We start from the raw sequence: 72,089 nt of genomic DNA, 5'->3' as shown, positions 1-72,089 counted from the left end.
GGGGTAAGGAGGGGGGAGGAGATGGGGGGAAGGAAGGCGGTGGCAGTGAAGGGGGAGGAGGGGGTAAGGAGATGTGTGGAAGGAAGGAGTTGGGGGGAAGGAAGGTGATGGGGGGAGGAAGGAGATGGGGAGAAGGAAGGAGAGGGGGGTGAAGGACCGTGGAGGAAGGAGAGGGAAGGAAGGGGGAAGGAAGGGGGAAGGAGAGGGGGGAAGGAGATGGGGGAAGGAGGGGGGCAGGAGGAGGGGAAGGAGATGGGGGGAAGGACGGTGATAGGGGGGAAGGATGGAGATGGGGGGAAGGAAGGAGATGCGGGGAAAGAGAGGGGGGGAGGAGGGGGGATGGGAGAGTGGGGAAGGAAGGAGATGGGGGGAAGGGGGGAAGGAAGGAGATGGGGGAAGGAGAAGCGGAAGGAAGGAGATAGGGGAAGGAGAGGTGAGGTAAGGAAGAGGGACGGAGAGAGGGGGGAAGGAAAGAGCCGGGGAAGGAAGGAGAGGGGGGGAAGGAGGAGGGGCAGAAGAGGGAAGGAAGGAAGGAGAGGGAGTAGGAGGGGGGAAAGGAAGGAGAGTGGGGAAGGGGGGGAAGGAGAGTGGTGAAAGGAGGGGGGAAGGAAGGAGTGAGGGAAGGAGAGGGGGGAAAGGAAGGATATGGGAGGGAACGAGGGGGGAAGGAGGGGTGGAAGGAAGGGGGAAGGAAGGAGAGGAGGGAAGGAGAGGGGGGAAGGACGGAGATGGGCGTAGGAAGGAGATGGGGGAAAGAGAGACGGGGAAGAAGGGGGGGTGAAGGAGAGGGGGGAAGGAAGGAGATGGGGAAGGGGGGAAGGAAGGAGATGGGGGAAGGAGAGGGGGAAAAAAGGAGATGGGGAAGGAGAGGTGGGATAAGGAAGAAGGATGGAGAGATGGTGGAAGGAAAGTGCGGGGAAGGAAGGAGGAGGAGAGAGGGGGAAGGAGAGAGGGGGGAGGTAAAGAGCCGGGGAAGGAAGGAGAGGGGGGAAGGAGGAGGGGAGGAGGGGGGAAGGAACGAGAGGGGGTAGGAGGGGGGGAGGGGGGAATGAACGAGAGGGGGGAAGGAGGGGGGAAGGAAGGAGATGGGGGAAGGAGGGGGGAAGGAAAGGGGGTAAGGAAGGAGAGGGGGGAAAGGAGGGGGGGAAGGAAGGAGTGGGGGAAGGAGAGGGGGGAAAGGAAGGAGATGGGAGGGAAGGAGGTGGGAAGGAAGAGGGAAGGAAGGAGAGTGGGGGAAGGAGAGTGGGGGAAGGAGAGAGGGGTGAAGGAAGGGGGGAAGGAAGGAGGAGGGGAAACAGAGGGGGGAAGGAAGGAGATAGGGGTGAAGGAGAGGGGAGGAAGGAGGGGGGGAAGGAGGGGGGGAAGGAAGGAGATGGGGGAAGGAGGGGGGAGGAAGAAGATGGGGAGGAAGGTGATGAGGGAGGAGGGGGGAAGGAAGGAGATGGGGTAAGGTGGGAGGAAGGGGGAAGGAAGGAGATGGGGGAAGGAGAGGGGGAATGAAGGGGGAAGGAAGGAGGGGGAAAGAAGGGGGAAGGAAGGAGGGGGAAGGAAGGGGGAAGGAAGGAGATTGAGGGAAGGAGGGGGGTAAGGAAGGAGATGGGGGATGGAGGGGGGATGGAGAGGGGGGAAGGAAGGGGGAAGGAAGGAGATGCGGGGAAAGAGAGGGGGGAGGAGGGGGGATGGGAGAGGGGGGAAGGAAGGAGATGGGGGAAGGGGGGAAGGAAGGAGATGGGGGAAGGAGAAGGGGAAGGAAGGAGATGGGAGAAGGAGAGGTGAGGTAAGGAAGAGGGACGGAGAGAGGGGGAAGGAGGAGGGGAAGGAAGGGGGAAAGAAGGAGATGGAGGGAAGGAGGGTGGGGAAGGAAGGGGGAAGGAAGGGGATTGGGGGAAGGAGGGGGGAAGGAAGGGGGCAGGAAGAAGATGGGGGAAGGAGAGGGGCGGAAGGAAGGGGGAAGGAAGGAGATGGGGAAGGGGGGAAGGAAGGGGGGATGGAAGGAGAGAGGAGGAAGGAAGGAGATGGAGGAAGTAGTGTGGGGAAGGAAGGGGGAAAGTTGGGGATGGAGAGGAGAGGGGGGAAGGAAGGAGATGGGGGGAAGGAGAGGGGGACGAAGGAAGGAAGACGGAAGGAGGGGGGAGGGAAGGGGGAAGGAAGGAGATGGGGAGGGGGGAAGTTAGGGGGAAGGAAAGAAGGGGGAAGGAGAGGGGTGAAGGAAGGGGGAAGGAGATGGGGGAAGGAGAGGGGGTAAGGAGGGGGGAGGAGATGGGGGGAAGGAAGGCGGTGGCAGTGAAGGGGGAGGAGGGGGTAAGGAGATGTGTGGAAGGAAGGAGTTGGGGGGAAGGAAGGTGATGGGGGGAGGAAGGAGATGGGGAGAAGGAAGGAGAGGGGGTTGAAGGACGGTGGACGAAGGAGAGGGAAGGAAGTGGGAAGGAAGGTGGAAGGAAAGGGGGGAAGGAGATGGGGAAGGAGGGGGGAAGGAGGAGGGGAAGGAGATGGGGGGGAAGATGGAGATTGGGGGAAGGACGGTGATAGGGGGGAAGGACGGAGATGGGGGGGAAGGAAGGAGATGCGGGGAAAGAGAGGGGGGGAGGAGGGGGGATGGGAGAGGGGGGAAGGAAGGAGTTGGGGGGAAGGGGGGAAGGAAAGAGATGGGGGAAGGAGAAGGGGAAGGAAGGAGATGGGGAAGGAGAGGTGAGGTAAGGAAGAGGGACGGAGAGAGGGGGAAGGAGGGGGGGAAGGAAGGGGGAGGAGAGAGCGGGGAAGGAGAGAGGGGGGAAGGAAAGAGCCAGGGAAGGAAGGAGAGGGGTGAAGGAGGAGGGGTGGAAGGGGGAAGGAAGGAAGGAGAGGGAGTAGGAGGGGGGGAAAGGAAGGGGGAAGGAAGGAGAGGGGGGAAGGGGGGAAAAGGAGAGGGTTGAAAGGAGGGGGGAAGGAAGGAGTGGGGGAAGGAGAGGGGGGAAAGGAAGGATATGGGAGGGAACGAGGGGGGAAGGAGGGGTGGAAGGAAGGGGGAAGGAAGGAGAGGGGGGAAGGAGAGGGGGGAAGGACGGAGATGGGCGTAGGAAGGAGTTGGGGGAAAGAGAGACGGGGAAGAAGGGGGATGAAGGAGAGGGGGGAAGGAGAGGGGGGAAGGAAGGAGATGGGGGAAGGGGGGAAGGAAGGAGATGGGGGAAGGAGAGGGGGAAAAAGGAGATGGGGGAAGGAGAGGTGGGGTAAGGAAGAGGGACGGAGAGATGGTGGAAGGAGAGTGCGGGGAAGGAAGGAGGAGGAGAGAGGGGGAATGAGAGAGGGGAAGTAAAGAACCGGGGAAGGAAGGAGAGGGTGGAAGGTAGAGGGGAGGAGGGGGGAAGGAACGAGAGGGGGTAGGAGGGGGGGAGGGGGGAAGGAACAAGAGGGGGGAAGGAGGGGGGAAGGAAGGAGATGGGAGGGAAGTAGGTGGGAAGGAAGAGGGAAGGAAGGAGGGGGGAAGGTGAGTGGGGGAAGGAGAGTGGGGGAAGGAGAGTGGGGAAAGGTTAGAAGAAAGGAGATGGGGAGGAGAGGGGGAAAGGAGGGGGGAAAGGAAGAAGATGCAGGGGAAGGAGAGGGGTAAGGAGAGAGGGGTGAAGGAGGGGGAAAGGAAGGAGGAGGGGAAACAGAGGGGGGAAGGAAGGAGATGGGGGTGAAGGAGAGGGGAGGAAGGAGGGGGAAGGAGGGGGGGGAAGGAAGGAGATGGGGAAGGAGGGGGAGGAAGGTGATGAGGGAGGGGGGGGAAGGAAGGAGATGGGGTAAGGGGGGGAGGAAGGGGGCAGGAAGGAGATGGGGGAAGGAGAGGGGGAATGAAGGGGGAAGGAAGGAGAGGGGGAAAGAAGGGGGAAGGAAGGAGGGGGAAGGAAGGGGGCAGGAAGGAGATTGCGGGAAGGAGGGGGGATGGAGAGGGGGGGATGGAGAGGGGGGAAGGAAGGGGTAAGGAAGGAGATGGAGGGAAGGAGGGTGGGGAAGGAAGGGGGAAGGAAGGGGATTGGGGGAAGGAGGGGGGAAGGAAGGGGCCTGGAAGAAGATGGGGGAAGGAGAGGGGTGGAACGAAGGGGGAAGGAAGGAGATGGGGGAAAGGGGGAAGGAAGGGGGGAAGGAAGGAGAGAGGAGGAAGGAAGGAGATGGAGGAAGGAGTGTGGGGAAGGAAGGGGGAAAGTTGGAGATGGAGAGGAGAGAGGGGAAGGAAGGAGATGGGGAAGGGGGGAAGGAAGGAGATGGGGGAAGGAGAGGTGGAAGGAAGGAGATGGGGAAAGGAGAGGTGAGGTAAGGAAGAGGGACGGAGAGAGGGGGTAGGGGGGAAAATTAAAACATTTAAAAGGCATGGGTATATGCACAGGAAGGATTTAGAAGGATATGGGCCAAATGTTGGCAAATGGGACTAGGTTAATTTGCGATATCTGGTCAGGATGGAGGAATTGACAAAGGGGCCGTTTCTATGCTGCATGATTCTATAAGAAGAAAATTATTCCTCAAATCTTCATCACTCCCATAACTGGAAAGGTCAATCCGCGCTCCTCAACAGTTACCAAAGCCGACAGCGGATTCTGAACATCCAACAGTCAGAGCTAACAGAATCTGAAACCCACACGGTGTAAAGGAGATGAACCAGCTCAAACCCCTTTTACTGTAGTGCTCCCTAAAGTAGGAAGGAGGAAATGTGCTGCTATCAATACAACTGCACACACACAGATACACGCAGGAATGTGGGAACACTGGGGTTAGGAGATCCACTGCACTGACTCACCAAGATCCATTGCAGTTCTATACTTGCTGCCATTTCCAATAACTCCTTCCCTGAAGGTAGCCTCCAGTCTAAGGTGCGACTCAGGAGTTCATTACATTTGACTCAGTGTAATCATGTAGTAAAGCAATGAAGCAACAGAACTTTTTTAATACCTAATTTAACTGTATAATATTGCAACTCGGGAGTTGGTATAACATTGAATATTACATCAGAATTCAAATCTCTTAATTAACAAGGAAAACCAGGAGAGATGTCATCCACAAATTGTAAATACTTCTAAACACTTACCAGGAACACCAATGATGGCAAGAACCATGTAGAAAACTTTCCTGGCTAATTGAATTGGCAGATGCATTTTCAGTGTAGAGTGACAATCCTTTATTCCTGCACATAAAAATGCAAACATTAAACTCTGCAGTGTTACATTCTCTGTGTGTTTCGATTATATTCTGTGTAATCTCCACTGGGAGATTAGCGTTGCAGCTCTGATGATGGCAACTTTATCATTCCCAGTTGGTCGAAGATGTTTCTCACTGAAATTAGATTGTGACAGGTAACGCATGACCTCATCGAGGGAAGAATCATCATTGGAAACTGTGTTAATTAGAAAAACTTGTAATTCTCGCCACTTTATGAACAGAGAGGCAGCCTGCTGTTGTAATAATGCTGCCTTCACATAAAGAGATTACATTGCTTTCTCGTGGATGGATGTGATTTTGTTTGCTGCATCTACCTTGTTTTCCTCTTCCTTAATGCCCCGCTAACATCAAAATTTGCTTTCTAATTTGGGTTGGATTTTTGTCCAGCAGCTTGGTGTTGAGGGAATGTACCTCACATTGTCTCCATGATGTCAGTCATGACCATTTATTGGATGAATCCCTGACATTAGCGAGCCCTCGACCGTAGCTCTACCATGGGCTGTCATTCCCCATGTCTCAGATAATTCCCATCATCCTAGATTCCTGGTAGGAATGTAGTTGACCTGTCATTGTACCATGTCCGTCCCATCTCTCTGTGTTGGAGAAATTCCGGTCCCCTCATTGTCACCTTCCTGCCGTGGCATGGATTTGATTTTCCCAGTTGTTGATGCAATCCCGTTCTGGTATCATCTAGTTCCAAACCGGGCTCAGGCAGATCATTTTAGCTCCTCATAAAGTATTCTTTGTTTTTGTTTTGGAATTATCTCATTCTGCCATTTGCTCTTTTGACCTGAGTGTCTGTTTGCCTTCCTCCTCTCTGGGAGGGGGGGGTTAGCTTAACTCCATTTTATTGGGTCAGATGACCCACAAATTTGAGGACATCTATTTAATAAAATCACTTCCAAACGAAACAGAAATGCCCAGCTCTTCCATGCTATCAACACAACTAATATCCACATTCCTGGGACAATTCTTTTAAAGATGTGCAGCGTTCACACATCCCTTGGAAAGTTCAGTGCTCAGGTGCGACACAATAAGTGCAGCCTATCCCCAAGTACTTCAGGGCCCCAATTCATAAGCAGTTGCTGACATCAGTATTGGCTCAGAAATGTTTGGCAGGTCAGGTCATATTGGGACCACAGATGGAACCTCCATGTCCCAAACCAGAAGCTGAGAAACCAAAGAGAATCTGCCCCGGCCCAGGGAGAAGCAGATAGCATTGAACCACATTGGGAATGGGACAGTATGGAGACACACTTGGTGCCCTGTACAACAGTGATAGAAATGAACTTGTTTCAGACGGGCAGATCAATTGGAATGTAAGGGACAGCCTTTGCACTGACCCGGGGTCACACATAATTGTGGGCTTTCAAGATCGAGACACTGTCAGCGGGGAATGTGTCATTCTGCTGGAGTGGTTCCTCTCAAACTGTCACACACAGTGAACCACAATGTGCTACTTGATCTGTTCACATCAGCGACTCACTGGGAACACCATTACCTCACTCTGACTTTGTGCCAAATCTACTCAATAGAACCCTACCTCTTTGTAATTGGCAGCTAACGTTGTTATCAATCTGGCCAGAATGCTACAACTGTTACAGTACTGAACAAAATAATACACACATTGTATTTGTGAGGGCTGACTGTAATGATAGTCTGGCTATTTTCATCACCTACTTTTCATTGAATTCGCTCTAATTGCCGGTAATTCCCCATTTTATTTCCCTGAGTTAACCAGACGATGCTAATAAAGGAGAATGCAAACGTCAGTGTTGGACAGATTGTGGCACAGATCCTATTTCCTCATTACCAATTGGTTCCTTTACCAGGCATCACCAGTCCGTCCTTACCTTTCACCAGGATCAATGTAACCTGTCAGTTCCCCTTATTGAACACACTGTCAGATAGAGCCAGGGACTTGGAGACAGATGACAGCACGGAAAGCAGCCACACGGTGTTTCGGATTTGTCTCAGTGAAGCCCAATCAACGTTGTGCCTGAAGGATACTTGAACCAGCTTAGATCGGAGGGTCTAACACTCTCCTCACTGAGTTCTTCCAGACACACAAATGCAGCACGATTCCTATCATCCATTTTATCCCCATCACAAACACTCTCTCCATCGATCAATCTTTTTTTCCTTCAATGAAATTCTCTCAAATTGAACAAGGTACAACCTTCACTGAGAAACCCATGCTGACTCTCCTGGATTAATCACTCACTGTTGAAATAACCATTTAGAGAATCTATCAGAGTTTTGTCAGCTCTGGAAGTGTAATAGCAGCTGGTATCCCATCCTCAAACGTTTGGAAAACTTCTGATAGATGGATCTCATTGACTTCATCTCGGGGTTTTCCATTGAACATCACTTCAAAGGTGCCACCGTGCGATGGCTGAGATCCGAACACATACCAACTGGTTGGAAGGCAGCCATATTGCCCACTATACCCCCATCCCCCTGCCAGCTGGAGTGCTCGCTATTCTCAAACACACTTAACAACACCATCATCATCACCAATTGAATTGGGGCTGAAATAAAATCAGAAATAGCTGGCGAAGCTCAGCAAATCTGGCAGCATCGGTATCAGAATCAGTATCAGGGCAGAGCAGTAGTTATGAACTATATGGACTTCAGTAAGGCATTCCACAAGGTTCCCCAATGGGACACTGGGTAGCAAGGTTAGATCTCATGGAATACAGGAAGAATTATCCATTTGGATACTGACCTGGCTCAAAGGTAGAAGACAGAGAATGGTGGTGGAGTGTTGTTCTTTCAGTCTGGAGGCCTGTGACCAGTGGAGTGTCACAAGATCGGTGCTGGATCCACTACCTTTCGTCATTATAAAAATGATGTGGAAGTGAGCATAACAGGTACAGTTATTAAGTTTGCAGATGGCACCAAAATTGGAGGTGTAGTGGACAGCAAAGAAGGTTACCTCAGATTACAACATGATCTTGATCAGATGTGCCAGTGGGCTGAGAAGTGGCAGATGGAGATTAATTTAGTGAAATGTGAGGTGTAGCATTTTGGGAAAGCAAATGTTAGCAGTACTTATACATTTAATGGTAAGATGTTGGGGAGTTTTGCTGTTCATTTGAGTGGGAGCAGCGGCCGAGGAAAAACGAACCCGGGAGACTACAGCTAAGGCAAGACAGTTTGTTTCAAAATTACTTACCTGTAGCGGGCAGCGGAAGTGAGGTTGGAGCGCATAGCTGGGCGGGAAGGTAAGTGATTAGTATTTGAGTGGGTGTGTCCTAGACCCGAGGTCCTACTTTCGTAGGGCCTCCCTCCCACCCTCCTCCTCTAACCTAACTTTAAAGTCCACAGGTTATTGACTCAGTGTTCTTGTTTTTGGAGACAGTGTACAGTCATGGCAGCGCAGGAGGTGGAATGTTCCTCCTGCAGGATGTTTGAGGTAGGGGTGACCAACGATACTCCTGCCGACTTCGTCTGCAGGAAATGCAGTCAGATCCTGATCCTCACTGAACGAGTTAGGGAACTGGAACTGGAGCTGGATGAGCTGAGGATTATTCGAGAGGGTGAGAGGGTGATCGATAGAAGCTACAGGGACATAGTTACGCCGGAGAACAGAGGTAGCTGGGTAACAGTTAGAGGTGGGAAGGGGAAGAGGCAGGCAGTGCAGGGTTCCCCTGTGGTCGTTCCCCTAAAAAATAAGTATACAGCTTTGGAAAATGTTGGGGGGGACAGCCTTGCAGGTGTAAGCTGCAGTGAAGGGGTCTGTAGCTCTGAGACTCAGAAGGGAAAGGGGGAGAAGAGGAGAGCGCTAGTTATAGGGGACTCTCTAGTTAGAGGGACGGACAGGCGGTTCTGTGGACATGGGCGAGACTCTCGGATGGTTTGTTGCCTCCCGGGTGCTAGGGTCCGAGACATCTCGGACCGTGTCTTCAGAATCCTTAAGGGGGAGGGTGTGCAGCCAGAAGTCGTGGTACACATTGGCACCAACGACATAGGTAGGAAGAGGGGTGGGGAGGTCATTCAAGAGCTCAAGGAGTTAGGCTGGAAGCTAAAAGCTAGGACAGACAGAGTCGTCATCTCTGGGTTGTTGCCGGTGCCACGTGACAGAGAGGCAAAGAATAGGGAGAGAGTGCAGTTGAACACGTGGCTGCTAGGATGGTGTAGGAGGGAGGGCTTCAGATATTTGGACAATTGGACTGCATTCTGGGGAAGGTGGGACCTGTACAAACAGGACGGGTTGCACCTGAACCAGAAGGGCACCAATATCCTGGGGGGTAGGTTTGCTAGCACTCTTCGGGGGGGTTTAAACTAATTTGGCAGGGGGATGGGATCCGGACTTGTAGTCCAGCAAGTAAGCTAGCTGTGTGTCAGGATGTCCAAGACTGTAGGGAGGCTGTGGAGAAGGTAGCACTGACAGGGACTACTTGCGGACACAGAGATGGGCTCAAGTGCGTATACTTCAATGCAAGGAGTATCAGAAATAAGGTGGGTGAACTTAAGGCGTGGATCGGTACCTGGGACTACGATGTTGTGGCCATCACGGAAACATGGATAGATGAGGGACAGGAATGGCTGTTGGAGGTTCCTGGTTACAGATGTTTCAGTAAGATTAGGGAGGGTGGTAAAAAAGGAGGGGGGTGGCATTGCTAATTAGAAATGGTATAACGGCTGCAGAAAGGAAGTTTGAGGGGGATCTGCCTCTGGAGGTAGTATGGGCTGAAGTCAGAAATAGGAAAGGTGCAGTCACCTTGTTGGGTGTTTATTATAGGCCCCCCAATAGCAGCAGAGATGTGGAGAAACAGATTGGGAAACAGATTTTGGAAAGGTGCAGAAGCCACAGGGTCGTAGTCTTGGGCGACTTCAACTTCCCAAATATTGATTGGAAGCTCTTTAGATCAAGTAGATTGGTTGGGGCGGTGTTTGTGCAGTGTGTCCAGGAAGCTTTTCTAACGCAGTATGTAGATTGTCCAACCAGAGGGGAGGCCATATTGGATTTGGTACTCGATAATGAACCGGGACAAGTGGTGGGCTTGTTAGTGGGTGAACATTTTGGTGATGGTGACCACAATTCTGTGACTTTCACCTTGGTTATGGAGAGAGATAGGTGCGCACAACAAGGAAGTTTTTACAATTGGGGGAAGGGAAATTACGATGCTGTAAGACAGGATATGAGGAGCATACGTTGGGAGCATAGGCTGTCAGGGAAGGATGTGGTGGAAATGTGGAACTTTTTCAAGGAGCAGATACGACGTGTCCTTGATATGTATGTACCGATCAGGCAGGAAAGAAATGGTCGTGTGAGGGAGCCTTGGTTGACGAGGGAGGTTGAATGTCTAGTAAAGAGGAAGAAGGAGGCTTACATAAGGTTGAGGAAACAAGGTTCAGACAGAGCAGTGGAGGGATACAGGATAGCCAGAAGGGACCTGAAGAAAGGGATTAGGAGAGCTAAGAGAGGGCATGAAAAATCCTTGGCGGATAGGATCAAGGATAACCCCAAGGCATTCTATGCGTATGTGAGAAACCTGAGAATGACGAGAACGAGGGTAGGTCCGATTAAGGACAGTGGTGGGAGACTGTGTATTGAGTCGGAAGAGATAGGAGAGGTCTTGAACAAGTACTTCTCTTCAGTATTTACGAACGAGAGGGACCGTATTGTTGAAGAGGAGAGTGTGAAACGGACTGATAAGCTAGAAGAGATACCTGTTAGGAAGGAAGATGTGTTGGACATTTTGAACAACTTGTGGATAGACAAGTCCCCCGGGCCTGACGGGATATATCCTAGGATTATGTGGGAAGCAAGAGAGGAAATTGCAGTACCGTTGGCAATGATCTTCTCGTCTTCACTGGCAACGGGGGTGGTACTAGGGGACTGGAGAGTAGCGAATGTTGTGCCCCTGTTCAAAAAAGGGAATAGGGATAACCCCGGGAATTTCAGGCCAGTTAGTCTTACTTCTGTGGTAGGCAAAGTAATGGAAAGGGTACTGAGGGATAGGATTTACGAGTATCTGGAAAGACACTGCTTGATTAGGGACAGCCAGCACGGATTTGTGAAGGGTAGGTTTTGCCTTACAAGTCTTATTGAATTCTTCGAGGAGGTGACCAAGCATATGGATGAGGGTAGAGCAGTGGATGTAGTGTACATTGATTTTAGTAAGGCATTTGATAAGGTTCCCCATGATAGGCTTATGCGGAAAGTCAGGAGGCATGGGATAGAGGGAAATTTGGCCAATTGGATAGAAAACTGGCTAACCGGTCGAAGTCAGAGAGTGGTGGTAGATGGTAAATATTCAGCATGGAGTCCAGTTACAAGTGGAGTTCCGCAGGGATCAGTTCTGGGTCCTCTGCTGTTTGTAATTTTTATTAATGACTTAGATGAGGAAGTCAAAGGGTGGGTCAGTAAATTTGCAGATGATACAAAGATAGGTGGAGTTGTGGACAGTGAGGAGGGCTGTTGTCGGCTGCAGAGGGACTTAGATATGATGCAGAGCTGGGCTGAGGAGTGGCAGATGGAGTTCAACCCTGCCAAGTGTGAGGTTGTCCATTTTGGAAGAACAAATAAGAATGCGGAATACAGGGTTAATGGTAGGGTTCTTGGTCAGGTGGAGGAACAGAGGGATCTTGGGGTCTATGTACATAGATCTTTGAAGGTTGCCACTCAGGTGGATAGAGTTTGTAAGAAGGCCTATGGAGTATTATCGTTCATTAGCAGAGGGATTGAATTCAAGAGTCGTGAAGTGATGTTGCAGCTGTACAGGACTTTGGTTAGGCCACATTTGGAGTACTGTGTGCAGTTCTGGTCGCCTCACTTTAGGAAAGATGTGGAAGCTTTGGAGAAGGTGCAGAGAAGATTTACCAAGATGTTGCCTGGAATGGAGAGTAGGTCGTACGAGGATAGGTTGAGAGTTCTCGGCCTTTTCTCGTTGGAACGGCGAAGGATGAGGGGTGACTTGATAGAGGTTTATAAGATGATCAGAGGAATAGATAGAGTAGACAGTCAGAATCTTTTTCCCCGGGTACAACAGAGTGTTACAAAGGGACATAAAATTAAGGTGAAGGGTGGAAGGGGAGATGTCAGGGGTGGGTTCTTTACCCAGAGAGTGGTGGGGGCATGGAATGCGCTGCCCGTGGGAGTGGTAGAGTCAGATTCATTGGCGACCTTTAAGCGGCATTTGGATAGGTACATGGATGGGTGCTTAATCTAGGATAGAAGTTCGGCTCAACATCGTGGGCCAAAGGGCCTGTTCTGTGCTGTATTGTTCTATGTTCTATGTTCTATGTTCTATGAACAAAGGAACCTTGGAGTGCATTTTCATAGCTCGTTGAAGGTGGAGTCACAGTTAGATAGGATAGTGAAGGCGGCGCTTGGTATACTTTCCTTTATTGGTCAGAGTATTGAGTAGAGGAGTTGGGCGTTCATCTTGTGGCTGTACAGGACATTGGTTAGGCCATTGTTGGAATATTGCGTGGTGTTTTGGTCTCCTTCCTATTGGAAAGATGGTGTGAAATTTGAAAGTGGTCAGGAAAGATTTCCAAGGATGTTACTAGGATTGGAATATTTGAGCTATAGGGAGAGAGGTTGAATAGGCTGGAGCTGTTTTCACTGCAGCGCCTGAGGCTGAGGGGTGACCTTATGGAGATTTATAAAATCATGAGGGGCATGGATAGGATAAATAGACAAAGTCTCTTCCCTGGAGGGGAACTAGAGGGCATAGTTTTAGGGTGAGATGGAATGAGCTGCCAGAGAAAGTGGTGGAGGCTAGTACAATTGCAACATTTAAAAGGCATCTGGATGGGTATATGAATAGGAAGGGTTTGGAGGGATATGGACCTGGTGATGGCAGGTGGGAAAAGATTGGGTTGGGATATCTGGTCGGCATGGACGAGTAGAACTGAAGAGTCTGTTTTCGTGCTGTACATCTCTATGACTCTATGACCCTATGACAAGGGCAGCAGCTACTTAGGAACACCACCAGCTGTAAGTTGCCCTCCAAGCCACTCACCACCCTCACTTGGAAATATACCAGTATTCCTTCACAGTTGTTGGGTCAAAATCCTGGAAATCCCTCCCTATTGACATTGTGGGTGAACCCACAGCAAGTGGACTGTAGCGATTCAAGAAGAGAGCTCAGCAGCACCTTCTCAATGGCAAATAGGGATGGGCTATCAAAGCTGGCCCAGCCAGGGACGGCCAAGACCCACAAATGAATTTTAAAAACCCAGAGAATGTGACATGTTAGTGTGGGACCAATGTTCAATATTTTCAAACTGTAATGATATTGTCAGTCTCTCTTACTTTTCCACGTTTATAAAGTCAACGTCAGTGTTGTGCTAACACAAACTGGCTGCCGGGAACACACCTAACATGTCTGACTTACTCATTTGGCTCTGGAATTCTGTCAGCAAGGGAGAGGGGGATGTGTCAAAAGTCGTTTCCATGTCTGAATCCTGTGTAGTTAGGCCCCATCCCTAAATCAAGTGTTCATCAAATCCCACTCTGACCTTTTCGGAGTTCAAATTGTGTGTTGTCTCCAAATAAAAGAAAATAATGCATCTGCAAATAAACAAAGCTGTGGGATGTAACGTTGTGTGCTTGTTGGTGTCACTGTAGTTACACAGGATTGAAGATAAATAAGACAGTGCGAGATAGACAGCACTGTAATCAGCATGGTAGTGTTATTGTAAAAGGAGTCGAGATTGTGGTGCTGGAAAAACACAGCAGCTCAGGCAGTATCCAAGGAGCAGGAAAATCGACGTTTCGGGCAAAACCCCTTCATCAGGAATCCCTCGACTTCAACCTCCAGAATCTGCAGTTCTCACTTCCGCCCCATTATAAATGGATATTAATATCTTCAATGAATGGGGAAAACAGAAGGGGCAGTGTTCAATATAGGCAAGTGGGCAGTCACCTAAAGTAGCTAAGTTTATGACTTCAAGACATAATGGTCGGCATGGACGGGTTGGACCGAAGGGTCTGTTTCCATGCTGTACATCTCTATGACTCTATGACTATAAAAGGAAACTTATCACAGATCAATTGAAATGTCTCAGTGCAGACTAACAATAATCTGATACCTTTTCCTCACTTTCCCACACGAATTCCTGGTAAAATTGGGAACACATCATTTGTTGGTGGAATGAACAGGTTAACATCCTGTGATTTAACCTCGCTCCAATTCCCTTTCCAAGTTATCTCTGCCGAGTCAATGTTTAAATCTAACACTGTTCTGATCTGATGCCATTTGGAAATCCGAATCTCCTCCTGTCCCTTCCTGCCTGGTGCTCACTGTGTGAGGGTCTGCCTGTTTCTCTCCCAGCTTTCAGAACACATGGAAACCTCCACATACAGCAGTTGAATGCCGTGTGACTCAGCTCATTGTTGAGTTGGTCTATGGTGGGTACTTTCTCCCTTGTTTTCTCCCCTCTCATATACGGTTGTTCTGTATATAAATAACCCACTCCCCTCAATTCTATTCCAGTCTATAACACACTCTCGCGTTTCTAATATTCTGTGTATAAACAAGCCCGACCACTTTTACGAATTCCAGTCTGTACCTCACTCTCGGGTCTCTGTTATTTTATGCACAAATCACCACAAAACCCTCAGTTAGATTCCAACCTGTGACTCAATCATGGGTTTCTGTTGTTCTGTATACAAACCACCCTGAATTCCTCAATAGGATTCCAATATGTAACTCACTCCCATGTATCTGTGGCTATTTACATAGACCATCTCAAACCCCTTGAATAGATTCCAGCCTGTAAGTAACTCCCGGGTATCAGTTATTCTACATATAACCCTCCTCCAAGCCCACAAGTAGATTCCAGTTTGTAACTCACAGTTGGATATCTGTTCTTTTTATAAATAAACCTCTTGATCCATCAGTTCGATTTCAATCTGTAACTGACACTTGTTTATCTGTTATTCTAAATATATCCACCCCACAGCCCTTGATAAAATTCTAATCTGTAACTGATTTCCATTTATGTACGACTCTCGACATAAACCACCTCAAACCCTCAGTCAGATTTTGATTTGTAATTTTTTATTCTGTAGAAAAACTATCATGAAACCCATCGATTAGATTCCAAGGTGTAACTCACTTCCATAAGTCTGTGCTTCCTGTTCTGAAACACCCCAAATGGTGCAAATGGGGGTAAGCACAGTGCAGGAAAACGGGTCAGCATGGACCAGTTGGATCGAAGGACCTGTTTCCGTGCTGTGTGACTCTATAATTTCTATCATCTCGATAACTCACTCCTGAATAACTGTTACTCTGTATGAAAACCACATTGAACTATTCAGTTCGATTCCAGTTTGTAACACGGTCCTGGGTATCTGACACTCTGTGTATAAACCATCCTGATACACTTGATTAGATTCCTGCCTGCAACTCATTCCCAGGCATCAGTTACTGGGTGGATGAATCAAGCCCCAAAGGTCGATTAGATTCAAGTCTGTAACTCACTCCCCGGGATCTGTCATTATGTATAACAACGTCTACTCCCGAACCCCACAACACCACTGCCCCCACCCCACCCAAACACCGATTAGATTCAAGTCTGTAACTCACTCCCCGGGATCTGTCATTATGTATAACAACGTCTACTCCCGAACCCCACATCACCTCCCCCCACTCCCCACCCCAACACCGATTAGATTCAAGTCTGTAACTCTCTTCTGAACTCTATGTTATTCCATATATAAATCGCCCAGAAATGAATTAGATTCCTGTCTGTACTCAATCCCCGGTACCTGTTACTCTCTGTGGAAATCCCCACGGAACCCTCAATCAGGTTCAATGCTGTAACTCACTTCCGGGCATCTGTTGTTTGATGTATAGACCTCCTGAACCCCGACTGAGTGGAAGAGTGAGTGAGAACGAGTGAGAGAAGGTAAGTGTGTGTGTGTGTGTGGGTGGGTGTGTGAAAACGTGTGTGTATGAGAGTGTGTGTGTATGAGCATGTATGTGTGAGTGTTTCTGTGTTACTGTTTGTTAGCGTATGTGTTAGTGCGTGTGTAGGTGTCAGCTCATGTGTGAGATTGTGTCTGTATGTGAGAGAGAGTTAGGAGCTCCATCATAGAATCATTGACACTCAGACCTTTCACTCAGATGGACACACACACACACACACACACACACAAGACACACACACACATACACACACACACATACACACACACACATACACACACACACGCCCGGTCTCTCCCATTCACACAGACATGCTCACTTGCAGTCAGGTCAGAAACACAGAGAGAGAGAAAAATAGGCACATTTGGTGGAAATATAGAAATAGAAGATGGACATAGAGAGTTATATCTGGGAGTCACACGAGCAGCAAGAATATTCTGAGACAGAACCTCAGCAAATAAACCCACGATTTGCCCAGTCCTCTGTGTCGGCCTGGGGGGCGGGGTGGGGGTGGGGTGGGGGGGGGGGGGAGGTCAGAGAATCTGACATGTTAGTTTGGGTCCAATGTTCAATAGTCAAAAACTTTACTGATGTTGCTCGTCTCTCTTGCTTTTCCCACTTTGTAAAGTCCATAACAGTGCTGTGCTTACATGAATTGTCTGTCGGGAACATACTGGTGTAGATTGTGTTTGGGAGAGAGTGTTAGTGAGATTGAGTATGGGGGAGAGTGAGATTGTCTATGAGAGAGTTGGCAAGATTGAGTATGAGGGAGAGTGACATTATGTTTGACAGAGAGAGAGTGAGACTGTGCATGTGGGAGAGAAATAGTTTGTATATGAGAGGGAAACATGGTGAGACTGTATGAGAGAGGGTGACAAACTGGTAATGTATGAGACAGATGATGAGATTCTACCTGAGAGAGAAAAATAGTGAGATTGTGCATAAGAGAGAGTATTTGGGTTCTCAGTTATTCCACATGTAAAACACCCCAATCCCCTTGATTACATTCCAGTCTGTACGCCACTCATGAGTATCTGTCATTGTATAAATGAACACCCCAAACCCCATGATAAAATTCCAATGTGTAACTAACTTTCATTTATCTGTTATTCTAAATATAAATCACCCCGATTATCTCTATAAGATTCCAGTCCTTAAATCACTCCTGGGTATTTGTTATTCAATGTATAAACCTCCTCGAATCCTTCGATCACATTCCAGCCTGTGTCTCACTCTCAAGTATCTGTGATTCGATATATAAAAAGCCCAACTCCTCAATTAGACTCGCTCCCCAGTATTGGTTAGTCAATATGTGACCCACACTGTACCATACAACGGTACCCCGATTTGTAACTCACTCACTGGTACCCGTTTCTCTATATATAAAGTCCCTCAAATCCCTCAGTTAGATTTCAGACTGAAACTCACTCCCTGTTGTGTTCTGAAATACATAAACTCGCTGAGACCATCGATGAAATTCCAGTCTCTAACTCAGTATAAACTAAACGGGTGAATTTTAAGTTGGGAGCAGGAACAGAGAAAGCTGGAGTTTAATTCCCGCTACACTCTGTTTCTCCAGAAACATTAATTTGATGGAGTGCAGCGGTTCAATAAGGCAGCTCCCTCCCACCTTCTCAAGGGCTGGTGGGAATGGGGGATAAATGCTGGACCCAGCCAGTGATCCTCACATCCCATAAGTGAATGAAGACAGCAATCCCTTTGCCTTCCTGATCACACACTGCCCCCTGCAGACTGAGTCTGCAGACACAGCAAGGCTTCCTCACTTCCCTAGTCCCATGTCCTGGGAATAATTGGCAAACCATCCGAATATTTGATGACACCATCACGTTAGCTTCCTGTGATTTCTGGTCCACGGATCCAGAAAATAATGTTTAATACTGGAGTACAAGAGGACCTGACCCACGAATGCAGGGCCCCGGTCACGCCCTCTCTCTCTCTTTCTCTCTCTCTCTCTCCCCTTCTCTCTCCCACACACACACACATACAGAGTTACTAAGGGGTAAGGAATGACAGAATAAGATGAGCATTTTCAAATATTAAAGCTCCATTAAACAATACCGGGAGTGGTTGATCGGGACAGTGTGGAGAGAGAGAGAGAGAGCTGGACTCTTTATCTAAACCTGTGCTGCCCCTGTCCTTGGAGGGGTTGATGGGGATACAGTAAAGGCGGCTTCATTGTGCATCTAACCCCATCCTGTCCCTGCCCTGAGAGTGATTGATGGGGAGAGTTTGTAACATAGGAACAGGAGGAGGCCATTCAGCCCCTCGAGCCTGTACCATCAGACAATAGCATCATGACTGATATGTGGCCGAACTCCACATTCCCTTCCTTTGGCCCATATCCTTCAATGTCTTCACTGAACAAAAATGTATCACTCACTGATTTAACCTGAACAACGGATGCAGCTTTGCCTATTCACCCAGTCTATCAATATCCCTTTGTAATGTTAAGGTACCATCTCCACTGTCTACAATGCTGCCTAACTTTGTACCTCACCCCGTGCTGTCCCTATCCTGTGCGTGTTTGGGAGGTACAGTGCAAATGGATCTTTACTCTGTATCTAGCTCCATGTTATACCTGTCCTGGGAGTATTTGACGTGGACAGTATGGAGGGAGATTTACTCTGTATAAAGCCCCATGTTGTCCCTGTCCTGGGAGTGTCCGATGTGGACAATATGGACAGATCTTGACTCTGTATTTAACCCCACTCTCCCCAGACTCTGGGCGATTCAGATGGAGAAATTGCCGCGGGACTGTATCTAACCCAGTGATGGAGCTGCCCTGAGTGTGTTTGATGTGAACAGGATGGGGGAAGTGGGAGATTTGATCAGTACCTAACGCCACGGTGAACATGGCTTGGGAATGTGAAAAGCTGCAATGTACAGGGAGTTTTACTTTGCATCTAACTGTATTCTCTACCAACCCTGGAGATTTAAATGGGTACAGTTTAAATAAAGATTAAATAAAGTTTAATAAAACTTAAATAAAGTTTAAATAAAGCTGGATCGCTGTACTTCCTCTGCCCTGGGAGTGTTTGCTGGGAACACTGTCTAACCTCTGTGATATGGATCCTATGAAGATTGATGGGAGACAGTGTGAATGGAATTGCCAGGGTCCAATTCCTTCACGTGGATGAGAGAAGGTCCCCAATTGGAATTGTGAGGAAAATTAATGCCCGTGGGTCAGTAACAGAATGAAGACACCATTGGCTCAGAGAGAGGAGACAGGATAGAGGGTAATGTGGGTTCCAGGCTGGAGGCAGATACAGGTACACACAAAGGGATCTGAGACACAATTTTTATGCACAGAAGGTTTTGGGTGTGCGGAATTGTTGCCAGGGTTGGGGAATTTGAGCTATGGGGAGAGGCTGAACAGGCTGAGACTGTTTTCCCTGGAGTGTCGGAGACTAAAGGGTGACCTTATAGAGGTTTACAAAATTATGAGGGGCATGGATAGTGTAAGTAGGCAAAGTGTATTTCCTGGGGTCGTGGTGTCCAGAGCTAAAGGGCATAGGTTAAGAGTGAGAGGGGAAAGCTAAGAGGAAACCTTTTCTCGCATAGGGTGGTACATGTATGGAAAGAGCTGCCAGATGAAGTGGTGGAGGCTGGTACAATTGCAACATTTAAGAGGCATTCGGACGGGCATAAGAATAAGAAGGGTTTGGAGTGATATGGGCCAGGTACTGGCAGGAGGGACTAGATTGGGTTGGGATTTCTGGTCGGCAGGGACGGGTTGGACCGAAGGGTCTGTTTCCATGCTGTACATCTCTATGACTCTATTTAAAAGCCATTTGGATGGGATGATGACAGGGAGGGTTTGGAGGGGTAAGGGACAAATGTTGGCAAATATAGCGAGATTAATTTCGGTTGTCTGGTCAGCAGGGACGAGGTGGAATGGAGGGTCTGTTTCTGTGGTCGGCACTTCCGAAATCCTGATGAGGGACTTATGCCCGAAACGTCGATTTTCCTGCTCCTCGGATGCTGCCTGACCTGCTGTGCTTTTCCAGCACCACTCTGATCTAAGCTCTGAAATGCACTCTTTCAGATTTCCATCAATCTCATACCATGCTCTTCTCATACAGGTGACTTCTCCTGCCTTCCGAAGGTACACAGAGCCAACACACCAAGTTGTCCCATCATATTAGGCAATGGGACCCGATGTGTGAACCTCACTGCCGATGTCAAATGCATCTTGAAAGCCATGAGGCAGGGTATCCCCAGCTTCTGCCACGACAGAACATTGGGACACAGGCAGATTTCAACCTCACACCTTCAAGGCTGAATCTGAGCTGAGGGGGCACCTATTGTTAAAGATTTACCTGAGAATTTAACTATTTTTACATACAGTTTACATATAAAAGAACAAAATCTAACATGGTATTTCTAAAAGTATACAAACTGAACAGACAATACACTTTTATTTTTAAATATATAATTTCAGTGGCATCACCCTGTAATCTTTTCCGATAAATTCTGTGTCGTTTGATGTAATGCTCCCCATTCACCTGATGAAGGAACAGCGCTCCAAAAGCTGGTACTAACAAATAAACCTGTTGGACTATAACCTGATGTTGTGTGATTATTTAAGTTTGTCCATCCCACTCCAAATCTTTACTCCATATTGTTTACACTAACTCACACGCAGTTCAGGTCAGTTTAGCACAATGACCCTGTTCCTCTTTTTGTGAGGTTCCCTGTGTATATTAACAGGGATAATGGGTCCCGAGAGGATGAATACATTCTCTTTATCCTGTCAGTTTAAACAGTTGAACATATCAGTTTGAAGCCAATGGAAGAGGAGATTGCCTTTTTCTGTACAATTTCAGTGCAGAACATTCAGCCAATGAACTGTCTTTGCAAAAGTGGGGGTTGAATGCGATTCTCACTGAGCAACATTAATACAGAAAACACAATTCCGAGTTCCTGTTATCAATTGGTGAAGGAACTGGGATGATAAAACCACTTGTGGTGTGGTGCCATGCCTCAGTTTGTTAACTTGCCTACATCATAAACAGCCCACCAAGATTTCACATCGTAGTGGTGCCTGGGTATTTTACCAAATGCATGGTTGTTTCAAAATCTCCCAAGTCAGTGTTGCTCATCAGTCAACCATGCGTCCTGTTTGAGTGTCAGCCTGTTTTGGTGATCCTGGTCTGCTCCCTGGTTTAGTTCCTCCAGGGGATATTGTTTCTTCCGAACTATTAATTCAATCTGGAGTTTCCTTCCTGTGTTTGACAAGAACTTCTGCTTCTACTCCTCCTTTATTACGCCTCGTTCATTTCCAGTTTGGTGGGAATAACGAGGTGAGCCAGGAGACATGGCAGACTCGCCGGTGAATGTTGTAGTAATGGCGCAGACACCAAGAGCTGTTCACCCTAATTCTCTGCTGTCAACATTTATTCAATCCACGCCAACAGGAAATACTTCATTGTTCTCCTGTCGTTGTGGTTCACACTGTGATTGCGGTTTCTTTTCTTGTGGATTATGAAGTTTATTTAGAACTCGAAAGGATCATAATATTTGGAGGAAGGAATGACTCCTCACCTCAGGCAAAATGCCAGACACATTATTCGGAGAATGTGAGCCCAATCCCACACATGCTCCCGAGGGGGCAGAAAGCCTGTTAGCTGGTCCACTCTCAATTTGTCTCCGAATGTCAGACTTTTCAAAGATCAGAAATGGGAAATGAGGAATATGGGGCAGACCGAGAGTCCGAGAATGTGAAAGAGGGTCAGGGACATTCACAGAGAAAGAAAGAAAGATGGAGACGCATATAGAGGGAGATACTGAAAGGACCAATTCTCCAATCGACATGGCTGCTGACTGACAGAAACAAATAGGAATAAAAAGGGAACGATTAAGCACAGCCTTTCACCAGCTCCGGGTAACGGAAGGATTCTTACAGCCAACAAAGTCATTTTGAATTTTCATCATTGACGGTTGTAAGCTAATGAAAGATTTTGGTAAATATCCTGACAGGGAAAATTGATCATTTTACCAAAAATATAATACAGAAATGCCGAAGTAACTTCGCTCTGCCGATATGAAGCATTAACTCTGTTTCTCTCCACTGTCCTACTGAGTTTTTCTATCAAATCTTGGTTTTGGTTCAGATTTCAAACATCTGCTGTTCTTTGTTTCATGTTATTCTTAACAACGTTTGAGACAAAACCAATGACCAGACGGCTTCAGAAAATCGGTCAGAAATACTGTTAGCAAGATATCTTTGCAGAACACATCGCCCATTCCCTGACCAGGAACCACCCTTTCCCCCTCAGAGAGTGCACCAACTCCTAACCGTGAGATTAAAAGGGAAGGCGACAGCATTTTGGTTCATTTTCCCTGCACATTAGTTTCTCGTTGTAGTCGAGGTTTCTTTTAACACAATAGGAAAATACCATTCGGCCCATCGTACAGTGTGGCTCATAAGGTAATCACCTATTTTCGATCAAGTGTCCAGCTTTGGCACGATACCTTGTGTGTTCTGATGTTTTCAACGCAAAATTCAGTAAAGATTATCCCTGTGACCTGAAACGAGCCAACAATGGGGAGTGAGTTATACACCGTCATATTGAAGTGAAATCCCCTCGAGCAACCCATTCACATTTTCACGCATAGAGTGAGTCACAGACACACATGCCCGGAGGTTGGGGGGAGGGGGGGGCGTGGTGGGTGGGAGGGCAGAGGTTTTGGGATTATACCAACTACTTGCGCTTCTGTACCGCTCTCCACCGATTTATGACCACCCCCACCAGTCCCCCACCCAACACACACCCACACGTTTCTCCAACAAAAGGCAGCTTTAGGTGCAACTAAAGCCAGTTTTACAGACAATGAGAGACGTTGCGATGAGCTGGAATTTAAAATGGACAATTGCATCACATGCAACTTTCAAATTTGAAAACACATTGATCCGAAGTCTGCAGCTCCTCAAAATCTGTCTCACATTGAGGTGCAATACTCCCAAATTCGGGACCCACTGATCCAATCCCTGCAGTACATTGCACACAAATCAGGAAGGATTCGAACCACCAAAAGTCAGAGCCATTATCCATGATGTCAGTGGCCCAACTGCAGCTGGAGGTCCGACAGGGAGTCGATATGAAATGGAAACATGGACATCGGGGGAAACAGTATTCACAAGGTGAACAATCAGTAAAAATAATTATCGTCACTGTTTCGCATCGGATGTCCCACTCCGTGAAGCAATGTCTTTCAATCAGACCAGTGATTGCTTGAACCATGTAGAAGGACAATGACAGCGGACAGATACGATAGTGACCCCTTCAAATCTCCCTCCAATCATCTCACCTTCCTGAGTTGGGAATATGTTGGTATTCCTTCAGTGTCTCTGGGTGTAAATCCAGGAAATCCCGCGCTTGCACCATAATGGCTGTACCTCCGTGTGAAGGAGTTCAATGGTTCACAAAAGTAACTCATCTCCTCCATCTCTGGGGGATTTAGGGATGGACAGCGAGTCCTATTCCATTGAGTGATATCATTATCCCAGGAATACGTTTCTAACAGTGGTAGGTTCCAATCGGACACCTGCAGGAGATCGGTAGTAAGTTGGGAGGTGGAGCAGGGAAGTGAAATTGACGTGAATGACAATGATGACTGGGAGGCATGAGGCAGGAAGGGAGTCTGGATCTGGTGGTGCAAGGTTCAGTGTCGCCGCTAATGGGTCAGCCTTTACTGCAAACTGTTTACATTGGCTCACACACCATTCCTGGGCAATTCATGGCAATGACACTGTTCCTCTTTGTGTGAGATTACCACTGTGTGTATTAAAGCCGTCAATACGCCCCAAGAGGATGAAAAATGTCCCCTTTGTCCTGTCAGTTTAAACAGATACAAATATCTGTTTGAAGCCAATGTAAGAGAAGATTGCCCTTTTATGTGCCTTTGCATTGAAGAATGTTCAATCGTGAAATGTCTGGTTTTGCAAAAGCGTGTTTTGATTGCAAATCACACTGAGTAATATTGATACAGAAATGTATTTCCGAGTTACTGTGGTCATGTGGTTAAGGAACTGCACATATGGCCGTCCCTTAGTTATTTCAAACCCCTCCTTGGTAAGCATTTGACCATAGGGTCCAATCCCAGCTGCGCCCGCTTGTTGTATTGAAGGGACGTAGGTTCACCTTTTATTAAGGGTCGTGTTACTGATGAAGGGACTCAGCATCCTGTTTGAGTTCGAGCCTGTTATAGTTTGGCAAACCCACTCCTTTTTCCTGGTTTAGTTCCAGCAGTGCATGTCGTTCTTCCCAACCCATACACCATCCTGGAGTTTCTTGTCGCTGTTCCAAAAGCACTCCTTCTTCTCCTCCACTTTTATTCTCTCTCCTTCATTCCAAGTTTGGTGGGAATAACGAGGTGAAGCAGGAGAAACTGCAGAAAGGCCGTGGGATGTTGTGGTTATGGCTCAGAAACCACGAGTGGATCACCCTCATTCTCTGCTGTCGCCATTCATTCATTTTACAGCATCATTAATGCTTCCATATTCTCCTTTGTTGCAGTTTTTTTTTCCATTGGATAAGGAATGCAAGTTTAATTACAATAATTTGTGGAAGAAATGGTCCCTTGTATCACATCCAAGTGGCAGACGTATTATCTGTATAATGTGAGCCAAGTTTTCCAGTCTCCTGCCAGGTTCCAGAAAACCTCTCAGCAGCTCCATTCTCAAACTATCTCTGAAAGTCAGCCTTTTCATAGAGTAGGAATGGGAAATGAGGGATATTGGCAAATAAAGGGTCAAAGAATATGATAAAGGGTGAGGTAGATACACAGAGATAAAGACAGAAAATTAGAGACTCATCTTGAGGGAGACCCTGAAGGAATCAGATCTCGGGTCGACATGGTTGCTAACTGGCTAAAAACACATAGATTTTGATATCTATCCTCATTCGAGCGATAAAACTGACCACTATCCCGGCATTGTGGTCTAGAAATGAAGAACTAATCTGGTTCTGTCGTTGTGAATCATTGTCTCTGTTTCTCCCCACAGATGTTGTCAGGATTATTCAGTTTGCACGTCAATTCTTGTTTTTGGTTCAGATTTCCAACATCTACATCTCTTGGTTTTCTGTTCAACTTTAAAACGGTTGGCACAAAACCGATGTCCTGCCAGCTTTGGAAAAGTGGTCAGAAATATTCTTCCCACGATGTGTGTGCAGAACAAAGCCCGCATTCCTTGACCGGGAATAGAACCCGTGTCACGGCGGTGAGAGCGCCGAATGCTGGTTACTAGACTACAAGGGAAGGCAGAAGGCGCCCTTGTATTTATTCAGAATAAAAACACTTTTTCCTTTTCATTTCTGATCAGTCTTGCTGCAGATTAGGTCCTCCTTGCCTTCGAGCTTTCACAGAGTGAATTGTAGCTCATTGTAGCTCATTGGACATCCATGTATTCCAGTCCTAGTTTCTAGTTTGGGCTCAAAATGTTATGTGTCCTGATGTTTCCAGAGCAAATATCAATGCGATTCTCACTGTGAATTTAAACGACACGACAATGGGACTGAGGTCTGACATGGTCACACTGTGTTGGAACCACCTTGAGGACCTGAACCTCATTTTCACCGACAGAGGGAGACACACAGAAACATATCCCAGGAGGAACAGATGTCTCAGGATCATACCAGCTCCTTGTACTTCACTTCCGCTCTCTGCTCCACCCAACAGCTTCTCTGACAAAGGCAGCTTTAGGTGGAACACTCGCCAGTTTGACAGGCAATGAGAGATGTGGAGCAGAGCTGGAATTTAAAATGGACAATAGACCGAAATGCAAGTTTTAAATTCGAAACCACACTGATCCAAACCATTCAGATCCTCAGAACCTGACAAAACAGGACCAGCCATACACCTGTCTGACATTGAGCTGTAATGGACCCAAAAGCAACATTCCATTTGAATACAGACTGATCCTATCCCTGCAGCTCGAAAGAACCGAAGGAAATAGCAACTGACAACATGCAATTGGCTGAACTAACACGTTACACTCGAGACATGTAGGATGTAAACCTACAATCGTCTGATTGAAAGTCAGATGTTTTATCTATTGCTTCACTAGCAGGATGCACACACACACACTGGACACCTTTCCATATGTGATGTAAACATGGACATCTGGGAAACAACATTCATAAGGTGATCAACCAGCAAAGATAATCCACTTTGTGTAACAGGGCCGTTCAATGGCAAAGCAAATACACTTGTCCTCAGGTACCTGCTTCTGTGTCGCCTGTTCTTCTGCTGGACGTCTCCAGCATTTTATTCACAGTCACTGCGCTATCTTATGATGTACTCCACTGAAATGTACTTTCATCCTTGGATTTAGTGTCACTTCCAGTCAAGATCCTGAACAAATTCAGCGAGAAACCTCTGGTCATTTCCAACATGGAATTTGGAATCAGACGATTTGAACGAAGGCTTTATTGGGGCCGCCCCATCACCGCAGATCAACGCCTCAAAACGAGCCGCTGTTAGTATCAAACTGTTCTGTACCTTCCTGCGGTAAATCAGGTTAGCACAGCTACACTTTCTTCACATTGAAACCAGGGCGGCAATATGAATTTTTTGGAAACTTAGAGAGAGAAACATTGCTGCTGAAGGTGATGATGACGTGAAGATCATACACAGAGTCTGGACAGATCAGGTCACAAGTGTTACTGTCAGCTTCAGTCGGGTCACTGGTTAGGAGTCTGAGTTTGTAATGTCTGGACCGGGATACAATTCCCAGTCAGGAAATGAAGATTTATTTATCTTCTTGTGAATTATCTCATTAAAAACTAACTCCTGCTTCCTCACAGAACACAGACCCAGTCCAACCCAGTGATTGTTTGCTTCTATCTGGAAGGACAATAGCAACAGACAAACGAGAGAACTGTAACCAGAAATCACCCATCTGGGACCTCGCCTTTCTGAGTTGGAAATATCTCGGTGCTCCGACAGTGCTTTTGGGTCTAGATCCTGGAACTCCCTCCCGAACAGTATCATGGCTGCAACTTGAGTTCTTCCAGGGTTCTGTAAAGTAACTCAACATCTCAATCTCTGGAATAAATAGGGATGGACAGTGATTCCTATCCCATTGAGTGGCGTCCGACGCCACGAATGAGTTTCGAACAGGGTGATTAGACTCCCTATCGCTTGGAAACAGGCCCTGCGGCCCAACGCTGTCCCTCCAGAAAGTAACCAACCAACTAGACCCATTTCCTTTCTGGCGAATGCACCTAACATTTTTGGCAATTCAGAATGACCAAATCATCCTAACCTGCACATCTTTGGACTGCGGAAGGAAGCCCACGCAGACACAGGGCGAATGTGCAAACACCATACAGACAGTTGTTGGAGGCTGGAATTGAACTTGAGACCCTAGTGCTGTGAGGCAGCAGTATTTAACGCTGAGCCACCATGCGACTCCTCCAGTTTCAAGGTGGACACCGACAAGTTATCGAGAGAAGTGATTCAGTGGAGCGGGGTGATTGAAATAAAATGAAAGGTAAAGCCGACTGGAAGGATTGAATCAGTAAGTGAGAGAGGAGCTGGTGGAGCAAGGCTCAATGTTCGAACTAAAAGATCAGCCTATACTGCCCACTGTTTATACTGACTCACACAACACTCCTGATCCATTCACCACAATGACCCTGTTCTCTTGGGGGGATATTCCCTCTGTACATATTAACGCAGTTCATGGGCTCCAGGAGGATGAACACATCCTCTTTATCCTGTCAGTTTAATGAAGATGGAGGGATCAGTTTGAACCCAACGCAAGAAGAGATTGCCTCTTTCTGTGCATTTTCACTGGGGAATGTCCAGCTGTGAACTATTCTTTTCTGTATAAGGGGAGACTGATTTAAATTCTAACCGAGCAACTTTCAACCCGAAACAAATGTCCGAGTTACTCTGATTGAATAGTTAATGAACTGCAGATCTGGATTTGAAGAGCAGTGTCTGCGCTGTCTCCGTGGATTAATGAGTTAAAGCGCCTGGTCATAACCAGACCAGGACGGTGTCAAATCCTGGCCTTGCATGTCCTGTATATTGAAGGTTCGTTACTTAACCATCCCGTAAATGCCATTGTGTTGACCCACCATACCGAAAGAGACGGCTCAGAATCGTTCTGGTGTTTGAGCTCAGCCCATTGGGATTTCATGTTCCCACGTCCTACCGTCTCCTGTGGCCCCATCAGTCAATGCTCGATCTTTCTAATTCCACTTTTATTCTCCCTCCTTCATTCCCACTTTGTTAGGAATGCCGAGGTGAGTCAGGAGACACTGCAGATATCCCAGCAATGTTGTGGGAATGGCACACACACTGCAAGATGATACCCCTCCTTTTCTGCTGTCACCATTCATTCGTTCAATTGAAGCAAAGGCTTCACTTCAATCGGATAATTGGGGTGAAATTGTTTTCGTTTGGTGGATTATGAATTCTATTAAGAATTGTAAAAGCTCATCATATTTTGAGTGAAGAAATGTCACCTTACCACAGGCCTCAGTGACATAGACTCTGCCCGGAGAATGTGAGGACAGTTCTACACACTCTAGTCAGGGGCGGGGAAAGCCCGTTAGTAGGTCTACTCTCAAACTATCTCCGAATGTCAGACTTTTCAAAGAGCAGAAATGGAAAATAAGGGATATTGATAGACAGAGAGTGGGAGAATGTGGAAGAGAGTGAGGCGGATACACAGAGGAAATGATAGACGAGTAGAGACGCATATTGAGGGAGAGCCTGAAAATAGAAACCCTCCATTTAAAATGGGTGCTCACTGACAGAAAGGGGAATAAAAAAGAACAATTGAAGGACAGTGTTTCACCAGCTCAAGGCAACAGAATCAGCATTACACCCGGAAAGGTCGGTTGAAATTCAGAAAGTTGACATTTCTCGGCTAATATAATATTCTGATAAATATGCTGAATTGCTAAGTAAAACTGACAATTACTCAAGCATTTAAACATTAAAATGCATAACTATCCTGGTTCTGTCGATCTGAAACATTAAACCTGTTTCTCTCCACAGATGCTGCCAAGTCTGCCGAGTTTCTCTGTCAATTTCCGTTTCTGATTCAGGTTTCCAGTATTCGCAGTGCTTTGTTTAAAGTTACTCTGCATTAAGTATGGGACAACACTTGATCAATTGTCAGCTCCATACTTCATTCCCAACTTCGGGAAGGCTGACCCCACGATTAATGGGACGAGGAAAACTCCACTTGCTGCAACAGTGAGAAAACTGAATCCTCACCAGGAGCGAACAGGGAAAGCAAAAAGAAAAGGCACTGTGTGTTTTCATCAGGAAACCGCTTTTGTCTTTTCATCTGTGAACATTTTAGCTGCAGATTACTTTCTCCCTTTCTTCCGATTTTTACAGCGTGAAAAAGACCTTTCAGCCCATCTGCAGTGCGGGTCATTGGACTTCCATCTATTCTAGTCCCAGTTCCCATAATCCTGCGTTTCTGATGTTACCAGGGCAAATCTAAATGGGATTCTCCCTGTGATCTTAAATGACCCAACAATGGGACTGAAGTTGGGGACATGGTCACATTATGTTGTAACACCGCCGAGGAACACAACCTCATATTTACCCACAGATGGGAACAAACAGAGGGCTCAGGATTAGTCCCGTTCCATATGCTTCCCATCCGCCAGTTTCTCCGACCAGCTCACCGCAGCTGGTCAAAGAGGTCTGCAGCACAGAAAATGCCCTTCGGCCCATCAAGTCTGCACCAGTCGGAGACTAACCCCTGACTGTTTTCATAACGTTTTCCAACGGTTGGCTCGTAGCTTCAACAAAGTTGGGATGGAATTGTTCAATTCATAGTATCTCAACTTTCTCTGGGGATTTCTGTGTGTTGTACCCTGAGAGGCAGAGGGTTGCAGATTGCCCCCATTCCCAACCTGTCTGAAATGTCTTGTTTCCCTTCTCCTGTGTTTTGTATGTGAAAGATGAAGACAGGGTGTATTCTCCCTTTTTATTTGTTGACATTACTGAATCGTAACCGGTAGGATTCCAGGCTGTGGGGGTAAAGCCCAATGAATTTCAAGTCCATTGCCTTAAACACGCATCGACGATTACAGAACAACACTGTCCTCTTCATTTTCCAGGTGTCTCAGTACATTCAAAGAATACGGCAGGAGCTCGATGGGTCTAGCAGTATCTGTGAAAAGAGAAACAGAAATAACGGTTTGAGTGTGGTATATATTTCTGTTTGAGAACTCGAGCAGCCTGTGTCTAATCAAATGATTAGCCTGTCTTGCTGAAGTTTGAGCGAGAATATACCCTACAGGAAGTTGTTCAAGATGTAGTCGGCAGGATTCAACCCTGCATGGGGAAACATCAATGGATTATTAACCCATCGCCTTACTCACTCTGCCACGAATACTCTTGCGTGCAAGAGGCTTAATATTTCTTCTAGAATGGAGAGTTGCAACCTGAAACACCAGTATTTGGCTTGTCCTGTCCGCAGCATGACCCCAGTATTCACTGTCACCCTCTCTTGTTTCAGAACGGAGGAGTATGCTGGGAGATCAAGTTGAATGACACCCACATTGATGAGAGGTAAAGGGGATGGGAAGGATCCATTTTCATGTGCAGAGAGCTTCATAAACACAGCAGTGGATCGAGAAAGAAAAATGACCTTGTACTTGTCTAGCGCTTTCCCCGCGAGCTGGATTACGGTCAGTGACGTGCTTTTGAAAAGATTCACCATTGGCAAACCAAAGTGCAAATCTGGTCGATTTGTTTAATCAGAGGTCAAAACAGGAAAATGTTTCGAATGCACACAGCTGGTACTGGACAGTGCAGACCTATTCTCAGGGAGTTATTCTGCTCTGATTTACGTCTGGGACAATTTGGGAACAGGGGGGTTTCGAACAGCGGAACGGGTCACAAATTTCAGACTCTGATGAGAAGGATATTCTTTCTTTCAGAGGGGAGCAAAACGATGGAATTCTAAAGGTCAAAGGGCTGTGAAGGCTAGCTGTATTCAAGACTGAGATAGACAAACATTTAGTTAATTCACAATCAAATGCTACGGTGATCAGGCTGAAATGGGGGGGGGGGGTTGAGGATTAACAAATTAGCCGGGATCTCATTGAAACCTGTCTCCCACGTGATCGGCAAATTGCTTCCATCTGCTCTCATATGTTTGCTGTTACTTGGAAGATGCGAGACACCATTGTAAAAGAAGAAAAGCGGATATTTCGGAAGGGATGATTGCAGTCAAACTGTGTCAAAATTATTTATTGGAAGGAATATCATATTTGGCAATTTGCCAGATTTCTTTCCGAACATGTCCAGCAAAGCTGATCAAGGGAGCTATTCAGCTTGGACAAGAAACAAGCAAAGGTCAGTGACATTTGTTTTCTGACAAAAGAAATGGCCTTTCCTGATGCTCAGAATGAAAGAGATGGTTTCCAAGAAAAGACAGAGACTAAGTCACCTGGAAAGAAATCGATGACCAAGATGTGACTCGCGTAGTTCTATGGGGCATATATGATTTATTGATTATTGTTCTCCAAACTTCCTTTACAATGGAACCGGGAGTGGGAGTGGAAAATTAAAGCCACCCATGATTATGGCCATCTTTTATCACTCACACACTGTTCATTTCTTGTATGATTTATCTCACATTGTGGTTACTGCGAGTGGGCTTGTAAACTGCATCTGCCGGTGAGTTCTTTCCTCACTGTTCCTAATCTCTTCCAAAACACATTTTGCATCTTTATCTCCTGAATGAAGGTAATCTCTAACCATTGTATAAGTGTCACTAAAACCTCTGCATTTCACACGCCTCTGTTTGTCATCTCCCAATATTAGTTGATACTTTACTGTGTTGCAATTGTCCATAATAAGATTAATAAAATAACAAAATAGAGACTGGTGGACCTGGGTTTGCAACGCACGTTATTGCAGCTAAACCGCAGATGACTGCCCACAATCCGATCATGGAAACACACACCGAACCATCAGGTAACACAGAATAAGCTCAGCACTAGAGGACATGTCAGGAACAGCACCAGAAACACAACAGAAATATTTCTCGGCGCTGCTATGGTGGATGGATTTCTCAATGAGCAATCGGGAGTTACATGTGTTCCATCAGGAGTAACGTCACACCCGGAAGTAACCAGTGTCACAGACGGTCATGTGATCCAAGTACCAAGCCCCAGAATCCGAGACACTCAGCTCCCTGTGGATAGCTCCAAGGAACAGCCGTCCGTGGAGTTTATGGGTTAGTTGAACTTTATGAATGCAGCTCGCTAGTTGTCGGCCTGTTTCTCCGATATAGTGTTTCATGCAGTCGCTGCGTGGAATCTACACAACCAGGTTTGTACATGATGGGTATTGGGTGTTGTGTTCTGGCGAGTTTTGTCTGAGTGAGGCTGTCGGTTTATGTGTCTGTTGTAACCCAGTGTGTTCAGAGGAGTCTGACTGTCAGTTCCCAGCAATCTATTTTAATAACGGGGAGTATCCTTTTCAAATCGCCTGGTGACATATCCTCGTTGCGAATTTCGTGTGCCAGATATCTGGGAATGAAATCGTGGGGATATCCATTCTTGGCAAAGAAATTGTGTGACAGTCCCGAATTGTCACGGACCAGCTTTCCCGAGTAGCAATCCGTCCAGACGGCAAGGTTTGGTGAGAACAGCACAATAGTAATAGGACAGGGCAAACAGAAGGCAGACAGAAAATTTCTAGAAGCAGGGCACTCATCCGCGGATTCCATCAATAAACAGATTCATCTGGACCCAGTCTGTAACCCCAAAAACCGGAAGCAGCGGGAATGAAACCAAATCAATTCCAACTGCCACAGGACAGCAGCGCTTCACAACAGACTCTGCAGCCCTGAGGATGGCACCCAGAAATGTGAGGCAAATGCTGCAAACCATCTTCCCAGCTCCGCCAAACATTCCAACACCAACTCCAGGAGGCACACGGGCTCCACATCTTTCTGATCCTAAACGCTCCGGTTTTCCGCAGCAGAGTATTGTACCCTGAACCCCCGGGAACAAGGTGAGGATGGCAACCCGTACACGGCCAGGAACGGCAGTGAGAGTGAGGGCAACAGCTGCCATTGTCGTATGGACAGCCACAAACACTCCCTTTGAAAAGGACTTTGTCCATATGAAAGTCTGTACAGCAGAATAACCCGGGGACCAAACAGACTGCGCTGGGGAATCATATTCCAGACAATTTAGGGTGGGCACCGTTTTCCCTGAAAGTGAGTGGAGATTGATATTTCATTGCTGATGTGAAACCAGATCCTACACTGAATCTGCTCGCCGGTTTGTGTTGCTGTGGTGAAACGTTGTTCTAGCTCTCTGGTTTCCTTCATTCCTGTCCTGGTCAGGGAGGCTGGGGATTGGTCCTCTCCATCAGATGGAGGGACCAGCGCATTGTTGACCCAATTTAATCAAGAATGGAATTGGTTATCTTCACTTCTCATGGTTCATTGTTGTTCTGTTTTGTTGGATCTTACTTGAGCACTTTCTGGGACTTGACAATGCATTAAAGCTGCAGTATGTTTGGAAGCACGGTTTGGAATAATCTCGCTGCCATTTGTGTGAGCAGTACATGACATAGACGAATCGCAGTACCTCAAAGTCAGCATGCCAGTGTGTCTGGCAATGGGTCCGCCTTTTCTGTTTTGCTTCTGTTCAACGCTAAGAGCTGTCAGTTTTTGGATTCGCTCGAGTGCTGAGGGGGTAACACAATTTGTGTGGTATTTTTCTTCAGGCCAAAATCCACCCTCCAGGAAAAATAGCCAAACGCTCTGAGTAACAATCAGCACGCGTTTTTTTAGCAAATGGTCTTTTCAAGCTGGTGTCAGCTTCTGGAGCGTCTCAGAGTTGCCATTCACGGAAACAGACCCTGCTATCTAACGTGCCACTGCTAAACAAATAACCGAAATTAATCTAACCAATATTTGCCAAAATTTGTCCCTTATCTCTCCGAACCCTTTCAGATGCCTTTGAAATGTTGTGAGCGCACCAGTCTCTGGCACTAAATATGACAATTCATTCTGTACACACGGAAATGTCTGTGTTCAAAACAAGTGTCCCTCACATCCCCTTTAAATGTTACTGTTCTCACATTAAACCAAAGTTATCTCGCTTTGAACTCATATGCCTTGTGAAAAATTACTCCCTGACTCTTTTCTCTGTCCGTCTGCCTCATGTCTTTATAAAATTCTGTAAGGCCATTCCTCAGCCCTGAAGCTCCAGGGAAAACTGTCGAAGCCAATTCAGCTTCGTGCTTTTGTCCAAACAGTGACAACCTTGCAAACCATTTCAAATACTTTCGAAATTGCACCACGTTCGTTCCTGAATGCGCGATCTGTCAGTGCCTGAAGTGAAGCGACACTGTAACACTAGTAATGACAATTTTGGCATTTTGCTCCTGTGCGGTAGTGTGGCCGAGTCGTCTTATGCGCTGGATTTAAGCTCGAGTTTCTGTCGAGTCGTGGGTTCGAATCCCACAGCTACCAACGTGGTGGCGAGTCTGCTGTCCGCAGTTGAGCCTAGCGTTATCTGATCAATTCTTCTACGTTTTTGTCATTGTGTTTGCAGATGCTCAGGCCCCTGATTCAGGCTGACTCTGAAAACAGTGTGAGTCCTTGCAGTCGAAGCCTCCTCGACCCCTCTGCTTTCGGATATATGCGTGGCCAGTTTCTGTGTCTCAAATCGTCAGTACATTTGTCTGAAATTTTGGTGGTTCGAGCCCGCCCTTAGCACTGAGCCTCAATTATTTCAGTTCAAGCATTGAGACCAACCATGTCCCGACACTGCAACCACGAGAACTCACTCGAGTCTGCAGCTGGATGTTGCCCCAATCTCTCCAAGGCCCCGCTGCCAACAGAAAGCGGCGACTGCAGCTTCAATCAGCGGCTTCCTGCTCAGCCCTGGGACACAGCACCTGGAAAATCCTTCCCCAGGAACGGCTCTTCCCGTGTGAAAGGGACAACCATTCCACTTTAAATTGGACACGGCTTCAGAGGATTGTTCCTGTTCTTGGAACGTTTCATAAACAAAACTCCTGTCTCGCAAATCAGAAGTGGGAAAAGTTGTTGGCAGGAAGAATAGAGAAAGTGTTGACTGTGAGGACTCTGTCTCGTCAGCAGATGGGATTCCTTACACTCCAAACAGGAATGATTGGGTTTCCTTAGGTAACTTCCCAATTGATTTACCGTCCGCCAGAGTGACTGGGAATCACTCCGGCAACATATAGATGAGTATAAAAATATGAAAGTATTTATATTGAATCTTAAATCCAGAGACAAGTGCTAAATCGATAATAATGTTGTGTTGGAATAATAGCTGAGAAATGGAAAGTGTGAATGATGACATTTGTGATTGGGAAGAATGAACTGGATCCTTGTAAATTGCAATGCCGGGTGAAATATGCTCAGTATGAAATGACACACTCATCAATCGTGAGCCAGGCCCAGCTACTTTAGTCGGTAGAGCATGAGATGCTTAATCTCAGGGCCGGAGGTTCAAGCCTCACGATGGGCCCTTTCCCTCCTTTAAAGAAATCCAGCTCTCTGCTCCACTTGCAGTATTGTAACCCAGTGTAGGGGTTGGTTTGGACACGTCGATCCGACTGTGTTTGATCACACCTCGGTTTCTGAGTGAAAGCTGTCTCCACTTTCCTGGAAGTGTCAGAGACAAGTTTATCAGTGCAGCCGAATATACGATGAATGGTGTCCCTTTCAAAACATCAGGTTCCACTCCAAACGTGCACAAAACAAAGTGCTCAGAGACACACAACACGAATGGCTACTTGTTGTGGGGGTCTGACAGTGACCGCTCAATATCAAATGGTCCTGAACCAAAATGAAGTGATTCAGACCGTTCTGACGGAAACCGAAGGGAACTCTCCCTGAACGTTTTACAATTCACACGGAAAATGATCTTGTGTGCTCATGGGGGTTCACGGAATGAAGAGTTTATTGTCAGTAACAGGGGTGGGGGTGGGGCAGGATTGTGAGGTTTCACAGTAGGACAGAAGTGATCTGGGTGAACGGGTCAGTCAAACATCCCCAGAGCACGGGACAGCTGATTGGTCCAGGATCACTCCCATCTTCTGTTTTGGAACCAACAAATGAAATTGCTGGAAAATCTCAGCAGGTCTGCTCACATTTTGGAAAGGAAGAGAGTGAAGACTTCGGGACTAGTGACATTTCTTTTTGCATGTCCATCTCCCTCTGGATTGGTGCAGTCTTCCTTTTTATTGACTATCTTCTGACTTCCAACTTTATACACAGATTCTCTTTTATTTTCCTCTCCAACCATTTTCCCAGTTTTTAAATGTGTACCAGATCTGTCCCATCTCTCACTTTGCCCATTTATGACTGGAGAACTTGGAAATGAACAATTAACTCTGTTTCTCATTCCTTAGATACCAGGTGACCAGAGACCGGAAGGTATAGGATGACGGTTAGAGCTTTCAGCCCATAGTCTGCTCTGCCATTCGATTATGACTAATACCGTTCTCAATCCCATTCTCCAGTCTTCTCCCTGTAACACTCATTCCCCCTGAATTTAGGACCCAGTCTTTTTTTCCCCAGACTGGGTCTACATCCTCCCCAAACCCCTCCCCATCTGCTGGCGGCTGTTACACCGTGTCTCTGTGTGTGATCGAGCTGAGTTTCAGTCCCATACGGCAAACCCAAGCTGTTCTGAACAACACAATCACCGCTGGGGGACAGCTCGATCAGGTCTCTGGCCCCACTGTGTTTCTGTGGGGGAGCAGTTATCACCTTCACCTCCCGTGGGAAGGATCGGTGCTTCAAATATCCCGGCAGGAAGAACGATCGGCTTGTGTGTGAACATAGGTGGAGGGAGTTACTCTCTGACCTGGTCAGTAAACCTTACTCTGTATGTCCCTGCCCATTCCTGCCGTTGTCGTGAAAGGGAATGCAATGGCAATTAATTGCCGTGTACGATTTTATTCGATACACATTCTTCCTCGTTTGGAATATAGGTGGATGTTTCCAGCACAGATCCTCACTGTTTTGAAGAAAGCAGTCGGCGGGCCCTGATACTTGCTACGTGTCAGATTGTGGACATAAGATACCTCCATTACACGTGGGGACACCTCCCACCTTGTACATGGCAGGTGCTCATGCGACTCAGCCAACGTTGTCTATCTTATCCGTTACAGACAAGGATGCCAGGAGACATAGTACATTGGGGAAACCGAGCAAAGGCTACGACAACGGGTGAATGGGCACCGCAGAACAATCAACAGACAGGAGGGTTCCCTCCCAGTTGGGGGACACTTCAGTGGGCCAGGACATTCAGCCTCGGACCTTCGGGTGACCATCCTCCAAGGTGGACTTCGGGACAGGCAGCAGAGGAAAGTGGCCGAGCAGAGGCTGATAGCTAAGTTCGGTACCCATAGGGAGGGCCTCAACCGGGACCTTGGGTTCATGTCACATTACAGGTGATCACCACTGCACTACACACACACAGATATTCCTACACACACAGTCTCACATACTCACGGACACAGGTACACACAGACGCGCACGCAGACACCCACACACGCCCTTACAGACACAAACACTCCCACACTCACACATGCACCCCCTCACAGACTTCAGATAACTCTGCACTCACTACACACACATACACTTTCTCACACTCACAACCCCCACCCCAGACAGACAGACAGACACACACACACACAGACAAAGACCCACAGACACACATATATTTTGTGGGGTGAATTTGTACTTTCAGGGTTACATTGTACTTTGCTCATAAACTGCATGCATTCATGCAAAACTCCGTGAACTCACTTTTTAGATTAGAATCAATCTAAACATCAGGTCATAGATAGAGAACACAGGGGGGCCAACACCTTGAACATATTGTCTAGCTATCACAATTATTAACAGCTAACCGGAGAATGCAACTTTAAAAAAGGTTTTGTGATTTACACATGAAAGAAGTGAAACTATCACTATATTCTAACAGATGAAAGACTTAACAGACAATCAATTTTTCAATGTATAATTTCAGATACATCACACTGTAAATTTTTGCTATAAATTCTGTGTTCCGATCGAGCCCTCCACTATCACCTCTGAAAACTAGTGTGTGCTTCCAATTAAACCTGTAGGACTATAACCTGCTGTTGTGTGATTTTTAACTTTGTATACCCCAATCCAAAAACGGCATCTCCAAATCGTGACAGTTTTCCAGATGGTGATCGATGGGGCTTTATTGCAGCCTCATCAGCAAACCTTGTTTTGCATTTAATCGCCCATCACTACTCTCGTGGTGAAAAGAAGTATAATTCCAAATAACTGCTGCATTAATTTCTTTTCAAATTTCACTGCGCAGTGGTGGTGAATATGTGGCGATGTCTCCAGCCCTGCTGGCCGTCCTGGTTAAGAGCGCAGTTATGAACATTCCTCTGTCTCGGCGCTACAGGGAAAATTACCCGCACCTATTCAGCCTCGCCCGACATTCCAAACTCGGCCAAACCTGGCAACCTGTTTGTCAGTATTCCCTGAGCATTTTCCCGTGATATCCTTTATTATTTTCAATCATGTTAATAACCCTGGCCCACATTGGTCTATACAGGACGGAAATGTCAGTGTTGGATGAAGAGCAGTGGCTCGGTGACTCAGTTGGGACCTCGTTGTTCCATTTGGGTCACATCCGAAACATCTCTAGTTCAAACCAGGCAGGAGCAACGTTGTTCCCTTGGGACAGGTGGATTGGTGGGAATGGAGCGTTCCTTCTGGTTGTTCTCATCAGTAAACCTGCCTTTGAATGAGCTCGCCCATATCTGCTGCCATGGTGAAAAGGAATACCATTCCGATTCATTGCTGGGTCAGACTTTGTTCAGTTTCTCTCCTCGGATAAAGTGAGGACTGGAGATGATGAAACGCTCCGGAAACAAACGGCGGTTCTCCTGCTGCTCGGATGCTGCCTGACCGGATGTGCTTTTCTAGCACCACACTTTCAACTAAGTTTCCCTCCTCCCGGGTCGACGATATGTGTCGATTGGAGATCTTCTCCCGCCGTCCATTTTAAGGGTACAGTAATCGGCACTGATCCTTTCTGCACCAAAACTGTCGCATTTGTTTTCCATCTGAAGACAGCCTGGTTCAGTGACAGGGAAAGGACCCATTTGCTCGGCTCACAGCGAACACTGGTTACCTGATGTCATCTCTGTCTAATGTATCCCAAAGTCGGCTCGGAAACGCCTCATTCAGACCCGAGCATTTCTAAACCTGCGAGAACCCAAAACCAGAAAACCTCAGTCATGGTTTGGAGCAGTTCACATATTGGAGTTTCCAAGGAGAAGGTATGGTTACCGCTCCTTCAGTCAACAACAGGAATGAAAAGATTCACATCCTCAGAAGAACTCCTTGACTCATGCTCTCATACAGTCACTAATATTACCGTGTGGTCTGAACCTGAATCCATGTTGTAACTGAAATTGAGGAACTGACAGACAGGCTGCCGAATGACATTGTATCCATTTAGTTTTCCTGATATCACAGAGTTTCAGCAAAGTATGAACAGGGAGGGAGACCAATCCAAGTCAAGTGCAGCCCTGGTGAAAGACCTTGTGTCTGATTCAGTCATCGACAAGAGACGTGAATGTGACTAAAGAGGGAGAGCTTTCCATACCGAGAACAAAGACCAATCATGTACAGTGAGCACCTATTTGACATCTCAGATCGCCTTTGACCTTCCCTGAATATGTGCAGAAACTGATTTTTGTCCGTCTCTAAGTAAGAACTGTTTGATTTACTAACAATAAGTGAGCCGCATCTCCTCGCTTCCCACACAGGTTTGTAACTCAGCTGGCAGCCAGCTGGCAGTTTCTCAGGGCTCTGCCGGACAATGTACGGTTAAGGACCAAGACAAGGAAAGATACAACTCTTACTGGTCCCGCGTTTTGAATAACTTCGCTACCTGTTTTACCATTCTCAGATTTCAGTGCTAAATCAGTTTTTATTTCAGATGAAGGAATTCCTTTCCTCAGAGTATACTGCAGAACTGAAGCCAATGTAAGAGAAGATTGCCCTTTTATGTGCCTTTGCATTGAAGAATGTTCAATCGTGAGATGTCTGGTTTTGCAAAAGTGGGGTTTGATTGCAAATCACACTGAGTAATATTGATACAGAAATGTATTTCCGAGTTACTGTGGTCATGTGGTTAAGGAACTGCACATATGGCCGTCCCTTAGTTATTTAAAACCCCTCCTTGGGAAGCAGCTGACCATAGGGTCCAATCCCAGCTGCGCCCGCTTGTTGTATTGAAGGCCCGTAGGTTCACCTTTTATTAAGTGTCGTGTTACTGATGAAGGGACTCAGCATCCTGTTTGAGTTCGAGCCTGTTATGGTTTGGTAAACCCACTCCTTTTTCCTGGGTTAGTTCCAGCAGTGCATGTTATCCTTCCTAACCAATACACCAACTTGGAGTTTCTTGCCGCTGTTCCAAAAGCACTCCTTCCTCTCCTCCACTTTTATTCTCTCGCCTTCATTCCAAGTTTGGTGGGAATAACGAGGTGAGGCAGGAGACACTGCAGAAAGGCCGTGGATGTTGTGGTTATGGCACAGAAACCACGGGTGGATCACCCTCATTCTCTGCTGTCGCCATTTCTTCATTTTACAGCATCATTAACGCCTCCATATTCTCCTTTGTTGTAGTTTATCTTCTATTGGATAAGGAATGTAACTTTAATTTCGAAAGGGTTACAATATTTTGAGGAAGAACCGGCTCCTTATATCACATCCAAGTGGCAGACGTATTATCCGTAGAGTGTGAGCCAAGTTTTCCAGTCTCCTGCCAGGTTCCAGAAAACCTCTCAGCAGCTCCATTCTCAAACTATCCCTGATCGTTAGGCTTTTCATAGAGTAGGAATGGGAAATGAGGGATATTGGCAAATAAAGGGTCAAAGAATATGATAAAGGGTGAGGTAGATACACAGAGATAAAGACAGAAAATTAGAGACTCATCTTGAGGGAGACCCTGAAAGAATCAGATCTCGGGCCGACATGGCTGCTAACTGGCTAAAAACAAATAGATTTTGATATCTATCCTCATTCAAGCGATAAAACTGACCACTATCCCGGCATTGTGGTCTAGAAATGAAGAACTAATCTGGTTCTGTCGTTGTGAATCATTGTCTCTGGTTCTCCCCACAGATGTTGTCAGGATTATTCAGTTTGCACGTCAATTCTTGTTTTTGGTTCAGAATTCCAACATCTACATCTCTTGGTTTTCTGTTCAACTTTAAAACGGTTGGCACAAAACCGATGTTCGGCCAGCTTTGGAAAAGTGGTCAGAAATATTCTTACCACGATGTGTGTGCAGAACAAAGCACGCATTCCTTGACCGGGAATAGAACCCGTGTCACGGCGGTGAGATCGCCAAATGCTGGCGACTAGACTACAAGGGAAGGCAGAAGGCGCCCTTGTATTTATTCAGAATGAAAACACTTTTGCCTTTTCATTTCTGATCAGTCTTGCTGCAGATTAGGTCCTCCTTGCCTTCGAGCTTTCACAGAGTGGGAAGAGACCGTTCGGCCCATCGTAGATTGTAGCTCATCAGGCATCCATGTATTCCAGTCCCAGTTTCTAGTTTGGGCTCAAAATTTTATGTGTCCTGATGTTTCCAGAGCAAATATCAACGCGATTCTCACTGTGATACGACAATGGGACTGAGGTCTGACATGGTCAGACTGTGTTGGAACCACCTTGAGGACCTGAACTTCATTTTCACCCACAGAGGGAGACACACAGAAACATATCCAGGGAGGAACAGATGTCTCAGGATCATACCAGCTCCTTGTGCTTAACTTCCGCTCTCTGCTCCACCCAACAGCTTCTCTGACAAAGGCAGCTTTAGGTGGAACACTCGCCAGTTTGACAGGCAATGAGAGATGTGGAGCAGAGCTGGAATTTAAAATGGACAATAGACCGAAATGCAAGTTTTAAATTCGAAACAACACTGATCCAAACCATTCAGATCCTCAGAACCTGACAAAACAGGACCAGCCTTACACCTGTCTGACATTGAGCTGTAATAGTCCCAAAAGCAACATTCCATTTGAAGACACACTGATCCTATCCCTGCAGCTCGAAAGAAGCGAAGGTAATAGCAACTGACAATATGTAATTGGCTGAACTAACACGTTACACTCGAGAAATGTAGGATGTAAACCTACAATCGTCTGATTCAAAGTCAGATGTTTTATCTATTGCTTCACTAGCCGGATGCACACACACACACGCGCTGGTCACCTTTCCATACGTGATGTAAACATGGACATCTGGGAAACAACATTCATAAAGTGATCACCCAGCAAAGATAATCCACTTTGTGTAACAGGGCCTTTCAATGGCAAAGCAAATACATTTGTCCTCAGGTACCTGCTTCTGTGTCGCCTGTTCTTCTGCTGGACGTCTCCAGCATTTTATTCACAGTCACTGCGCTGTCTTATGATGTACTCCACTGAAATGTACTTTCATACTTGGATTTAGTGTCACTTCCAGTCAAGGTCCTGAACAAATTCAGCGAGAAACCTCTGGTCATTTCCAGCATGGAATTTGGAATCAGACGATTTGAACGAAGGCTTTATTGGGGCCGCCTCATCACCGCAGATCAACGCCTCAAAACGAGCCGCTGTTAGTATCAAACTGTTCTGTACCTTCCTGTAGTAAATCAGGTTAGTACAGCTCCCCTTTCTTCACATTGAAACCAGGGCGGCAATATGAATTGTTTGGAAACTTAGGGAGAGAAACATTGCTGCTGAAGAAGATGATGACGTGAAGATCATACACAGAGTCTGGACAGATCAGGTCACAAGTGTTACTGTCAGCTTCAGTAGGGTCACTGGTTCGGAGTCTGAGTTTGTAATACCCAGACCTGGATACAATTCCCAGTCAGGAAATGAAGATTTATTTCTCTTCTTGTGAGTTATCTTATTGAAAACTAACTCCTGCTTCCTCACAGAACACTGACCCAGACCAACCCAGTGATTGTTTGTATCTATCTCGAAGGACAATAGCAACAGATACACGAGAGAACTGTAGCCACAAATCAGCCATCTCGGACCTCGCCTTTCTGAGTTGGAAATATCTCGCTGCTCCGACAGTGCTTTTGCGTCTAGATCCTGGAACTCCCTCCCGAACAGTATCATGGCTGTACCTTGAGTTCTTCCAGGGTTCTGTAAAGTAACTCAACATCTCAATCTCTGGAGTAAATAGGGATGGACAGTGATTCCTATCTCATTGAGTGGCGTCCTACGCCACGAATGAGTTTCAAACAGTGTGTTTCGATTTACTGTCGCGTGGAAACAGGCCCTTCGGGCCGACACTGTCCCTCCAGACAGTAACCCACCCAGACCCATTTCCCTCTGGCTAATGCACTTAATACATTTGGCAATTCAGCATGACCAATTCACCCGAAACTACACATCTTTGAACTGCGGACGGAAGCCCACGCAGACACGGGGAGGATATGTAAACTCCATACAGAGAGTTGCCGGAGGCTGGAATTGAACTTGAGACCCTAGTGCGGTTAGGCAGCAGTGTGAACCACTGAGCCACGTGCCACCGTGCCACCCCTACTCATTTAAAGTTACTCTGCATTAAGTATGGGACAACACTTGATCAATTGTCAGCTCCATACTTCATTCCCTATTTCGGGAAGGCTGACCCCACGATTAATGGGACGAGGAAAACTCCACTTGCTGCAACAGTGAGAAAACTGAATCCTCACCAGGAGGCGAACAGGGAAAGCAAAAAGAAAAGGCACTGTGTGTTTTCATCAGGAAACCGCTTTTGTCTTTTCATCTGTGATTATTTTAGCTGCAGATTAGTTTCTCCCTTTCTTCCGATTTTTTAAGCGTGAATAAGACCTTTCGGCCCATCTGCAGTGCGGGTCATTAGACTTCCATCTATTCTAGTCCCAGTTCCCATAAACCTGCGTTTCTGATGTTACCAGGGCGAATCTAAATGGGGTTCTCCCTGTGATCTTAAATGACACAACAATGGGACTGAAGTTGGACATGGTCACATTATGTTGTAACACCGCCGAGGAACTCAACCTCATATTTACCCACAGATGGAAACAAACAGAGGGCTCAGGATTAGTCCCATTCCATATGCTTCCCATCCGCCAGTTTCTCCGACCAGCTCACCGCAGCTGGTCAAAGAGGTCTGCAGCACAGAAAATGCCCTTCGGCCCATCAAGTCTGCACCAGTCGAAGACTGGTCGCTGACTGTTTTCATCTCGTTTTCCAACGGTTGGCTCGTAGTTCCAACAAAGTTGGGATGGAATTGTTCAATCCATAGTGTCTCAACTTTCTCTGGAGATTTCTGCATGTTTCACTCTGAAAGGCAGAGGGTTGCAGATTGCCCACATTCGCGACCTGTCTGAAATGTCTTTTTTCCCTTCTCCTGTGTTTTGTATGTGAAAGATGAAGATAGGGTGTAATCTCCCTTTTTATTTGTTGACATTACTGAATCGTAACCGGTAGGATTCCAGGCTGTGAGGGTAAAGTCGAATGAATTTCAAGTCCATTGCCTTAAACACACATCGACGATTACAGAACAACACTGTCCTCTTCATTTTCCAGGTGTCTCTCATTGTGGAGCTGAGGAAGAGTGAATCATTATCGGGTTGGTTTGAATCCAATCACTTCACAGTTTGTAAAAGCGTTAAATGTTGGTGCATGGTGGGACTGGTTGTATCATCCTGACAGATGGAACGGGCATTTATTTATAACCAAGAACAAGAATTGCAAGAGAAACTCAGCAGATCTTACAGCATCTATGCAGAGAAAATCAGAGACAACATTTCAAAACTTCATCAGAACTCGGTAATCTCCCACAGGTCCTGCCAAACCCGTTAGATTGGACAGCAGCTTCTGTTTTTGTTTCAGATTCCAAGAATCCACAGTTCTTTACATGAACCATTAAAGCAATGCAGAAACGTCTTTGTGGTTCCTCACACGAAAGGGTTCCGTTTGGAGAACATTTTCCTGACCCCACTCGACACACGAAACAGTGCAGCATCCAAAACAGATGCAGCAAGAACAACCATCGCTGTCGCCCTGGGGGCTCTTGAACCGGGAACCTTTCATTTAACAGCCCAATGCGCTGAAACCTTTAACCTCACACCTTGCACGATCCTCTAAAGCAGGCTGTGACTGACTTCCCACTTCAGACTGCCCTTCCCAGAACGTCAACTGTCCTCTATCAGTTTTACTTTGCCAGAATATAGACTGAGACATTCATTATGGCGACATGGGAACAGTCTGATCCCACCCACTACAGACACACCCATGACACTGGGAACCAGCTCCCCTCCAACCGGGACCATCTCCCTTCGAGCCTCCCAGTGTCTTGTGTGGTCCCGAGTTATTTCATTGATCTAGAGTCCAGATGAGATTTGTATTCTCATGTACAGGAACGAGAATTCTTTCAATGTATCCGATCAGTTCATGTGGTGTCCTCTTCAAGAAGAGGAAGGTGTCTTGACTGTTTCTGCTCAGCCCGACAGTTCACCTTTCTTCATTCTCCTCTGATTCCATTTCCCAAAGAGTTCCCGAAGATTCACAAAGCTGGGAACTGTGTTATAAGGGATGCGCCTTCAACATTTGTGCATCTGCCAACTGACGATATTTTCCCAAAATCTCTTCACAATCCTCTGTCTTACACCGTGTCCAGGGATGAGAAGTCCCGTTTTGTGGAGAGATTCCCGAGGCTGGTGAGTTTCTCTTTGGGGTAAAGATGGTTAACCGGCAATTTCCTGCGGCTGTTTATAATGATGGGAGTGGGAACCGTGGGCATGGGCACTTTGACGGGCAGGACCAAGTGTTACCCCTGACCAGAGGCAGTGAACAGAGGGACTGAAATTAAAGGAATCGAATGAAAAGCAGCACTTCTGGGCAGTACATTCACAGAATACTGCAGGAGCTCGATGGGTCTAGCAGTCTCTGTGAACAGAGAAACAGAAATAACGGTTGGAGTGTGGGATATTTCTTTTTGAGAACTCGAGCAGCCAAAGTCTAATCAAATGATTGGCCTGACTTGCAGAAGTTTGAGCGAGAATGTGCCCTGCAGGGGGTCGTTCAAGATGTAGTCGGCAGGTTTCGACCCTGCATGGGGACACATTAATGGATTACTAACCCATCTCCTTAATCACTGGGGCACGACAATTCCAGGAGGCACACGAGCTCCACATCTTTCTGCTCCAGAACACTCCGGTTTTCTCCAGCAGAGTATTGTACCCTGAACCCCCAGGACCAAGGTGAGGATGCCAACCCGTACACGGACAGGAACGGCAGTGAGAGTGAGGGCAACAGCTGCCATTGTCGTATGGACATCCACAAACACTCCCTTTGAAAAGGACTTTGTCCATATGAAAGTCTGTACAGCAGTATAACCCGGGGCCCAAACAGACTGCGCTGGGGATTCATATTCCAGACAATTTACGGTGGGCACCGTTTTCCCTGAAAGTGAGTGGGGATTGATATTTCATTGCTGATGTGAAACCAGATCCTACACTGAATCTGCTCGCCGGTTTTTGTTGCTGTGGTGAAACGGTGGGCAATCACGGTGTGAAACGTTGTTCTAGCTCTCTGGTTTCCTTCATTCCTGTCCTGGTCAGAGAGGCTGGGGATTGGTCCTCTCCATCAGATGGAGGGACCAGCGCATTGTTGACCCAATTTAATCAAGAATGGAATTGATCATCTTCACTTCTCATGGTTCATTGTTGTTCTGGTTTGTTGGATGTTACTTGAGCACTTTCTGGGACTTGACAATGCATTAAAGCTGCAGTATGTTTGGAAGCACGGTTTGGAATTGTCTCGCTGCCATTTGTGTGTGAGCAGTACATGACATGGATGACTCGCACTCCCTCAAAGTCAGCATGTCAGTGTGTCTGGCAATGGTTCCGCCTTTTCTGTTTTGCTTCTGTTCCACGCTAAGAGCTGTCAGTATTTGGATTCGCTGGAGTGCTGAGGGGGTCACACAATTTGTGTGGTATTTTTCTTCAGGCCAAACTCCACCCTCCAGGAAATATCGCCAAACGCGCTGAGTAACAAACAGCATGCGTTTTTTTTTTATCAAATGGCCTATTCCAGCTGGTGTCAGCTTCTGGAGCGTCTCAGAGTTGCCATTCACGGAAACAGACCCTGCTATCTAACGTGCCACTGCTAAACAAATAACCGAAATTAATCTAACCAATATTTGCCAAAATTTGTCCCTTATCTCTCCGAACCCTTTCAGATGCCTTTGAAATGTTGTGAGCGCACCAGTCTCTGACACTAAATATGACAATTCATTCTGTACACACGGAAATGTCTGTTTTCAAAACAAGTGTCCCTCACATCCCCTTTAAATATTACTGTTCTCACATTAAACCAATGTTATCTCGCTTTGAACTCATGTGCCTTGTGAAAAATTACTCCCTGACTCTTTTCTCTGTCCGTCTGCCTCCTGACTTTAAAATTCTGTAAGGCCATTCCTCTGCCCTGAAGCTCCAGGGAAAACTGTCGAAGTCTATTCAGCATCGTGCTATTGTCCAAACAGTGCAAACCTTGCAAACCCTTTCAAATACTTTCGAAATTGTTCCACGTTCGTTACTGAATGCGCGATCTGTTCGTGCCTGAAGGGAAGCGATGCTGAAACACTAGTAATGACAATTTTGGAAGCTTGTCTCCTTGCGGTAGCGTGGCCGAGTGGTCTAAGGCGCTGGATTTAAGCTCCAGTCTCTATCGAGTCGTGGGTTCGAATCCCACCGCTACCAAGTTGGGTGCTGTTCTGCTGCAGGCAATAGAACATAGGGAGCATATGTGTTTTCGTCGTTTTGGCTGTAGCTGCCCAGGCCTCTGATCCAGGCTGACTTGGAAAACAGTGTGAGTCCTTGTTGTCGGACCCTCCTCAAGACCTCTGCTTTCAGACATACTCGCGGCCAGTTTCTGTGTCTCAAATAGTCACTGCATTTGTCTGAAAGTTTGGTGGTTCGAGCCCGACCTTACCACCGAGCATCAACAATTTCAGTTCAAGCATTGAGACCAACCATATCCCGACACTGCAACCACAAGAACCCACCCGAGTCTGCAGCTGGATGTGGCCCCAATCTCTCCAAGCCCCCGCTGCCAACAGAAAGCGGCTACTGCAGCTTCAATCAGCGGCTTCCTGCTCAGCCCTGGGACACAGCACATGGAAAATCCTTCCCCAGGAACGGCTCTTCCCGTGTGAAAGGGACAACCATTCCACTTTAAATTGGACACGGCTTCAGAGGATTGTTCCTGTTCTTGGAACGTTTCATAAACAAAACTCCTGTCTCGCAAATAAGGAGGGGGAAAAGTTGTTGGCAGGAAGAATAGAGAAAGTGTTGACTGTGAGGACTCTGTCTCGTCAGCAGATAGGATTCCTTACACTCGAAACTGGAATGATTGGGTTTCCTTCGGGAATTTCCCAATTGATTTACCGTCTGCCAGAGAGACTGGGAATCACTCCGGAGACATAAAGATGAGGATAAAAATATGAAAATATTTATATTGAGTCTTAAATCCAGAGACAAGTGTTAAATCGATAATAATGTTCTGAAGGAATAATAGCTGAGAAATGGAAAGTGTGAATGATGACATTTGTGATTGGGAGGAATGAACTGGATTCTTGCAAATTGCAATGCCGGGTGAAATATGCTCAGTATGAAATCACACACTCATCAATCGTGAGCCAGGCCCAGCTACTTTAGTCGGTAGAGCATGAGATGCTTCATCTCAGGGCCGTAGGTTCCAGCCTCACGCTGGGCCCTTTCCCTCCTTTAAAGAAATCCATCTCTCTGCTCCCCTTGCAGTATTGCAACCCAGTGTAGGGGTTGGTTTGGACACGTCGATCCGACTGTGTTTGATCACACCTAGGTTTCTGAGTGAAAGCTGTCTCCACTTGCCCATAAGATGGAAGCCTATCTGCTGACGAGACAGAGTCCTCACAGTCAACACTTTCTCTATTCTTCCTGCCAACAACTTTTCCCCCTCCTTATTTGCGAGACAGGAGTTTTGTTTATGAAACGTTCCAAGAACAGGAACAATCCTCTGAAGCCGTGTCCAATTTAAAGTGGAATGGTTGTCCCTTTCACACGGGAAGAGCCGTTCCTGGGGAAGGATTTTCCAGGTGCTGTATCCCAGGGCTGAGCAGGAAGCCGCTGATTGAAGCTGCAGTAGCCGCTTTCTGTTGGCAGCGGGGCCTTGGAGAGATTGGGGCCACATCCAGCTGCAGACTCGGGTGAGTTCTTGTGGTCTCAATGCTTGGACTGAAATAATTGTGGTTCGGTGCTAAGGGCGGGCTCGAACCACCAAGCTTCCAGCCAAATGCAGTGACAATTTGATACACAGAAACTGGCCATGCAGATGTCCGAAAGCAGAGGGGTTGAGGAGAGTCCGACAGCAAGGACTCACACTGTTTTCAGACTCAGTTGACCTGAGCAGCGGCAAACACAACAACGAAAACGCAGACAGCCTACAGAGGTTCTGCTTTGTTCAGCTGTTTGCAGTGGAGCAACCGCTGGTAGCGGTGGGATTCGAACCCACGACTCGTTAGAGATTGGAGCTTAAATCCAGCGCCTTAGACCACTCGGCCACGCTACCACAAAGGAGCAGAGCGCCAAAATCTCATTACTAGCGTTTCAGCATCGCTTCACTTCAGGCACTGACAGATCGCGCATTCAGTAACGAACGTGGAACAATTTCGAAAGTATTTGAAAGGGTTTGCAAGGTTTGCACTGTTTGGACAATAGCACGAAGCTGAATTGGCTTCGGCAGTTTTCCCTGGAGCTTCAGGGCTGAGGAATGGCCTTACAGAATTTTATAAAGACATGAGGGAGACGGACAGAGAAAAGAGTCAGGGAGTAATTTTTCACAAAGTACTTGAGTTCAATGCGAGATAACTTTGGTTTAATGTGAGAACAGTAATATTTAAAGGGGATGTGAGGGACACTTGTTTTGAACACAGACATTTCCGTGTGTACAGAATGAATTGTCATATTTAGGGGCAGAGACTGGTGCGCTCACAACATTTCAAAGGCATCTGAAAGGGTTCGGAGAGATAAGGGACAAATTTTGGCAAATATTGGTTAGATTAATTTCGGTTATCTGTTTAGCAGTGGCAAGTTAGATAGCAGGGTCTGTTTCCGTGCTTGGCAACTCTGAGACGCTCCAAAAGCTGACACCAGCTTGAATAGACCATTTGATAAAAAAAAACGCTTGCTATTTGTTACTCAGCGCGTTGGGCTATTTTTCCGGGAGAGTGGAGTTTGGCTGAAGAAAAATACCACACAAATTGTGTTACCCCCTCAGCACTCCAGCGAATCCAAAAACTGACAGCTCTTAGCGTGGAACAGAAGCAAAACAGAAAAGGCGGAACCATTGCCAGACACACTGGCATGCTGACCTTGAGGGAGTGCGATTCGTCTATGTCATGTACTGCTCACACAAACGGCAGCGAGACAATTCCAAACCGTGCTTCCAAACATACTGCAGCGTGTTTGGCGGAGCTGGGAAGATGGTTTGCAGCATTTTCCTCACATTTCTGGGTGACATCCTCAGGGCTGCAGAGTCTGTTGTGAAGCGCTGCTGTCCTGGGGCAGTTGGAATTGATTTGGTTTCATTCCCGCTCCTTCCGGTTTTTGGGGTTACAGACTGGGTCCAGATGAATCTGTTTATTGATGGAATCCGCGGATGAGTGCCCTGCTTCTAGAAATTCTCTCTCTGCCTTCTGTTAGCCCTGTCATATTACAATTGTGCTGTTCTCACCAAACCTTGCCGTCTGGACGGATTACTACTCGGGACAGCTGGTCCGTGACAATTCGGGACTGTCACACAATATCTTTGCCAAGAATGGATATCCCCCCGATTTCATTCCCAGATGTCTGGCACACACGAAGTTCACAACGAGGATATTCCACCAGGCAATTTGAAAAGCATACTCCCCTTTATTAAAATAAATTGCTGGGAACTGACAGTCAGACTCCTCTGAACACACTGGGTTACAACAGACACATAAACCGACAGCCTCACTCAGACAAAACTCCCCAGAACACAACACCCAATACCCATCATGTACCAACGTGGCAGCATCTGTGGAGAGAAACAGGTTTAATGTTTCAGATTGACAGAACCAGACTAGTTATGCATTTTATTGTTTTAATGCTAGAGTAATTGTCTGTTTTACTTAGCAAATCAGCATATTTATCAGAATATTACATTAGTCGCGAAATGTCAACTTTCTGAATGTCAACCGACTTTTCTGGTTGTAATGCTGATTCCGTTGCCTTGAGCTGCTGAAACGCTGGCCTTCAATTGTTCTTTTTTATTCCCCTTTCTGTCAGTGAGCACCCATTTTAAATGGAGAGTTTCTATTCCGTTGCCTTGAGCTGGTGAAACGCTGGCCTTCAATTGTTCTTTTTTATTCCCCTTTCTGTCAGTGAGCATCCATTTTAAATGGAAAGTTTCTATTTTCAGGCTCGCCCTCAATACGCGTCTCTACTCGTCTATCATTTCCTCTGCGTATCAACCTCACTCTCTTCCACATGCCCCCACTCTCTGTCTATCAATATCCCTTATTTTCCATTTCTGCTGTGTGAAAAGTCTGACATTCGGAGATAGTTTGAGAGTAGACCTCCTAAGCATAATTGCCAAAATTGTTTGGTGCATTAGCCAAAAGGAATTGGGTCTGTGTGGGTTACTCTCTGGAGGGATAGTGTGGGGCCGATGGGCCTGTTTCCAAGCGATAGGGAATCTAACCACCCTGTTCGAAACTCATTCGTGGCGTAGGACGCCATTCAATTCCATTCCAGGATCTAGAACCAAAAGCACTGTCGGAGCAGCGAGATATTTCCAACTCAGAAAGGTGAGATCCGAGATGGGTGATTTGTGGTTACAGTTCTCTCGTGTGTCTGTTGCTATTGTCCTTCTAGATAGATGCAAACAATCACTGGGTTGGTCTGGGTCTGTGTTCTGTGAGGAAGCAGGAGTTAGTTTTCAATAAGATAATTCACAAGAACAGAAATATATCTTCATTTCCTGACTGGGAATTGTATCCCAGTCTGGGCGTTACAAACTCAGACTCCGAACCAGTGACCCTACTGCAGCTGACAGTAACACTTGTGACCTGATCTGTCCAGACTCTGTGTATGATCTTCACGTCATCATCTTCTTCAGCAGCAATGTTTCTCTCTCTAAGTTTCCAAACTATTCATATTGCCGCCCTGGTTTCAATGTGAAGAAAGTGGAGCTGTGCTAACCTGATTTACTGCAGGAAGGTACAGAACAGTTTGATACTAACAGCGGCTCGTTTTGAGGCGTTGATCTGCGGTGATGGGGGGGGGGGGGGCACAAATAAAGCCTTGATTCAAATCGTCTGATTCCAAATTCCTTGTCGGAAATGACCAGAGGATTCTCGCTGAATTTGTTCAGGACCTTTACTGGAAGTGACACTAAATCCAAGTATGAAAGTACATTCCAGTGGAGTGCATCGTAAGATAGCGTAATGACTGTGAATAAAATGCTGGAGACGTCCAGCAGAAGAACAGGCGACACAGAAGCAGGTACCTGAGGACAAATGTATTTGCTTTGCCATTGAAAGGCCCTGTTACACAAAGTGGATTATCTTTGCTGGTTGATCACCTTATGAATGTTGTTTCCCAGATCTCCATGTTTACATCACATATGGAAAGGTGTCCAGCGTGTGCGTGTGTGCATCCGGCTAGTGAAGCAATAGATAAAACATCTGACTTTGAATCAGGCGATTGTAGTTTTACATCCTGCATGTCTCGACTGCAACGTGTTAGTTCAGCCAATTGCATGTTGTCAGTTGCTATTTTCTTAGGTTCTTTCGAGCTGCAGTGATTGGATCAGTGTGTATTCAAATTAAATGTTGCTTTTGGATAATATTTTGAGCCAAAACTAGAAACTGGGACTGGAATACATGGATGTCCGATGAGCTGCAATGTACGAAGGGCCGAACGGTCTCTTCCCACTCTGTGAAAGCAGAAGGCAAGGAGCACCTAATCTGCAGCAAGACTGATCAGAAATGAAAAGGTAAAAGTGTTTTCATTCTGAATAAATGCAAGGCCGCCTTCTGCCTTCCCTTGTCGTCTAGTAGCCAGCATTTGGCGATCTCACCGCCGTGACACGGGTTCTATTCCCGGTCAAGGAATGCGGGCTTTGTTCTGCACACACATCGTGGTAAGAATATTTCTGACCACTTTTCCAAAGCTGGCCGAACATCGGTTTTGTGCCAACCGTTTTAAAGTTGAACAGAAAACCAAGAGATGTAGATGTTGGAATTCTGAACCAAAAACAAGAATTGACGTGCAAACTGAATAGTCCTGGCAACATCTGTGGGGAGAAACAGAGACAATGATTCACAACGACAGAACCAGATTAGTTCTTCATTTCTAGACCACAATGCCGGGATAATGGTCAGTTTTATCGGTCGAATGAGGATAGTTATCAAAATCTATTTGTTTTTTGCCAGTTAGCAGCCATGTCGGCCCGAGATCTGATTCTTTCAGGGTCTCCCTCAAGATGAGTCTCTAATTTTCTGTCTTTATCTCTGTGTATCTACCTCACCCTTTATCATATTCTTTGACCCTTTATTTGCCAATATCCCTCATTTCCCATTCCTACTCTATGAAAAGCCTGACGATCAGGGATAGTTTGAGAATGGAGCTGCTGAGAGGTTTTCTGGAACCTGGCAGGAGACTGGAAAACTTGGCTCACACTCTACGGATAATACGTCTGCCACTTGGATGTGATATAAGGAGCCGGTTCTTCCTCAAAATATTGTAACCCTTTCGAAATTAAAGTTACATTCCTTATCCAATAGAAGATAAACTACAACAAAGGAGAATATGGAGGCGTTAATGATGCTGTAAAATGAAGGAATGGCGACAGCAGAGAATGAGGGTGATCCACCCGTGGTTTCTGTGCCATAACCACAACATCCACGGCCTTTCTGCAGTGTCTCCTGCCTCACCTCGTTATTCCCACCAAACTTGGAATGAAGGCGAGAGAATAAAAGTGGAGGAGAGGAAGGAGTGCTTTTGGAACAGCGGCAAGAAACTCCAAGTTGGTGTATTGGTTAGGAAGGATAACATGCACTGCTGGAACTAACCCAGGAAAAAGGAGTGGGTTTACCAAACCATAACAGGCTCGAACTCAAACAGGATGCTGAGTCCCTTCATCAGTAACACGACCCTTAATAAAAGGTGAACCTACGGGCCTTCAATACAACAAGCGGGCGCAGCTGGGATTGGACCCTATGGTCAGCTGCTTCCCAAGGAGGGGTTTGAAATAACTAAGGGACGGCCATATGTGCAGTTCCTTAACCACATGACCACAGTAACTCGGAAATACATTTCTGTATCAATATTACTCAGTGTGATTTACAATCAAACCCCACTGTTGCAAAACCAGACATTTCACGATTGAACATTCTTCAATGCAAAGGCACATAAAAGGGCAATCTTCTCTTACATTGGCTTCAAACAGATATTTGTATCTGTTTAAAAAACAGGACAAAGGGGAAGTTGTTCATTCTCTTGGGGAGTATTGATGGATTTAATACACACAGTGGTAATCTCACACGAAGAGGAACAGTGTCATTGCCATGAATTGCACAGGAATGGTGTGTGAGCCAATGTAAACAGTTTGCAGTAAAGGCTGACCCATTAGCAGCGACACTGAGCCTTGCACCACCAGATCCAGACTCACTTCCTGCCTCATGCCTCCCAGTCATCATTGTCATTCACGTCAATTTCACTTCCCTGCTCCACTTCTCAACTTACTACCGATCTCCTGAAGGTGTCCGATTGGAACCTACCACTGTTAGAAACGCATTCCTGGGATAAAGATATGACTCAATGGAATAGGACTCGCTGTCCATCCCTAAATCCCCCAGAGATGGAGGATATGAGTTGCTTTTGTGAACCATTGAACTCCTTCACACGGAGGTACAGCCATTATGCTGCAAGTGCGGGATTTCCTGGATTTACACCCAGAGACACTGAAGGAACACCAACATATTCCCAACTCAGGAAGGTGAGATGATTGGAGGGAGATTTGAAGGGGTCACTATCGTATCTGTCCACTGTCATTGTCCTTCTACATGGTTCAAGTAATCACTGGGCTGATTCTGGAGTGATCCCGGTCTGTCTTCTGTGTGGAACGGGGAATGCGTTTTCATTCAGACAATTCACATGAAGAGAATTAAACCTTCATTCCCTGAATGGGAACTGTATCCATGTCTGGACGATACAAACTTTGACTCCACAGCACGGGCCCCCGGTAATGCTGACAATATCCAAAGCGACCTGAATTGTACACACCCTTGTGCCTGTCCTTCCCTTCATAACCACCTTCGGCAACAAAGTTTCTCTCTTCAATTTTGCAAATGCTTCATATTATCGCCTTGGTTTTCAAAATAAAGAAAGTGGAGCTGTGGGAATCTGATGTTGGTCAGTCGGTGTAATGCAGGAATGTACAGAACAGGTTGACGCGGGCAGAGACCCGTTTTGAGGCGTGAGGTTGAAGTGAAGGGGTTCCACCAATAAAAAGCACTGTTCATCTCGTCTGATTCTCCATCCCGGGATTCAAATCAACAGAGGTTTCTCGCTGGACTGGTTCAGGATCTTGACGGGAAGAGGCCATGACGCAAGGTATGAAAAGATATTTCACTGGAGTGAATCAAAAAATCGCGGAGTGACTGTGAATAAAATGTTGGCAACTTCCAGCAGAGGCGCAGGCGACACTGAAGCAGGGACCTGAGGGTAAATATGTTTCCTTGGGCATTGAAAGACATTGCTTCACGGAGTGGGACATCCGATGGGAAACAGTGACGATAATTATTTTTACTGATTGTTCACCTTGTGAATACTGTTTCCCCCGATGTCCATGTTTCCATTTCATATCGACTCCCTGTCGGACCTCCGGCTGCCGCTGGGACACTGACATCATGGATAATGGCTCTGACTTTTGGTGAATCGAATCCTTCCTGATTTGTGTGCAATGTACTGCAGGGATTGGATCAGTGGGTCCCGAATTTGGGAGTATTGTACCTCAATGTGCGACAGATTTTGAGGAGCTGCAGACTTTGGATCAGAGTTTTTTCAAATTTGAAAGTTGCATGTGAGGCAATTGTCCATTTTAAATTCCAGCTCATCGCAACGTCTCTCATTGTCTGTAAAACTGGCTTTAGTTACACCTAAAGCTGCCTTTTGTCGGAGAAACGTGTGTGTGTGTGTTTGGTGGAGGGGGTGTCTTAAGTTGGTGGAGAGCGGTACTGAAGCACAAGTAGCTGGTATAATCCCGAAACCTCTGCACTCCCCCCACCCCCCACCTCCGGGAATGTGTGTCTGTGACTCACTCTATGGGTGAAAATATGACGTGATTTCACTTCGGTATGACGGTGTAGAACTCACTCCCATTGGTGTCTCGTTTAAGATCACAGGGATAATCTTTTCTGAATTTTGCGTTGAAAACATCAGAACACACAAGGTATCGTGCCAAAGCTGGACACTGGATCGAAAACAGATGGCTATCTGATGATCCATACTGCACGATGGGCCGAATGGTATTTTCCGACTGTGTTAAAAAAACCTCAAAGACAACGAGAAACTAATGTGCAGCGAAAATGATCCAAAATGAAATGCATAAGTGGTTTCATTGAGAATAAATGCGACAGTTTCTGTCTCCTTCCCTTTTAATCTCACGGTTAGGAGTTGGTGCACTATCTGAAGGGGAAAGGGTGATTCCTGGTCAGGGAATGGGCGATATGTTCTGCAAAGATATCTTGCTAACAGTATTTCTGACCGATTTTCTGAAGCCGTCAGGTCATTGGTTTTGTCTCAAACGTTGTTAAGAATAACATGAAACAAAGAACTGCAGATGTTTGAAATCCGAACCAAAACCAAGATTTGATAGAAAAACTCAGTAGGACAGTGGAGAGAAACAGAGTTAATGGTTCATATCAGCAGAGCGAGGTTACTTCGACATTTCTGTATTATATTTTTGGTAAAATGATCAGTTATCCCAGTCAGGATATTTACCAAAATCTTTCATTAACTTACAACCGTCAATGTTGAAAATTCAAAATGACGTGATTGGCTGTAAGAATCCTTCCGTTACCCGGAGCTGGTGAAAGGCTGTGCTTAATCGTTCCCTTTTTATTCCTATTTGTTTCTGTCAGTCAGCAGCCATGTCGATTGGAGAATTGGTCCTTTCAGTATCTCCCTCAATATGCGTCTCCATCTTTCTTTCTTTCTCTGTGAATGTCCCTGACCCTCTTTCACATTCTCGGACTCTCGGTCTGCCCCATATTCCTCATTTCCCATTTCTGCTCTTTGAAAAGTCTGATATTCGGAGACAAATTGAGAGTGGACCAGCTAACAGGCTTTCTGCCCCCTCGGTAGCATGTGTGGGATTGGGCTCACATTCTCCGAATAATGTGTCTGGCACTTATTCCTGAGGTGAGGAGTCATTCCTTCCTCCAAATATTACGATCCTTTCGAGTTCTAAATAGACTTCATAATCCACAAGAAAAGAAACCGCAATCACAGTGCAAACCACAACGACAGGAGAACAATGAAGTATTTCCTGTTGGTGTGGAATGAATGAATGTTGACAGCAGAGAATTAGGGTGAACAGCTCTTGGTGTCTGCGCCATTACTGCAACATTCACCGGCGAGTCTGCCATGTCTCCTGGCTCACCTCGTTATTCCCAACAAACTGGAAATGAACGAGGCGTAATAAAGGAGGAGGAGAAGCAGAAGTTCTTGTCAAACACAGGAAGGAAACTCCAGATTGAATTAATAGTTCGGAAGAAACAATATCCACTGGAGGAACTAAACCAGGGAGCAGATCAGGATCACCAAAATAGGCTGACACTCAAACAGGACGCATGGTTGACTGATGAGCAACACTGACTTGGGAGATTTTGAAACAACCATGTATTTGGTAAAATACTCAGGCACCACTACGATGTGAAATCTTGGTGGGCTGTTTATGATGTGGGTAAGTTCACGAACTGAGCCACGGCACCACACCACAAGTGGTTTTCTCATCCCAGTTCCTTCACCAATTGATAACAGGAACTGGGAATTGTGTTTTTGCTGCATTAATGTTGCTCAGTGAGAATTGCACTCAAACCCACTTTTGCAAAGACAGTTTATGGCTGAACGTTCTGCACTGAAATTGTACAGAAAAAGACAATCTCCTCTTCCATTGGCTTCAAACTAATATGTTCAACTGTTTAAACTGACAGGATAAAGAGAATGTATTCATCCTCTCAGGGCCCATTAACCCTGTTAATATACACAGGGAACCTCACAAAAAGAGGAACAGGGTCATTGTGCTAAACTGACCTGAACAGGGTGTGAGTTAGTGTAAACAATATGGAGTAAAGATTTGGAGGTGCCGGTGTTGGACTGGGGTGGACAAAATTAAATAATCACACAACATCAGGTTATAGTCCAACAGGTTTATTTGATAGGACCACCTTTTGGAGCGCTGTTACTTCATCAGGTGGTTGTGGGGCATAACATCATACCACACAGAATTTATCGTAAAAGATTACAGGGTGATGCCACTGAAATAAAATATTTAAAACTAAAGTGGATTGTCTGTTCAGTCTGTATACTTTTAGAAATACCATGTTAGATTTTGTTCTTTCATATGTAAACCGTACGTAAAAATAGCTAAATTCTCAGGTAAATCTTTAACAATAGGTGCCCCCTCAGCTCAGATTGAGCCTTGAAGGTGTGAGGTTGAAATCTGCCTGTGTCCCAATGTTCTGTCGTGGCAGAAGCTGGGGGTACCCTGCCTCATGGCTTTCAAGATGTATATGACATCGGCAGTGAGGTTCACACATCGGGTCCCATTGCCGAATATGATGAGAGATCTGGGTGTGTTGTCTTTGTGTATTTTTTGTAGGCAGTAGAAGTCGCCTGAATGAGAAGTGCATTTCAGAGATTAGATCAGAGTGGTGCTGGAAAAGCACTTCAGGTCAGGCAGCATCCGAGGGGCAGGAAAATACACGTTTCGGGCAAAAGCCCTTTATCAGGATTTCGGAGGTGCCGAGCACGGAAACAGACCCTCCATTACACCTCGTCCCTGCTGACCAGATAACCGATATTAATTAGCTATATGAGCCAACATTTGTTCCTTACCCCTCCAAACAATCCCTGACTACATTCCATCCAGATGCCTTTTAAATAGAGACATAGAGATGTACAGCATGGAAACAGACCTATTTATTGTTTCCACCAAATAAAGGAGCTGGAGAAGCGTCACTGCTTCCTCCTGTATTATAGAAAGTAAAGGAGCTGGAGCAGCGTCACTGCATCCTCCTGTATTATAGAAAATAAAGGAGCTGGAGCAGCGTCACCGCTTCCTCCTGTATTATGGAAAATAAAGGAGCTGGAGCAGCGTCACTGCTTCTTCCTGTATTATAGAAAATAAAGGAGCTGGAGCAGCGTCTCTGCTTCCTCCAGTATTATAGAAAATAAAGGAGCTGGAGCAGCGTCACTGCTTCCTCCTGTATTATAGAAAATAAAGGAGCTGGAGCAGCGTCTCTGCTTCCTCCTGTATTATAGAAAATAAAGGAGCTGAGCATCGTCACTGCTTCCTCCTGTATTATAGAAAATAAAGGAGCTGGAGCACTGTCACTGCTTCCTCCTGTATTATAGAAAATAAAGGAGCTGGAGCAGCGTCTCTGCTTCCTCCTGTATTATCAAAAATAAAGGAGCTGGAGCAGCGTCTCTGCTTCCTCCAGTATTATAGAAAATAAAGGAGTTGGAGCAGCGTCTCTGCTTCCTCCTGTATTATAGAAAATAAACGAGCTGGAGCAGCGTCTCTGCTTCCTCCTGTATTATAGAAAATAAAGGAGCTGGAGCAGCGTCTCTGCTTCCTCCTGTATTATAGAAAATAAAGGAGCTGGAGCAGCGTCTCTGCTTCCTCCTGTATTATAGAAAATAAAGGAGCTGGAGCAGCGTCACTGCTTCCTCCTGGATGAAAGAAAATAAAGGAGCTGGAGCAGCGTCCCTGCTTCCTCCTGTATTATAGAAAATAAAGGAGCTGGAGCAGCGTCTCTGCTTCCTCCTGTATAATAGAAAATAAAGGAGCTGGAGCAGCGTCTCTGCTTCCTCCTGTATTATAGAAAATAAAGGAGCTGGAGCAGCGTCACTGCTTCCTCCTGTATTACAGAAAATAAAGGAGCTGGAGCAGCGTCACTGCTTCCTCCTGTATTATAGAAAATAAAGGAGCTGGAGCAGCGTCACTGTTTCCTCCTGTATTATAGAAAATAAAGGAGCTGGAGCAGCGTCACTGCTTCCTCCTGTATTATAGAAAATAAAGGAGCTGGAGCAGCGTCACTGTTTCCTCCTGTATTATAGAAAATAAAGGAGCTGGAGCAGCGTCTCTGCTTCCTCCTGTATTATAGAAAATAAAGGAGCTGGAGCAGCGTCACTGCTTCCCCCTGTATTATAGAAAATAAAGGAGCTGGAGCAGCGTCTCTGCTTCCTCCTGTATTATAGAAAATAAAGGAGCTGGAGCAGCGTCTCTGCTTCCTCCTGTATTATAGAAAATAAAGGAGCTGGAGCAGCGTCTCTGCTTCCTCCTGTATTATAGAAAATAAAGGAGCTGGAGCAGCGTCACTGCTTCCTCCTGTATTATAGAAAATAAAGGAGCTGGAGCAGCGTCACTGTTTCCTCCTGTATTATAGAAAATAAAGGAGCTGGAGCAGCGTCACTGCTTCCTCCTGTATTATAGAAAATAAAGGAGCTGGAGCAGCGTCACTGCTTCCTCCTGTATTATAGAAAATAAAGGAGCTTGAGCAGCGTCACCGCTTCCTCCTGTATTATAGAAAGTAAAGGAGCTGGAGCAGCGTCTCTGCTTCCTCCTGTATTATAGAAAATAAAGGAGCTGGAGCAGCGTCACCGCTTCCTCCTGTATTATAGAAAATAAAGGAGCTGGAGCAGCGTCACTGCTTCCTCCTGTATTATAGAAAGTAAAGGAGCTGGAGCAGCGTCACTGCTTCCTCCTGTATTATAGAAAGTAAAGGAGCTGGAGCAGTGTCACTGCTTCCTCCTGTATTATAGAAAATAAAGGAGCTGGAGCAGCGTAACTGCTTCCTCCTGTATTATAGAAAGTAAAGGAGCTGGAGCAGCGTCTCTGCTTCCTCCTGTATTATAGAAAATAAAGGAGCTGGAGCAGCGTCACTGCTTCCGTCTGTTTTCTCGAAAATAAAGGAGCTGGAGCAGCGTCTCTGCTTCCTCCTGTATTATAGAAAATAAAGGAGCTAGAGCAGCGTCACAGCTTCCTCCTGTATTATAGAAAATAAAGGAGCTGGAGCAGCATCACAGCTTCCTCCTGTATTATTGAAAATAAAGGAACCGGGGCAGCGTCACTGCTTCCTCCTGTATTATAGAAAGTAAAGGAGCTGGAGCAGTGTCACTGCTTCCTCCTGTATTATAGAAAATAAAGGAGCTGGAGCAGCGTCACAGCTTCCTCCTGTATTATAGAAAATAAAGGAACTGGAGCAGCGTCTCTGCTTCCTCCTGTATTATTGAAAATAAAGGAACCGGGGCAGCGTCTCTGCTTCCTCCTGTATTATAGAAAGTAAAGGAGCTGGAGCAGTGTCACTGCTTCCTCCTGTATTATAGAAAATAAAGGAGCTGGAGCAGCGTAACTGCTTCCTCCTGTATTATAGAAAGTAAAGGAGCTGGAGCAGCGTCTCTGCTTCCTCCTGTATTATAGAAAATAAAGGAGCTGGAGCAGCGTCACTGCTTCCGTCTGTTTTCTCGAAAATAAAGGAGCTGGAGCAGCGTCTCTGCTTCCTCCTGTATTATAGAAAATAAAGGAGCTGGAGCAGCGTCTCTGCTTCCGCCTGTATTATAGAAAATAAAGGAGCTGGAGCAGCGTCACTGCTTCCTCCTGTATTATAGAAAATAAAGGAGCTGGAGCAGCGTAACTGCTTCCTCCTGTATTATAGAAAATAAAGGAGCTGGAGCAGCGTCTCTGCTTCCGCCTGTATTATAGAAAATAAAGGAGCTGGAGCAGCGTCACTGCTTCCTCCTGTATTATGGAAAATAAAGGAGCTGGAGCAGCTCACTGCTTCCTCCTGTATTATAGAAAATAAAGGAGCAGTAGCAGCGTCACTGATTCCTCCTGTATTATAGAAAATAAAGGAGCTGGAGCAGCGTCACTGCTTCCTCCTGTATTATAGAAAATAAAGGAGCTGGAGCAGCGTCACTGCTTCCTCCTGTATTATAGAAAATAAAGGAGCTGGAGCAGCGTCACTGCTTCCTCCTGTATTATAGAAAATAAAGGAGCTGGAGCATCGTCACTGTTTCCTCCTGTATTACAGAAAATAAAGGAGCCGGAGCAGCTTCACTGCTTCCTCCTGTATTATAGCAAATAAAGGAGCTGGAGCAGCGTCACTGCTTCCTCCTGTATTATAGAAAATAGAGGAGCTGGAGCAGAGTCACTGCTTCCTCCTGTATTATAGAAAATAAAGGAGCTGGAGCAGCGTCTCTGCTTCCTCCTGTATTAAAGAAAATAAAGGAGCTGGAGCAGCGTCACTGCTTCCTCCTGTATTATAGAAAATAAAGGAGCTGGAGCAGCGTCTCTGCTTCCTCCTGTATTATTGAAAATAAAGGAACCGGGGCAGCGTCTCTGCTTCCTCCTGTATTATAGAAAATAAAGGAACTGGAGCAGCGTCACTGCTTCCTCCTGTATTATAGAAAATAAAGGAACCGGGGCAGCGTCTCTGCTTCCTCCTGTATTATAGAAAATAAAGGAACTGGAGCAGCGTCACTGCTTCCTCCTGTATTATAGAAAATAAAGGAGCTGGAGCAGCGTCACAGCTTCCTCCTGTATTATTGAAAATAAAGGAGCTGGAGCAGCGTCTCTGCTTCCTTCTGTATTATAGAAAATAAAGGAGCTGGAGCAGCGTCTCTGCTTCCTCCTGTATTATAGAAAATAAAGGAGCTGGAGCAGCGTCACAGCTTCCTCCTGTATTATTGAAAATAAAGGAACCGGGGCAGCGTCTCTGCTTCCTCCTGTATTATAGAAAATAAAGGAACTGGAGCAGCGTCACTGCTTCCTCCTGTATTATAGAAAATAAAGGAGCTGGAGCAGCGTCACTGCTTCCTCCTGTATTATAGAAAATAAAGGAGCTGGAGCAGCGTCACTGCTTCCTCCTGTATTATAGAAAATAAAGGAGCTGGAGCAGCGTCACTGTTTCCTCCTGTATTATAGAAAATAAAGGAGCTGGAGCAGCGTCTCTGCTTCCTTCTGTATTATAGAAAATAAAGGAGCTGGAGCAGCGTCTCTGCTTCCTCCTGTATTATAGAAAATAAAGGAGCTGGAGCAGCGTCACTGCTTCCTCCTGTATTATAGAAAATAAAGGATCTGGAGCAGCGTCTCTGCTTCCTCCTGTATTATAGAAAATAAAGGAGCTGGAGCAGCGTCACTGCTTCCTCCTGTATTATAGAAAATAAAGGAGCTGGAGCAGCGTCACTGCTTCCTCCTGTATTATAGAAAATAAAGGAGCTGGAGCAGCTTCACTGCTCCCTCCTGTATTACAGAAAATAAAGTAGCTGGAGCAGCGTCTCTGCTTCCTCCTGTATTATAGAAAATAAAGGAGCTGGTGCAGCGTCTCTGCTTCCTCCTGTATTATAGAAAATACAGGAGCTGGAGCAGCGTCACTGCTTCCTCCTGTATTATAGAAAATAAAGGAGCTGGAGCAGCGTCACTGCTTCCTTCTGTATTATAGAAAATAAAGGAGCTGGAGCAGCGTCACTGCTTCCTCCTGTATTATAGAAAATAAAGGAGCTGGAGCAGCGTCACTGCTTCCTCCTGTATTATAGAAAATAAAGGAGCTGGAGCAGCGTCACTGCTTCCTTCTGTATTATAGAAAATAAAGGAGCTGGAGCAGCGTCACTGCTTCCTCCTGTATTATAGAAAATAAAGGAGCTGGAGCAGCGTCTCTGCTTCCTCCTGTATTATAGAAAATAAAGGAGCTGGAGCAGCGTCACTGCTTCCTCCTGTATTATAGAAAATAAAGGAGCTGGAGCAGCGTCTCTGCTTCCTCCTGTATTATAGAAAATAAAGGAGCTGGAGCAGCGTCACTGCTTCCTTCTGTATTATAGAAAATAAAGGAGCTGGAGCAGCGTCTCTGCTTCCTCCTGTATTATAGAAAATAAAGGAGCTGGAGCAGCTTCACTGCTCCCTCCTGTATTACAGAAAATAAAGTAGCTGGAGCAGCGTCTCTGCTTCCTCCTGTATTATAGAAAATAAAGGAGCTGGTGCAGCGTCTCTGCTTCCTCCTGTATTATAGAAAATAAAGGAGCTGGAGCAGCGTCACTGCTTCCTCCTGTATTATAGAAAATAAAGAAGCTGGAGCAGCGTCACTGCTTCCTCCTGTATTATAGAAAATGAAGGAGCTGGAGCAGCGTCACTGCTTCCTCCTGTGTTATAGAAAATAAAGGAGCTGGAGCAGAGTCACTGCTTCCTCCTGTATTATAGAAAATAAAGGAGCTGGAGCAGAGTCACTGCTTCCTCATGTGTTATAGAAAATATGTTGGCACTCCCACCAATTTTCCAATGTAATGTCACTCTGCATTGAGTCTCCCATTTATTGATTCCCACCAAATCTCCCAGTTACTCATACCCCTGTACTAATTCTTCTATTTACTGGTCCCCGAGCCCGATTCGACTATTAAAGGGTGCGCTACCCTCATTCTCCCATTTCCTGGTGCCATACACCCATTCTGTCATTTAGCTCCACTGTGCACCAGTTCATCCATTCAGTATTTCCCTGCAACAATTCTCCCATTTAGTAGTTCGCTGCCAGAATTCTCTGATCTTGCGATCCCTGCATCAAATCTCCAAATTACCAACCTGACACATATCTTCCCTTTCGTGGTGAACTGCACCAACTCCCCCATTTCGTGTGCACTGTATTGAATCTGGACCACTAATCCTTTGCAACATTTGCCCTATTTACTGATTCACTGCCCGTGTTCTCCCATTTGCTCCAATTCTCGAAGTTATCAGCACCCTGCACCAGGTCTCTCATTTACTGATACCCCACACCAATTCTCCAATTCAGTGTTGCTTAGCACCATTTTCCCCAATTCCTGAAGTCCTGAACAAGTTCTCCACTCAGTGTTGCCTTACACCAATCCTCATACTGACTGATGCTCTCGCCCAATTTACGGGTGCGCTACTCTAAATCTCCCAAAAGGTAATGTCCTGTCCCAATTCTACCATTTAGTGCAACGCAGCATAACTCACCCAATTAGCACTGAACTGCACTAATTCACCCATTATCTGATGTCCTGTTGAAAATTCTCACATTTCGATAAGCCCTTGCGAAATTTATCCATTTAGTATTTTATTGCAATGACTCTTCAATTTAGTGTACAGCTTCCAGAATTATTAAATTTAGGCGGAGACAGGTTGGACTGAGGGGTCTGTTTCCGTGCTGTACATCTCTAAGGCTGTAATTAGTGCTTTCCTTCCCTTCATCAGGAAGGGCTTTTGCCCGAAACGTTGATTTCGCTGCTCGTTGGATGCTGCCTGAACTGCTGTGCTCTTCCAGCACCACTAATCCAGTATTTAATTTTCAGCATCTGCAGTCATTGTTTTTACCTTGTTAATTTCACCAACTCACCCATTGAGGTTATCCTGCCCCAGTCCTCCCACTTAGAATTTAACGGCACCTGCATGAATTCTCCAATTATTGTTGTTCTGCAACAATTCCTTCAATTTAGTTGTTCCCTGATACACATTTCCAACGTACGGATGCCCTGCTGATTATATTTGTTCATTTAGTGATGTACTGACCTGACTCTCCAATTTACCGATGCTTCCAACATTTCTTTTTATTGATTCCCTGGCCCCTATTCCCCAATTTAGACATGCTCTGCTCCAATTTTCTAATATATAGACACTCCGACCAGTTTTCCAATGTAAGGGCACTGTGCACAGAATCTCCCATTTATTGAAACCCACCAAATCTCCCATTTACTCATATCCCTGTACTAATCCTTCCATTTACTGATGCCCAACCCCGATTCTACAATTTAAGGGTGCGCTACTCTAATTCTCCCATTTACTGTCGCCATGCACCCATTCTGTAATTTAGCTCCACTGTGCACCAGGTCTTCCATTCAGTATTTCCCTGCAACAATTCTCCCATTTCGTAGACCACTGAGAGAATTCTCTAATCTTGGCAATCTCTGCATCATATCTCCAAATTCCCCAAACTGCAAATATCCCCCCTTTCGTGGTGAACTGCACCAACTCCCCCATTTTGTGGTGCACTGTATTGAATCTGGACCGCAAATCCTTTGCAGCATTTGTCCTATTTCCTGATTCACTCTCCATGTTCTCCCATTTGCTCCAACTCTCGAAGTTATCAGCACCCTGCACCAGGTCTCTCATTTACTGATACCCCACACCAATTCTCCAATTCAGTGCTGCTTCGCACCATTTCCCCCAATTACTGATGTCCTGAACAGGTTCAGTGTTGCCTTACCCCAATCCCCATACTGACTGATTCCCTCGCCCAATTTAGGGGCGCCCTACTCTAAATCTCCCAAAAGGTAAAGTCCTGCTCCAATTCGACCATTTAGTGCAACACAGCATAACTCACCCATTTAGTGCTGAACTGCACTAATTCACCCATTATCTGATGCCCTGTTGCAAATTCTCACATTTCGATAAACCCTTTCAAAATGTATCCATCTGGTATTTTCTTGCAATGATTCTCCAATTTACTGTAGAGCTGACAGAATTCTTAAATTTAGGCGTGGAGAGTTGGACTGAAGGGTCTGTTTCTGTGCTGTCCATCTCTCAGGCTGTAATTAGTGTCCCGCTTCCCTACACCAATTCTCCCATTTCCCATTGAGGTTATCCTGCCCCAGTCCTCCCACTGAGAATTTCATGGCACCTGCATAAACTTTCCAATTATTGTTACCCTGCATCAATTCCTTCCAGTTAGTTGTTCCCTGATACACATCTTCTACGTACGGATGCCCTGCTGAATTGTTTTCATTTCGTGATGCTCTGAACTGAATCTCCAATTTACCAATGCTTACAATATTTCTTCTTTTTATTGATTCCCTGGCCCCTAATCCCCAATTTAATCATGCTCTGCTCCAACTTTCTAATACGTTGGCACTCCCACCAATTTTTTTAAAGTAACAGCACTGTGCACGAGATCTCCCATTTATTGATTCCCACCAAATCTCCCATTTACCCATATCCCTGTACTAATTCTTCTATTTACTGATGCCTGAGCCCGATTCTACCATTTAAGGGTACGCTACTCTAATTCTCACATTTACTGATGGCCCACACCAATTCTCCAATTCAGTGTTGCTAGCAACATTTCCCCCAATTACTGATGTCCTGAACAAGCTCTCCACTCAGTGTTGCCTTACACCAATCCTCATACTGATGCCCTCGCCCAATTTAGGGGCACCCTACGCTAAATCTCTCAAAAGGTAATGTCCTGCTCCCATTCTCCCATTTCGTGCAACACAGCATAATTCACCTATTTAGTGCTGAATTGCACTAATTCACACAGTATTTGATGCCCTGTTGCAAACTCTCACACATATCGATAAGCCTTTTCCCAATTTTTCTATTTAGTAGTTTCTTGAAATGATTCTCCAATTTAGTGGAGAGCTGCTGGAATTCTTAAATTGAGACGTGGACAGGTTGGACTGAAGGGTCTGTTTCCGTGCTGTACATCTATAAGGCTGTAATTAGTGCTCCGCTTCCCTGCCCCAATTCTCCCATTTCCCAATCCTGCACTATGTCGGGAATTTCGCCAACTCACTTATTGAGATTATTCGGTCTCTGTCCTGCATGGCACCTTTAATAGCACCTGTATGAATTCTCCAATTATTGTGGCACTGTATCAATTCCTTCCATTTAGTTGTTCCCTGACACACACACATCTTCCACGCACAGATGCCATGCTGATATTTTTTTTTCATTTAGTGATGCATTGAACTGAATCTCCAATTTACCAATGCTTGCAACATTTCTTCTTTTTATCTATTCCCTGGCCCGTATTCCCCAATTTAGACAAGCTTTGCTCCACTTTTCTAATGTAATGGCACTGTGCAGCAGATCTCCCAATTATTGATTCCCACCAAATCTCCCATTTCCTCATATCCCTGTACTAATCCTTCCATTTACTGATGCCTGAGCCCGATTCTACCATTTAAGGGTGCGCTACTCTAATTCTCCCATTCCCTGTTGCCATGCAGCAATTCTCTAATTTAGCTCCACTGTGCACCAGTACCATTCACTGATACCCCACATCAATTCTCCAATTCAGTGTTGCTTAGCACCATTTCGCCCAATTGCTGATGTCCTGAACAAGTTCTACATTCAGTGTTGCCTTACACCAATACTCATACTGACTGATACCCTCGCCCAATTTAGGGGTGTCCGACTCTCATTCCCACATTAAGTAATTTCCTGTCCCAATTCTCCCATTTACTGCTAAACTGAAACTCTCCCATTTGGTTCTCACTGCATCAATTTGCCATTATTGGATGCTCTGTTCCAAATTCTCTTATTTCGATAAGCCCTTGCCCAATTCTTCCATTTAGTATTTCCTTGGAATGTTTCTCCAATTTCGTGGAGCGCTGCCAGAATTCTAAGATTGAGTCATACACAAGTTGGATTGAAGGGTCTCTTTCTATGTTGTACATCTCTCTGATTGTATGACTCTATTTATGACTCCGCTGCTCTGCACCATTTCTCCCATTTACCAATCCTGCACAAATCCTGAAACTGCACCAACTCTCCCTTTGAGTATTATCCTGCCCTATTTAATGGCACCTGCATGAATTCTCCAGTTATTGTTGCCCTGCATCAATTCCTTCCTTTTAATTGTTCCCTGATACACATCTTCCACGTACGGGTGCCCTGCTGAATTGTTTTTATTTAGTGATGCACTGAACTGAATCTCCAATTTCCCGATGCTTGAAACATTTCTTCTTTTTATTGATCCCCTGGCCCCTATTCCCCAATTTAGACAAGCTGTGCTCCAATTTTCCAATATACTAACACTCCTACCAGTTTTCCAAAGTAATGGCACTGTACACCAAATCTCCCATTTATTGATTCTCACCAAATCACCCATTTACTCATCCCCCTGTACTAACTCTTCCATTTGCCCGATTTACCATTTAAAGGTGCGCTACTCTAATTCTCCCATTTACTGGTGCCATGCACTTATTTTGTATTTTAGCTCCACTGTACACCAGGTCTTCCATTTTTTTTATTCCTCTCCAACACTCCTCCAATATTCTAGTCTGCTGCCAGAATTCTCTAAGCTTTGCGATCTCTGCATCATATCTACAAATTATCGATCCTACATATTTCCTCCCTTTTATGGTGATCTGCACCAATGCTCCCATGTCGTGGTGCACTGTATTGAAACTGGACCAATAATCCTTTGCAACATTTGTCCTATTTACTGATTCACTGCCCGTGTCCTCCCATTTGCTCCAATTCTCGAAGTTATCAGCACCCTGCACCAGGTCTATCATTTACTGATGCCCCACACCAATTCTTCAATTCAGTGTTGCTGAGCACCACTTTCCCCAATTACTGATGTCCTGAACCAGTTCTCCTCACAGTGTTGCCTTACACCAATCCTCATCCTGACTGATGTCCTCGAACAATTTAGGGTGTCCAACTCTAAACCTCCCATCAAGTATTGTCCTGCCCGAATTCTCCCATTTAGTGTTACACTGCACCGATTCTCCCATTAACTGATGCCCTGTTACATTTCTCACATTTCGATAAGCCCTTCCCCAATTCTCCCAGTAAGTAGTTCCTTGTAATGATTCTCCAATTTAGTGGAGCGCTGCCTGAATTCTTTAATTGTGGCATGGATAAGTTGGACTGAAGAATCTGTTTGTGTGTTGTACATCTCTGTGATTGTGTGACTCCATTAATGGCCATTTCCCCCATTTCCCAATCCTGCACACATCCTGGAACTGCACCAACTCTCCCACTGAGTGTTATCCTGATCCAGTTCTCCCACTTCGAATTTAAATGGCACCTGCATGGATTCTCCACTTAATGATGCCCTACATTTTTTTTCATTTAGTGACGCACTGATCTGAATCTCCAGTTAACTGATATTTGCAACACATCTTTTATTGAGGGTAGAAGACAGAGGGTGGTGGGGAGGGTTGCTTTTCAGACTGGAGGCCTGTGACTAGCAGTGTGTCACAAGGATCGGTGCTGGGTCCACTGTTGTTTTGTAATTTATATAAATGATTTGGATGTGACCACAGGACGAATGGTTAGTAAGTTTGCAGATGACAGTAAAATTGGAGGTGTCGAGGACAGTGAAGATGATTATCTCAGATTACAACGGGATCTTGATCAGATGGGCCTCTGGGCTGAGGAGAGGAAGATGGAGATTAATTTAGTCAAGTCTGAGGTGCTGCATTTTGGAGAAGCAAAAGAGAGCAGGACTTACACACTTAATGGCAAGGTACTAGGGATGTTGCTAAACAAATAGACCTGGAGTGCAGTTTCATAGATCGTTGAAATTGGACAAACATTTTGATAAGATAGTGAAGAAGGTGTTTGTCTTTTTTGTCTTTATTGGTCAGTTAATTGTGTAAAGGAGTTGGGAGGTCATGTTGCAGTATTGGTTCGGCCACTTTTGGTATGTAATGTGCAATTCTGGACTCCCTCCTGAAAGAAGGGTATTGTGAAACTATAAAGGGTTGAGAAAAGATTTACAAGGATGTTGCCAAGGTTGGAGGGTTTGTGCTGGAGGGTAAGACTGTATAGATTGAGATTACTATCCCTGGAGCGTCAGTGGCTGAGGGGGATCCTTATAGACGTTCACAAAAACATTAAGGTCCTCAAAAGGTTATAAAGGCAAGGTGATTTCCCTGTGGTGTGGGAGTCCAGAAGCAGATGGCATATGTTAAAATTGAGAGGGAAATATAAAAGGGACCTAAGGGGAACGTTTTTCATGCAGAGGACACTGTGTGCATGAGCTGCCAGAGGAAGTAGTGGAGGCTGGTACAATTCCAACATTTAAAAGGTATCTGGGTGGGTGTAGGAATTAAAAAGGGTTCAGAGGAACATGGGCCAAATTCTGACAAATAGGATGAGATTTACATCGGATATCAGTTCAGCATGGATGTGTTGGACTGAATGATTTGTTTCTGTGCTTATATGCTCTGAGTGGGTTGAGCTCCGGATTGTAGATTTATAAAGCAGAAAATAAAGTATGATACAGCTATAGACCAAGAAATCCTGCTGATCTCATCAGCTTTATCCTGTTTCCCTGATCCACCTCCTACAATCAATGCATTTTTCCGATCCTCATTCAGAATTCCTGGAGCTCTGTAACTGCCCTGGTACAATGTGTTGAAAGTCCTATTACAGTCCACACGAGGTACCTTTCCCACTGCCCTGCTCCCACGGCCTGCAATGCTGCAGACTGAGCAGACAACCCGAAGCACAATGATGAGCTCCTTCCGGCCCACGGCCCTCCTTCTCACTGAATGAAGACAATCACCAGAAGCAGAATCCAGCTCTTGTTGGAGCCTTGAATACCCGACTCTGTCTCTCTGAGTGAAGATTGGACTCAGAAACAGAAATGAAATCAACTTCCTATCTGCATTGTGTCACTCTTTAAGATCTCTGTGTGTCTGAGTTCAGGTCATTTGATTGGAGACTGTGGATAGTGGGTCCCCAGTGAAATGGAAAGAATGGTGAAGGAGCTCACTGAGGGACATCTCTCAAAGTGAGAGTCAGAAAGATGGTATTCCACATTGGAAGGGTTTAAGGGGAATTGATGGCTCAGAAAAATGTTATCCAGATGTTTGTAAAACTTAGGAACTCTGTTTTGTGGCTGGAGTTTATTTTATCCTTGTGTAGATTTGACACATTAGT

General features: G+C 46.0%; 2 non-coding genes across 2 annotated transcripts; one reads left to right on the top strand and one right to left on the bottom strand.

The window, feature by feature from the left end:
• Positions 1 to 47,787: 47,787 nt before the first annotated feature.
• On the top strand, positions 47,788 to 47,869 carry trnal-uaa (transfer RNA leucine (anticodon UAA)). The gene has a single exon. It is a non-coding gene; the product is annotated as a tRNA-Leu (tRNA).
• Positions 47,870 to 49,636: 1,767 nt separating this feature from the next.
• trnal-uaa (transfer RNA leucine (anticodon UAA)) lies at positions 49,637 to 49,718 on the bottom strand. The gene has a single exon. It is a non-coding gene; the product is annotated as a tRNA-Leu (tRNA).
• Between the last annotated feature and the right edge of the window lie 22,371 nt (positions 49,719 to 72,089).

Source organism: Chiloscyllium punctatum, chromosome 34, assembly GCF_047496795.1.
Source record: "Chiloscyllium punctatum isolate Juve2018m chromosome 34, sChiPun1.3, whole genome shotgun sequence".
NCBI classification, from domain to species: Eukaryota; Metazoa; Chordata; class Chondrichthyes; order Orectolobiformes; family Hemiscylliidae; genus Chiloscyllium; species Chiloscyllium punctatum.
The sequence above is the reverse complement of the archived record's forward strand: the minus strand, read 5'-3'. Positions and strand labels throughout refer to the sequence as shown.